The sequence below is a fragment of the Leucopleurus acutus genome, assembly GCF_964270905.1.
Source record: "Leucopleurus acutus genome assembly, chromosome: 2".
Classification (NCBI taxonomy): domain Eukaryota; kingdom Metazoa; phylum Chordata; class Mammalia; order Artiodactyla; family Delphinidae; genus Leucopleurus; species Leucopleurus acutus.
This window is the reverse complement of record NC_139143.1, coordinates 180192035-180261305: the sequence shown is the minus strand read 5'-3', so window position 1 is coordinate 180261305 and position 69271 is coordinate 180192035. Positions and strand designations below refer to the sequence as shown.

Sequence of the window (69271 nt, the reverse complement as noted above, 5' to 3'; positions counted from 1 at the left end):
CCCTCGGCTGTGAGAAGGTCTGTTCACAGAAGAGGAGACTGAAGCTCAGAGGTGGGAAGTGACTTTCCCAAGGCCACTCAGCTAGGAAGTGGAAGAGCTGGGATTTAAACTCAGGTCTGTCTGGATCTCAAGCACTTTCCCTTTCCATCCTCCACAGCAATTCCTTGTTTTTTTAATTGGAGTATAGTTGACTTACAATGTTGTGTGAGTTTCATGTGTACAGCAAAGTGATTCAGTTATACATTATATATATATATATATATATATATTCTTTTTCAGATCCCTTTCCCATATGTGTCATTAAAAAACATTGAGGATAGTTCCCTGTGCTGTACAGTAGGTCCTTGTTTATTACCTGTTTTATATACAGTAGTGTGTATGTATTAATCTCAAACTCACAGTGATGCCTTTTTTCACGGTCAACTCAGGGGCCATGGTGTCTCTGAGGTCCGTAGGGGCACATGTAGGCACAGACTGAACAGCAGGCACCCTGTGGGCAGGCGGCGAGGAGGCCGGCTGGATCGGGCCACCCCGATGATGGGTGCTGGTTCTCAGGCACCGGGCCCCAGAGCCTGGCTGATTTGCCTGCCTGACGAGGAGGGTGATGTTTTATGCATGGCGCCTAATTTTGCCCTGGCAGTCTCTGGCTATATTTAACACCATTAATCATTATTGTTGGCTCCCAGGGGGATGGATCTCTGATTACTGTCAGAAACACATCACACGAGGAAGAGAGAGGGAAAAAATAAGAACTCGTCCCCAACCTGATTCTTCCTAACTGGAGATGAGAGGCGTGTTCGTGGCCCCCTCCTCTCTGCCATCTGTGACGTTCGTGACTCACGGCTGCCTTGCATTGGATTCCTGCCCCTCCGAGGCTGGGCTGCAGCCAGGCCCCGGCGCCGCCTCGGGACCCCCGCTTCTTTGCATCAGAGCAGCTCAGCTAAGTGAGGACAGCTGCCTTGGTCTGAGCTCGAGAAAGGGTAAACCAAACACTTACTAGGTGCCTACTGTAGGCAAACGTCCCCACCCAGGGCCTTCCCTACCTTATTCTCATCACTCTAACTCTCCTTCCTAGAGGATGTGTTTTAACCCTTCCTAGAGGATGTGACAAATTGGAAACTGAGGCCCAGAATTGGGTTCCACAGGCCTGTGGCTGGTTTGAACAAATATGTGGAAACACTCCCCCATTTACAAGAACTGCTTGAATGTGATGTGACCCTGTGACTTTGCCTTCAGGTATGTGGAAGAGTTTTCTGGTTGCATCGGAAACAGGAAAGAGCCCCGTCTTTCTTATCAAATGCAAACCTACGTGGAGGCTAGAGATTCGAGTACAGCGTTTACTTTCTGCTCCCTCCAGGCCTCAGATGGGTGGCTGGAAGTCCCATCTCTTCCATCTCCACCCAACTCCCACTTTTGCTCACCCTGTCCTCCCCGCAGGGCCCTGCTCATCCCACCACCGCCTTTATGTTGACATCAGGGACATCGGCTCCTCTCTCATCCCAGAGTTCATGGGGGCCTGTCTCCTGAGCAGCATCCGCCCTCCTGCCCGTTTATCCATGTAGCCAGTTAACTGAGGCTTCATGGGTAAAAACGGGTTTGAATTTTTCCGCCGTTAACGGAGTTCCTTCAAGTTCTCCTTTCTCGGGCCTGAATGTCCTCAGGCAGATTTCACTCTTTTCTGGCCCTTTCCAGTTATTAAGTAGTCCAGTCTGTTTTAGAATCGTGGATCTCACGCCTTGTCTAAAGCTAGTTCACACCCACCCCAAGTTTTTCCAGCCTGCTGCAGGAGGTGGGGGAGGAGGGCAGCTCGCTCTTTGTTGGACCAGGCAGGTTGCAGAGGGTGGGGACCGCCTGCCCTGCTTTGGGTTGGTTCTGTGCACTCTGACGGTCTCTGCTGCTCTGACAGCATCTCCTGGCGCCTGCTCTTTGGTGACTGTCATCTCTTTGCCTGGTCACCTCTCCATGGCCAGCACTCTGCCCTCTGTGGGGCTGACCTTTTGTGCACAACATGTGTGGGGAGCATTGGTGTTTGGGGCTGGCTTTGCTGCCTCCTAGTAAATCCTGGCAGGAGACAAGAAGGGGTAGTCTGGCCCCAATTTCAGGCAGTTACTTGTTAGCTCTCTCTTCTTAGGGTACTTGGTCCTCCCTGTCTCTCATTTTGGTTTTGGTGTAATTCCAGGGCACCAGGAGAAGTCCCACCACATTTTGTTACATGCAACATCCTGTTTGATTTATGGGATTATTTCCATCGACAGGGGAGGATACAGAAGCTCAGAGAGGTGCAGTCACTTGCCGGTGGCTGCTCAGCAGCGGATAGTGGGTGAGATTCGAAGCCAGGTCTGGCTAACCTCAAAGCCGTTGGTTAAAAGCCTGCATTATGAAGCCTGATTTCCTGGACTGGAATCTCAGCTCTGCTATTTCCTAGCTGGTAACCTTGGGCAGAGTTACTTAACTTCCTTTGCCTTGATTTCCTCATCTGTAAAATGTGGATGGTAATCAACACCACCACCCAGGGTGGTTGGGAGGATTAAGTATATTATGCTACAGGACTCATTATTGCATTTGCCACCAGGACTGTTGCTGGTGTGGTCCATCAACTGCACTGTCCACTCTAGGCTCTGTAGGAGAAATGACTTTCAGGCCTTGAAGCCTGGGAAATAGATATTGAGCAACCAATAGTCACCATGTGTTGATTGTGTTTCCGTCTTTGCTTTGGCTGCTAGGAAGCTCAGTCAAAGTGCTGCAAGTATATAAGTCTTCCTGATCTCATTTTATTTTTTTCTCCTTTTTTCTTTGCTGTAATTTTTTTTTTTTTACTTCATTGTGTCTTATTACCTATTCTGTGAAGTTATATAACATTTTCTAAATTCCTATGTGAAGCTCTCTGGTTGCCATCAGAGGGGAAATTGAGGTCAGTGTAAAGGTCCTAGAGGGTTGGTCTTCCAGATAGTGCCTAATCCTTCTCCCTCAGAGAAAAGCATCTTTAAAAACAGAACTATTGTGGGAGTGGGTGGTCAGTAATGCTAGAAATTCCTTCTAACCCTTTACATTCTGAAGCAGTAAACAATCTATTGATAAGGTCTGCAAAAAGAGGATTACCTCATACATAGGTCCTTTTATCTGTTTAATATTAATGTAGAAAAACCCCCAATAAGAGGCTTAAGCAACAAAGAATTTGATTCACTCTCATGTTCAAATAGTTTAGAGGTGGGTCCCTCTCCATGTGGCATGGGGTCCTGCTGAGTTGGGATCCTCTTCCTCTCTCTATTTCTGCTATGTAATAGCTTCCATTCTCCAAGATGCTCACGTTCCAAGCTGGTCATGGGAGTTTGCCATCCTGTGCTCCAGCAGCAGAAGGGAGCAAGGACAAAGGAGGGCTCACTTCCTCCCATTAAGGACCCTTCCTGAAGTTGCAGATAGAAACCTACGCCCTATACTTGCCACTAACCAGTCTCAGGACCACACCTAGCTTCAAGGGAGGCTGGGAGAGTCTTTATCCTGTGCAAACCCGGGCTTCTCCGCGCCTATATCCTCTAGAAAAACACTCTCACCGCCTCGCAGGGTTCTTGTGATGATTAAGTAAGAATGTAGTAAAATATAACAGGTGTTCTGCACATGTAAATTTCCTTCTATTTTTAGTTTTCCCTTCCCTCCATTACTTGGGATTAAGAGGGAAGCTTTAGCTACACCAGGAAAGATTTCGGAGCAATAAAAAAAGAACGCTTTTTGAGAGGAATGTCGCACACACTCGAACGCTGGGGTAACAGATTCCCTTTGGCTCCTATCAGTGAGGCTGTAAAATGGAAATGAAAAAGCAGGGCGGGGGCTTCCCTGGTGGCGCAGTGGTTGAGAGTCCGCCTGCCGATGCAGGGGACACGGGTTCGTGCCCCGGTCCGGGAAGATCCCACATGCCGCGGAGCGGCTGGGCCCGTGAGCCATGGCCGCTGAGCCTGCGCTTCTGAGCCTGTGCTCCGCAACGGGAGAGGCCACAACAGTGAGAGGCCCGCGTACCGCAAAAAAAAAAAAAAAAAAAAAAGCAGGGCGGGGGACCCATGTTGATTACCAGAGGTTAGAGATGTGTACAAATGGGTTGTAGACCTGACGACCTTGGAATGACCTTACCCACCTATGATTCCCCCAAATCGCCGTGATTATTGTCCCCAAATGTGCACGATACTTGTACAAAGTGGGCTGGGTTTGCATGGGTGGCTGTTTTCCAACTCAAGATGAGCTCGGGCAATTCCGAGACTGCGCACCAAGCAAACTGATGTGGGGTGCAGTACTGTGCAGCCCCTCCTTCCCCTGCCACCCCCTCCCTGCCAGGGCTCACCCCCCAGGAGCCCCTCTGGGGCCTTTAAAAGCTGAGCTAGTGAGCGGGAAACCAGCAGGTGGCTCACTGCGCCCAGCGGAGTCTGCTGGGCATGATGCTCTCCCCCGCCGGCTCACCAGGCCGGGAATGTTGAAGTCAGCAGCAGGGCGGCAGGTCCTGAGGACCCCCAGCTGCCCTGGCTACTGAGCCTGCCCAGACCGACTCTGCTGGGTACGGTTTGATTCCCTGGAGAATGAATGAGAAGAGGAGGAACAGGAAGTGGTTTGGGTGGGTTTTAACTTGAAGGAAGGAGGAGGATGGCTGTGTGTGTGCGTGTGTGTGTGTGTAGAGATCCTGCCACAGGGGATCTGGGAACTTTCCAGCTCACACAGATACCATGGGGCGGGTCCAGGATTCAAACCCCAGGCCCAGCTGGCTTCAGGCACCGACAGTGTGCTTCCTGATCTCCTCCTCTAACCCCTTCCAGGTGGACCCTCTCTGGCAGCTGACAGTATATTCTAGACTCACCCTGAACCAAGTAGGGAGGTTTAGGTGGCAGCTTGTTGGGGTATTACCTTGTCCTTGAGTTAGCTTGTTAACCTCCAAGCTGGGAATTTCCAGAATGATAGAGTTGGTATATCTCCAGGACTCCAGGGGAGCCAGACCAGCCCTGAGGGCCGAGGCGGGTGGCAGCCACTCTGGCCACTGACCAGGCACCCCTTTGCTCTGGTCTCTGCAGAGTGCAGCCAGTTGGGGGCCTCCCCTGGCAGCCCGGTGTGGTCTCCATCACTTTGGGCTCATGCTCTCCCACCACAGGTGTATAGCTCAGTTTGGGAGCACCTGTGACTATGAAACGGTTCACAGAGAGAGCTCAGGTTTCCCACCAGACCGGGTTGGAGATGTGAATCTTTCCTGTCTGGCTGGCGGTCGGTCCAGGGCCAGGTCCCCAGCATCCCAGAGCCTCAGCGTCTACAGCTCCACAGGCAGGACAGCACCTCCTAGGGCCACTGTGGGGATCTGAGGTGATGGCTGATAAGGTGTCCACGCCCCGCTGTGATAGGTGCTCGATACATAGTCGTCATTGGTTGTCATGTTAGGACCCCTCTGTCTCTCCTGTGAGGCCGTGATAGCTTGGAGCTGAACCCCATCATTCCTGGACCACATCGACATCTCCCGAGCTGTGTTCTGCAGACATGAGTGTCCTGGGAAGGGGGGTCTGTAGCCAAACGTGTCAGAAATGCCACGTTAAACAGGCTTCTCAGGGTCCTCAAATGCCAAAGAGGCTGTGAGTCTCCAAGGGGGGCAGGGCAAGGGTGTAGCATTTCTCAGACTCGCCAGTCAGACCTTCTTCTCATCCTCCCTGTGGAGTAGAGTATAGAGCATCCCTGAGAGAAGGTTCTGGAAGCCTGCTGCCCTGGGCATGGCTCTGGTGGTGTCTTCTACTTACTGGCTATGTGTAACCTCTCCAGACCTCGGTTTGCTCATCTGTAAAATGGGGAGAGGGACGCCCAGCTTTCTGGGTACTCCAAGGATTGAATGATGGGACATAGGTAAAGCTGTTGGCACAATGCCAAGCATGTAGTGAGTGCCCAGCGAAGGGCAGCCTTATTAGCAGCAGAAGGGGGTGTGGGGTGTGGAGCAAGAAGTCTGAGTTGGCTCCAGAGGAGATGAGGTGGGACCTGGAATAATTAAGAGACTGGAATACCATCGGGTCTGAATGCAGAGAGGACGGAGGTGAGGGAGGGAGTTCCCCTCTCTCCATAAAGGCTTTTTTTGTGTAGCCAAATCCTTGGGTAAATTCACAGTCGGGGTCGTCCCCCAACATGGCTCTGCGCTAGGGGCACCTGGGTTCTCTCTGAGGATCCCAGACAAAGAATTAGCTAATTAGGGCAGTTCTGCCTAGAAGGCAGAGGTCGCATCAGTTTGCAAGTCTGTGCAATGTGCCGTGTAACTAAGCAGCCTCGTCAGCCCAGGCTCTGCCTCCTGTCTGGTCCCGAATCATGTGAAAGTGCTGCAGGATGTAGCGTGTGCTGTCAATTCACTCTGCAAACACGGGCCACCTTTGAGGTGCCCGGAGCTGGATCATAGTGGGGCAGGCGAGGTGCCCCAAGGAGCTCACATCTAGTCGGGGAGCTGGGCAGCCAATGTGCAATTTGGATACACAGCCAGGGTGGGGTCTGGGAGGGTAGAAGACCCTCTGATGAGGGAGGCAGGGCCTGGACGGCATCTTGGAGGGAGCGCAGGCTCGCGAAGGAAGCCTCGCGGCCGACCTGTGGGTGCTAAGTGCAGGGAAGGACATTTGAGAGACAGATAGATAGAAAGAAAATATAAGAATAGTAGAGAGGTTTGAAAGGCCCATAGAGTCTTCTTGGGAGCCCTGGTTTCAAGGTTTATTAGTCTGAGTCCTGCCCTAATTTCTACCAGGGTGACGGAGATGCATGTGATTGTCCTGCATTTGGTCCACACAATGCTTTTCAAGTGTCAAAACCAATTTAAAAAAATTCTATTGTTGTCCCCCAGGTGAAGCCAGTTCATGTCACTTTACCTCTTGTCTGGCCAAGGCTCCTCTCTGGTTTCACTCCTTACCAGTCTTTCATTCCCAGACTCTGCTTCTATTCCCTCTGCACAGAACACACGTGCTTGTTGTCTTTCCCGAGGTATGTGTGCGTTGATAATAAAACACGTCAGCTTCTGTGTTAATTTCTGTCACCAGTTTGTGCTATCGAAGAGCTCGTTTTATTTCTTAACTGTTTCTGCTCAACACTCTGTTTTAAAGATACGTCTGTGTACCTGGTACCATCCACTGACAGGCATGCTTTTCATGGATGCATCCAGGGCTCAGTGTCTCCCTGAGTGGTACCCTCGTCGGTTACGTCTCCAGTTCCTGCTCCACGAGCAGTGCTGCAGGGAACGTCCTTGTAAGACCCCATTGTGGCTTTGGAGGGGGTGTAGACCCAGGAGTGGGAAAGACGTGCACGTGGAATTCACCAGGTCCCACAGGATGACCTTCCAGAAGGTCCCAGCAGGGCTGAGAGCTTCCTTTCCCCGCATCCTCTCCAGCACTTGGTGATTTTCTGGTTTCGCTAATCTGATGTATGTAAAACACCTCCTTGCTTTCCTATGTGTGTTACTGATCAGCGTGTGGTTGAACACCTCTGCATGCTTGCTGGCCGTTCAGATGGCTGATCTGCTAATCGACTTGGCAAATCAACTCATCATACACTTTGTCCATTTCCCCATGTTTTGGACTTTTTTTTGTTGGTTTGTAAGAGATCCTTACTTGTCACTTTTAGACATTGCCAATATCTTGTCCTGTTTTGATATGTTTCTGTTAAATGCATCTGTGCTTTCACTGAACAGAAAGCTATCATTTTTATGTTCCTACATCTCTCTCTCTCTCTGTCTTTTTTTTTTTTGGCCTTAGAAATTGTGTGTATGTGTGTATTTTTCTGTCTTGGTTTTAGATGTCCTTCCCTACTCCAAGGCCAAAGATTCCCCCATGATTTCTTCCCTTAGCTTTCTTTATAGTTTTACTTTTAAAATTGAGGACTTTAATCCATCTGGATTCCGTCCTGTGTTTTCTGTATGGCAGGCACACAACTTTATTTTTTCTCCATACTGTCAATCAGTGCCACCCCCTACCCCCCACCCCCCCACCCCGCCACCGCATTCCATCCTTTCTCCTCTGGTTTCAGGAGCCACCTTTATCACGCTTTGACTTTCCACACCCAGAAGGTTCTATTTCTGGGCTCTCTCTTCTGTTCTGTTGGTTCATCTGCTTTTTATGTGAGCAGCACAGCTGTTTCTATCACCGCATCTCTGGGATCTCTCTTAATCCCTCAGAGGCCAGAGGCTTTGCTCTGCCTTTTTGAGCCTGAGCCCTTAGAAGACATCTTCTTCCAGGTTCATTATAGAATTAATTGATCAAATTCTTTAAAAACCCCGTTCTCATTGTTATTGAAATCGCATTACATTTTTTAGATTACTTTGGGGAATTAGCATATTAACAATGTTAACATGACATTTAAGTTTCCTTTTTTTTTTTTTTTTGGTCATTTAATAATTTAAAACTTTCCCCATACAAGTCTTGGGCATTTGGGTCAATTCCAAAATAGTTTATAGTTTTTGATTGATAATATGAATGGTATCTCATCTTCTATTATGTTGCTGGTTGGCTATTGCCAGTGTAGAAGAATGCTGTTAATTTTTAAGTTGCTTGTTCTATGCTGTTCAGATTCTGTTGGATTTTTTTCTATAAATGCTGACATTATTATCTTAAATGTGAAAAATGATAGTTTTCTCTCTCTTCTTCCAGTTCTTTTACGTTTTATTTCGTTTTGTCCTGCTGAATGTGGCAGGACTTCCAGTGCGATGTGGAATAGTAGCAAACAGGGGCTGGCTTCCTGGCCTTATTTCCAGTCTTAAAAGGAGGAAGGCTAAGATTCTCAGCCAGGGATGGCATTTGCTTTAGGTTTTACTGTGTAGCATTGATCCAGTTAAGGAACTTCTCTTCAATTTCTTGTTTGAGTTTGAAAAAATTAATAGATGTTAAATTTGATCAGATGCTTTTGTCAGTCTCAAGAAATAATTCGTGCACTTCTGTGCCGAATCTCACTCTGTCTAAAAGTACTTATAAAGCTCCATCTGTGGGCCGGACTGAGTTAGAAGTGCTTTATAAATATTACCTCAGTCCTTCTAACGAGTGTATGAGCTAGCCACTATTTATCATCCCCTTCTTAGATGAGACAAGGTAGGCACAGAAAGGCTAATTAACTTGTTCAACGTCCCACAGCTAGTCAGGCCCAACTCTAGCATTTATAGATCCAGGGGAAGAGTATAACTGGATGCTTATAAACCAATTATAAATGAATTTAAAGTTATTAAACAAGTTTACAAACTGTTAAGTAAAATATATTCCACCCTCCTATCTGAGAAATATACCTCAGTCAAATCTTTACAAGATGCCAATCTACAGGGTACCAAGATGACAGAATTTAATTATTTGCACACATTTCGGTATTCTGCTGATAAATCTGAGATATTTGGATGAGTAACAAAGTCATACATAATTCATAATTTATACCTTTATTCCATAAAACTTACTTTTCTTGTTTCCAATTCAAAAAAAAACTAAATTTTGCGGTAATTCAGACTTCCCTGTGGTTTGTGTTCTATTGATAGTAGTGATATAAAAGATTAAAATATAAAGCATAATTATGTTCAAAGTATACAAAATTAAACTTTAATCAATATAAAATGAATGTAAAAAATAAAAACAATTTCTTAACCTTTCAGAATGTTTTTCATCCAAAATTTAAAGTTATTTGCAAACATTTAAAAGCAAAATATATATCAATAAAAGTTTAAATTCAGAATGATTTAAAGCTTGAATTTATTTACCCTTTGAAAATATAATTCTAGCATTCGATGTCCATTTAGTTGCTGATGTAAATAATGAGTGTCATGCTTTTAACCTGAATTGCATCTAGATCTAGGCTTACTTCGTTTTATTGTGCGTCTCTTTATTGTGCTTCGCAGCTGTTGTGCTTTTTACAAATTGAAGGTTTGTGGCAACCCTGCATCAGGCAGATCTGTCGGTGTCATTTCCAACAGCATTTGCTTACTTGGTGTTACATTGTGTCACTTCATGTCATTTTGGTAATTCTTGCAATATTTCGCACATTTTCATCATAATTACATTTGTTAGGGTGATCTGTGATCAGTGAGCTTTGGTGTTACAATTGCAAAAAGATCACACCTTGCTGAGGCCTCAGATGATGGTTAGCATTTTTTTCAGCAATAAAGTATTTTTATTTTATTTTATTATTTTGCGGTATGCGGGCCTCTCACTGCTGTGGCCTCTGCCGTTGCGGAGCACAGCCTCCGGACGCGCAGGCTCAGCAGCCATGGCTCACGGCCCCAGCCGCTCTGCGGCATGTGGGATCTTCCCGGACCGGGGCACGAACCCGTGTCCCCTGCATCGGCAGGCAGACTGTCAACCACTGCACCACCAGGGAAGCCCTAAAGTATTTTTAATGAAAGTATGTATGTTGGTTTTTTTTTTTAACATCTTTATTGGAGTAAAATTGCTTTACAGTGGTGTGTTAGTTTCTGCTTTATAACAAAGTGAATCAGTTATGCATATACATATATCCCCATATCTCTTCCCTCTTGAGTCTCCCTCCCTCCCACCCCCCCTATCCGCCCCCCTCTAGGTGGTCACAAAGCACTGAGCTGATCTCCCTGTGCTATGCGGCTATGAATGTTGATTTTTGAGGCATAATGCCTGTTGCATGCTTAACAGACTGCAGTAGAGTATACACATAACTTTTATACGCACTGGGAAATAAAAAATTTGTGTGAGTTGCTTTATTGCGATGTTTGCTTTCTCGGAGGGGTCTGGAACTGAACCTGCAGGATCTCTGAGGTCTGCCTGTGCATATATAAGAGTCATGTGAATTGTTCAATGCTCCAAAATGTTCCTGAGCTGCCACGTGAGGCTGTTGTGAATACTGTTCTAATCCAGCTAGGTCATGAGTACCTTTTGCTCCCACAAATTGAAGTGTGAAGAGTGGCAAAGGAAACAGGTGCTTCCAGGAATGGTACTTGGTTCTGTGGGAATCTATGGCGTGAGCGCTGGGAGAAAGATTTGATGAGTTCGTCACTTCTCTGACTGAAATGTTTCTGCTGCTCCGTTCCTCCTGCGACTTACGGCTGTGTCCCTCTGGTGTCTGCAGCAGCGCTGTTCTCTGTTTCTATGATGTTGAGCAGGAGATGCTGCAAAGCACCTTCTGAGGCCTGAGTGGTGTTAGTTGTGGGTGTGGATGCTGAGTTAGGGGTTTTTTGTGCTGGGGCCGAGTGACGGAGGGTGTGTGTGTGTGTTCATGTACTTATCGTAGGTGGGGTCCAGGGCGGGGTCCCCCCTTACCTGCACCTAAGGGACTTACTACAGTGAGTAAGGAGTGGAGGGGTTGGGATTAGCACCCAGCTGTCTGACTCTACTCCACCTCTTAACATAACACCACACACCTCTCCACTGGATTGTTTTCGGTTGACTATTATGCTTGGCTAGCTGATACTTTATTTTGGAATGTTACAAATCTGTTCATAAGTGAAATGGGCCTGCGATTTCCTTTATTATATTATCTTTATTCCATTGTGAAATTCAGATCCTACTAACCTCATAAAATGAGTTCGGTAACTTTCCTTTTTTCCAATATTCTATAAGCTGGGGATAATCTGTTTCTTTTTTTGAAGTTATAGCTGATTTACAATGTTGTGTTAATTTCTGCTGTACAGCAAAGTGATTCAGTTATATAGATATATATATAGTCTTTTTTATATTCTTTTCCATTATGGTTTATCATAAGATATTGAATATAGTTCCCTGTGCTATACACTAGGACCTTGTTGTTTATCCATCCTATATACAGTAGTTTGTATCTGCTGATCCCAAGCTCCCACTTCATCTGTCCCCCAACCCCCTCGCCCTTGGCAACCACGAGTCTGTTCTCTGTGAGTCTGTTTCTGTTTCATAGACAGGTTCACTTGTGTCATATTTTAGATTCCACATATAAGTGATATCACATGTTATGCATATACATATATCCCCATATCTCTTCCCTCTTGCGTCTCCCTCCCTCCCACCCTCCCTATCCGCCCCCCTGGCGGATAGGGTCACTTCAGTTAGTATGATATTTTCTAGGTCCATCCATGTTGCTGCAAATGGCATTCTTTTGTTCTTTTTGATGGCTGAGTAGTATTCCATTGTATGTATGTACCACATCTTTATGGGGATGATCAATTTGGTAGAACTCACCCGTACAACCGTCCAAGGTTATGGCCCTTAGGTCGGGGTATCTCTGATTACCATTTCAGTTTATTGAATAGTTTGTTTGGTCCACTCAACTTTTTTGTTTCTTCTTTTACCAGTGTTGTCATTTTATATGTTTCTGGAAACTTTTGTTAGTTTTCAAATCTGTGACCTGACCAGGGCCACGTGGGGGATGCGGTGTTGGCCTCTGGCCGTCCCCGGTGGATGGTGCCTGGCTGTCCTCTCCTTGGGGATGCTGTCTCCCCACAGGGCGCCCAGACACCCACTGTCTCTGCGTGGCTTCTAGTTTTCAGCATCCATGTCCACTTCCTTCCACGGCCCCAGAAGGACGGGGTCTGGGAGAGGGTAGCTTGCGTTGGCTGGGGAGCCTCAGTTCAGCGGCTGGTGTTACTTCTTGATCTTGTCAGGACCGTGTTAGTCATTATCTCACGTGGGAATCCAAGGGGCTGCAAGGATACGATGAGATGCCACACAGCTTTGGGGCCCTGCAGGAAAGAGTTCTTCAAATGGTTAGTGATGCCTGTTAGTGATGAGGCTGCTAAGGGTGTGTGTGCGGGGGGGAGGGGCGTGTATGCTGCACCTGTTGTTCCCAAATTAAATCATTCAGCCCAGCTGAAGGTCCCTGCTATTTTAAAGACATATATATATGGAGAGGGAGGGAGGGGGAGAGGGAGGGAGGGAGGGAGGGAGGGGGAGAGAGAGAGAGAAAGAGAAAGAGAAAGAGAGAGAAGTAGAGAGAGAGAGAGAAGGGGAGAGAGAGAGAGAAGGGGGGGGGGAGAAAGAATGAAAATAGAAGCTCAAAGCAAGGATTTTTAAACCAGCAAGACTTGCATTCACATTTCAGCTTTGCCAAATCCTAGCAATATGCCACTGGGGAATTTATTTTACTGAGCCTTGGTTTTCTTATCTGTAAATTAGAAAGTTGGCTCTAATACATACTTCCTAGGGTACTTGTAAGCCCCAGGCGAAATAATAAACATAGCATAAGGTTCTGTGTCAGTTAGGAACCTAACCTACCCAAACTGGCTTAAACAAAACAAGGAAACTGATCGACTGAAAGAACTGAAAACCCCAGAGGTAGCTGGCTTCAGGAACAGTTTGATCCAGAAGTTCATGGTGTTGCACCCTGGTCCTGTTTCTCCATGACATTCTTGACTCTGCCCTTCTCCAGGGGTCTGCTTCATCCTCAGGGTGTGTCACAGCAAGGGCCATGGCCATTTCAGACCTGACAGCCACATGCTAAAGAAGAGAAGAGAGTTCTTCGAGGTGGGGGTGGGGGACTCCTGTGATAAGAAGAAAAAGCATTCTTTCTCAGCATCCCTGAGTTGATGTCTCCTTATCTCACTGGCTTCAATCAGTTCACACATGGTCTAAGTGTTGGGATAAGCCCATTGGACTAAACCTGCTGGGATGCACCTCTGAGCTGACAGTTGAGTGAACCCCATCCAAGCCACAGGTGGAAATGGGGGGGAAGGGCAGGTCCAAAGCAAGAGCTGGGTGCTGTTGACTGGGAGGGGGACATGGATACAGGGGAGGCAGCAGATGGCGACCCCTGATGGTTGCAGCTGCCTCCTGACTGGTCCTCCTGTTCCTTCCTTTGTCCCATCATGCATCCTCACCCCCACAGCCAGCGTGATTCTCCTATCATCTCTCATCTCCGCTCAGGAAACCCCAGGGGCAGAAGCCGGAGTCTTTACGGTTTCCTGGCAAGGCCCTAGATGATCTGCACACTGCACTCCCCACAGCTGTCTCCCCAGACCCACACCTCTGGGTCACTCCCTTCCAGCCCCTGGGTAACTCGCACCTCAGGGCCTTTCCTGGATATCTGGGATGCTTTGTGCCTTCACGTCTTTTGGGTCTCAGGCAAATGGCATCTTTTCAGAGAGGCCTTTTCTGATCACCCTGTCTAAAGTAAGAACTTTCTTCCCCCATAATGTGTACCCTCATCCCTTGCTTTATTTTCCTTTATAGCCAGTGTTTTATAAAACAAATATGTTCACTTTGTAAAACACACAGACACACATACAGTGACAGCTCCACTGTCTCCTTAATCACAGCTGTACAGGCAGACCTCAGAGATAGTGCGGGTTTGGTTCCAGACCACAGCAATAAAACGAATATTACAATAAAGTGAGTCACACAAATTTTTTGGTTTACCAGTGCATACAAAAGTTATGTTTACACTATACTATAGTCAATTAAGTGTGCAATAATGTTATGTCTAAAAAGCCAATGTAAAAAAAAATAAAATAAAATAAAAAAATAAAAAGCCAATGTACATACCTTAATTAAAAAATACTTTATTTGAAAAAATGCTAACCGTCATCTGAGCCTTTAGTGAGTCATAATCTTTTTGCAATAGTAACATCAAAGATCACTGATCACAGATCACCCCAACAAATATAATAATAATGAAAACGTTTGAAATAATACGAGAATTATCAAAATGTGACACGGAGACACGAAGTGAGCAAACGCTGTTGGCAAAATGTCACCAGTGGACTCGGTTGACACAGGGCTGCCACAGACCTTCAGTCTGTAGAACAATGCAGTATCTGCGAAGCACAATAAAACGAGGTCTGCCTGTATCTGCAGAGCCCAGCACAATGCCTGGCACACAGTAGGTGCTCAGTAAATATTTGTCACAGGTTGTAGCTCTAACTCTGCCACGTTCTTCTAACAGCCTGGGGAGGGCTTCCTTTCTCTCTCTTGTCTGCCTGCCCTTGTCCTAGGGCCAGGGTGAAAGGTCCCAGGAACCAGTTGTCACCTGCCCCGATGGTCTGTGATATGTGGCCTGGACATTGGTGTGTCCACTTTGGTCCTCGGGGGCAGCTGGTTAAAGGCATTGCTTCCCCTACTGCCTCCTTTTCCTCCTCACTCTAAGCTGCCAGGCTCTTATTAGCCCTGTTTACACGGCTGGGATGTAGAGCGATTAATTTTTAATGGCTTGGTTTATTGCATGTTTGAACTGTTTATTGGTTAATTCCCACATTTAAGTGATTAATTCCCCAGAGTTCAGAACCACTGGTTAGTTTTACATTAATCAGGGTTTCTGAATGCCAAGAGACAATCAATCCTTCCTGCCAGGGAGAGTAATGTTAAAATACCTCAAGGCACAGTGAGGTTAAGGAAAGGAGTAATTAAAAGCCTGTCTTCCCCTCATGCAAATTTGATGTCTCTCTCTCTCTCTTCTGCCCCCCACCCCTTTCTCAGTAAAGACTCTCCTTGGACCCAGTTGCTCCTTGGAAGGATCAGCTCCACCTTTGTCCTTAGACTACTTGTAATGATTTTCAGCCCCTCTGCCTCTGGCAGGTGGCACCCCACCAGCTCCTCGCCCCCAGGGAGGGGACTTTGGAGCCCATGAGGCCTGTTGTGTTGGGTCCCTGGCTTCTGTCCTCCCAGCTTCGTTCCTGATCTGCAGGGAAGCTGGGACATGTCTGGTGTTGGGATAAAATGTCTGGTTTTACCTGTAGCCAGGCAAAGCCTGAGAGGGCCTCAGATGGGATCTACCCACAGGGGGCCAGGAGAGGGTGTTCAGCGTGGGGCTTTGCCTTCGGACCCTACCACAGAGCCCCGATGGCCTGCCCAGCTTTGAGCAGGAAAGAAATGGGAGCTGCTTTGACATCTGTTTGCGTTTCCTGTGGCTGCCGCTGTAACAAATGACCACAAACTTCATGCTTAAAGTAACACAGGTTTAGTATCTTATACTCTGGAGGTCAGAGCACAAAATGGGTCTCACTGGGCTAACATCAGGGTGCCGTCAGGGCTGTGTTCCTTTGGAGGCTCTGAGGAGGATCCACTTCTTTGCCTTTTCCAGCTTCTAGAGGCCGCCTGCATTCCTTGGCTCGTGGCCCCTTCCTCCATCTTCAAAGCCAGCAGTGCTGTTGCATCTTCACACCCTTCTCTGACTCTGACCTTCTGCTGCTCTTGGCCCCATCCAAAGGGCCCCTGTGGTTCCATTGGGCTCACGTGGGGAATCCAGGCTACTCTCCCTAACCCAAGGTCAGGTGATTAGTAACCTTAACTCCACCTGCAACCTTAATTCCCCTTTGCCACGTATCCTAGCACATTCACAGGTTCTGGGACTGGGATGCAGATGTCTTTGTGCTGTGCTGACCACTGCAGCCATAGAATGAGAAGCAAAGTGGCTGCCTAGTGAGAGGCACAGGCTCTGGAGTGAGAGACTCTGGGTTCAAATCCTAATCCAGCCCCTCAGAAGCTGTGGGAACCAGGGTAAGTTTTCTGTGGCTCCGTTTCCTTAGATATAAAACCGAGGCCAGCAGTAGTACTCCCTCACAGAGTGGCTGTGCTCGTGAAATGAGGACAGAAGTGGCCAGCAGGGTGCCTGGGTCATGGGAAGTACACTGAGTGTTCTCCAGAAGCAGTGGAGTCCCGATACCCCTAAACCGGATGAACACCGGGATGATGGTGCCCACCTCCCGGCACTAACCTTACCCCTAACCTCCTAAGGTTGTTTAAGATTCACTGAGAACGTAGATAAAAGTGCCAAGTGGAGAGCTTCTTGCAAAATGTTTCAAACCACAGAGCAATTCACAGGGGCCCCAGATGGAGCTGTGATGGACAAACCCTCAAATACCCCGTGTGTCCAAAAACTTTGCAGACCCTAGTGGGGAGTGATGGCCCCAGAAGCAAGAGAAGACCCCAGGTAGACAATTAACAGGGGCAGACTGCAGTAAGGGGCTCCACAGGCTAACAAGAGCTAACGTGTTAAGGTTCTGCACCCTGTTTCCTTTAAATGATATTGTTAGTCCTTTGAGCATCCGTGAAAGGGAGTTTTTCTCATCTGAAAGCTAAGGCTTAGAGAATTGATTAACCTAAGGCCGCATGGTTAATCACGGTGGTGGTTTTGAGCTTGAGCTCTGGAAACCCACAGGCGTGGATTTGAATCCTGATTGCCCTGTAGCCTGGGTGTCTTGGAGTCGATTCCTTCACTTCTCTAAGCTTTAATTGTTCCATCCATAAACCAGAGGTAGTACTATAGTCCTGTGCCCTTGTCACTGGGTTGTGCTGGTTAAATGAGATAATATACGGAAAGCACCTGGCCTAGTGCCTGGCACGTAGTGAGCCCTCAGTAAGGGTTCTGTCTGTGGAGGCATGAGCTCCCATGTGGAAGCTGTCTGGTGTTAGAAGCCTTCAGGAGTGAAGATTTGGATCTTAAAGACTGGAGAGGTGTGGTGGAAGGGAATTTCAGGCAGAGAAGAGATGCAGGAAGGGCCCATTTCTCCAACAGCACCTATGGCAGCCCGGCTGTAGCTTCAGGTGCATGGAGGGGAGAGGAAAAGGTGAGGCCAGCCAGGGGCCGGAGCTGGGTTCCTTTTCAGGTCACAATGAGTTCAGACTTCATCTTGCTGGCCATGGGAGCTGTTAAAGCATTTTGAGCAGGGAAGCAACCAGAAGTCTGCAGAAGAAACTATTGTTTGAGGGACATGGGAGTGGAGTCCATATGGAACCATCGTGCTGCCAGCAAACCAGTGTATTCTAAGAAATTGATTCATTCAACACAAATTGATTTAACAAAAATATGCCAGTTATGTGATGGGAATATGGAAGGAAAAGACAAAAACTTGTCCGCCTTGGAGTCTAGATTCTGGTGGTGCTGAGAGGGAGATAGATAACGAGCCAGAAAACACACAGCGTGATCATGTGTTGGGGTAAGGGCTATGAAAATAATAAACGTAGCTCATGTGATATTGCCTGGGAGCAGAGTAGGTGGTCCAGTGAAGGCTTCTCTGATAGGGTGACCCTTGAGCTGAGACTGGAATGATGGTTTCCAGAAGAGCCGGGACAGGTATTTCAGACAGGAGGGAAAGCGCATGCAAGGCCTCAGGGGAGAGAGGAGCAGGCTCCGGTCTAGGGACAGAAGGAACAGGAAAAGGTCAGTGGGGCTGGAGACCTGTGATCTGGGAGAGAAGGTAAGAGACGCGGTGGAGACGTAGGCAAAGGTTTAATAGTACAGAGTCTAGATTTAACTGTGGTTCTAATTTATTCAACTTTTTCCTCCACTGGATTATTCCCGTCAGCACAAACCCTTAGCCTATTATTTCTTATCTTAAAAAAACCCCAAACCTCCTGGGGTCCCATATCTCTCCACATCTATTGTTACATTTCTTTGCTGCCTTTTACAGTATTTAGAACTCATCAAAATGAGTTACTATACTATACTCACTATTGCCAATTTCTCTCCACCCATCCTTTCTTTTTCTAAAACCTTTTAAGAACTGTTCATACTTAGAGGTGTAAGAATAGTTCAGTGCACCTCAAAATGCACCCTTCACCCATATTCAGTAGTTATTCTCTTTTGACCACATTTGCTTTGAGACTTTTTCTATATATACATGCTTTTCCCTCCCTACCTACTTGAAAGTAGATTGCATGACATTCTACCTGTGAGTACCTCTTCATGTATCTCCTTAAAATCAAGAGTATTCTCTTTCAAAACCACAATATAGTGGTCAAATGCAGGAACTTTAACATTGAAAATATAACCCGTATTCAAATTTCACCCATAGTTCCCCAAGTGTTCTTTTTAAAAATTTACGTGCAGTAAGAGTCACTCTTTTTGGTGTGTAGTTCTAAATTTTGACAGACGCATACAGGCATGTAACCGCTACTGCAATCAAGATATAATACGGTCCCATTCCCCCCCGCCGCTGCCCCGTCCCCTGTGTAGTCAGCCCTTCCCCCACCCACACAGCCCTTGGCAACAGCTGATCTGTTCTCTGTCCTTAGAGTTTTGTCTTTTCCACAATGCTATATAAATGGAAACTTGCACTAAGTAGGTCTGGCTTCCTTCACTTAGATACTGATTTTGGAAGTCAACCACTTTGTTGTTTGTTTCAGTAGTCAGTTTCTATGTATTGCTGAGTGGTATACCATGGAATGAAGGTACCACAGTTTGTTTATCCATTCACCAGTTGAAGAACGTATAGGTTGTTTCCAGTTTTTGTGATTTACATTGGTATAAGGTGATTTTTACGTTGGTGTAAAGGCTTTTGTGTGAACCCAAGTTTTTATTTCTCTTCAGAATAGAATTGCTGGGTTGAATGGTACAAGTATATGTGTAACTTTATAAGAAACGTCCAAGCTATTTTCCTGATGGTACCTTTTTATATTCCCACCATCAGTGTATGAGAGTTCCAATTTCTATATCCTTGTCAGCAGTTGGTATTGTACTTAAAATTTTTTTTTAGCTGTTCTAGTATATATGTAGTAGCATCTCACTGTGGTTTTAATTAGCATTTCCATAATGATATTTAGAATCTTTTTGTGTGCTCACCATCTATAAAGCTTCTTTGATAACATGTTCAAATCTTTTGCCCAGTTTTAAAGTATTCATTTTTTTCTACCTACCTACCTACCTACCTACATAATGTTTTTTTTTTAATTGAAGCATAATTGACATATAACATTATATTAATTTCAGGTGTAAAACATAATGATTCAATATTTGTATACATTGCAAAATGATCACCACAATAAGTCTGGTTACTGTCTGTCACCATACAAAGTTACAAAAAAGTTTTTTGTGATGAGAACTTTTAAGATTTACTCTCAGCAACTTCCAAATATGCAATACAGTGTTATTGACTATAATCACCCTGCTGTACGTTACATCCTTATGACTTATTTATTTTATAACTGGAAGTTTGTACCTCTTGACCCCCTTCACCCATTTTGCCCTCCCCTCTGGCAACCACCAGTCTGTTCTCAGTATCTATGAATTTTGTTTGTTCGTTTTGTTTTTTTTTAATATTCCACATATAAATGAAATCATACAGTATTTGTTTTTCTTTGTCTGACTTATTTCACTTAGCATAATACCCTCAAGGTCCATCCATGTTATCACAAATGGCAAACTTTCATTCTTTTTTATGGCTGGGTACTATTCCAGTCTGTATACACACACACACACACACACACACACACACACACACACACACACACACACCTTTTGCTATTCATCCATTGATGGGCACTTAGATTGTTAGCATATCTTGGCTATTGTAAATAATTTTGCAACGAACATATGAGTGCATATCTTTTTGAATTAGTGTTTTTGCTTTTTTCAGGTAAATACCCAGAAGTGGAATTGATGGATCATATGGTATTTCTATTTTTAATTTTTTAAGACACCTCCATACGGTTTTCCATAGTGGCTGCATCAGTATACATTCCCAACAACAGTACACGAGGGTTCCCTTTTCTCCAAGTCCTCCTCAACACTTTGTGTTTTCAATAATAGTGATTCTGACAGGTGTGAGGTGACCTCTCATTGTGGTTTTGACTTGCATTTCCCTGATGATTAGTGATGTTGAGCATCTTTTCATGTGCCTGTTGGCCTTCCTTGGAAAATGTCTATTCAGATATTCCACCCAGTTACAAATCAGATTGTGTATTTTTTTGTTATTGAGTTGTTTCAGTACTTTATATATTTGGGATATTAGTCCCTTATTGGATATATGATTTGTAAATGTCTTCTTCCATTCAGCAGGTTGCCTTTTCATTTTGTTGATGGTTTCCTTCACTGTGCAGAAGCTTCTTAGTTTGATGGAGTCCATTTGTTTATTTTTGCTTTTGTTGTTCTTTTTTTTGGAGTCAGATCCCCAAAATTAAAACCAGTGTCAAGAAATTTACTGCCTATGCTTTCTTCTGGGAGTTTTGTGATCTTACATTCAGGTCTTTAATCCATTTTGAGTTAATTTTTGTGCATAGTGTAACACAGTAGTCTAATTTCATTCTTTTACATGTGGCTGTCCAGTTTTCCCAGCACCATTTATTGAAGAGACTATCTTTTCTGCATTGTATATTCTTGCCTCCTTTGTCATAAGTTAATTGATCATATATGCATGGGTTTATTTCTGGACTTTCTATTCTGTTCTGTTGATCTACATGTATGTTTTAATACCCATACCATAATGTTTTGATTACTGTAGCTTTGTAATATAGTTTGAAATCAGGGCACATGATGCCTCCATCTTTGTTATTCTTTCTCAAGATTGCTTTGGCTATTCAAGGTCTTTTATGGTTCCATATAAATTTTAGGATTGTTTGTTCTATTTCTGTGAAAAATGCCATTGGAATTTTGACAGGGATTGAATTAAATCTCTAGATTGCTTTAGATAATATGGACAGCTTAACAATATTAATTCTTCCAATCCATGAGCATGAAATATCTTTCCATTTATCTGTGTCTTCTTCAATTTCTTTCACCAATGTCTGGCAGTTTTCAGTGTACAGGTTTTTACCTCCCTCATTAAATTTATTCCTAGGTATTTTATTCTTTTTGATGCTGTTGTAAATGGGATAGTTTTCTTAATTTCTCTTTCTTGTTATATTGACTCCTTTATCACTAGGTAGTTCCCATCTTTGTCTTTTATTACAGTCTTCGTTTTAAGGTCTGTTTTGTACAATATAAGTATAGCTACCCCAGCTTTGTTTTGGTTTCCCTTTGTATGAAACTCCTTTTTCCATTCCTTCACTTTCAGTCTGTGTGTGTCCTTACATCTGAAGTGAGTCTCTTGTAGGCAACATTTAGATGGGTCTGGTTTTGTTTGTTTGTTTTATCCATTCAGCCACTCTTTGTCCTTTGATTGGAGAATTTTGTCCATTTGTATTTAATTATTGATACGTTTGTACTTATTACCATTTTTTTCATTGTTTTCTGACTCTTTTGTAGTTCTTCTCTATTCCTTTCTGCTTTCTTCCCTTGTGGTTTTCTGACTTTCTTTAGTGTTATGCTTAGATTCCTTTCTCATCATCTTTGGTGTATCTATTATAGGTTTTTGCTTTGTGGTTAATGTAGGCTCACATATAACAGCCTATATATGTAACAGTCTATTTTAAGTTGATAGCAAGTTATGTTTGAATGCATTCTAAAACTCTACATTTTTAGTCCCCCCCCCGTTTTATGTTTTTGATGTCATGTTTTACATCTTTTTTTTTTTTTTTTTTTTTTTGCGGTACGCGGGCCTCTCACTGCCGCGTCCTCTCCTGTTGCGGAGCACAGGCTCCGGATGCACAGGCCCAGTGGCCATAGCTCACGGGCCCAGCCGCTCTGCGGCACGTGGAATCCTCCCGGACAGGGGCACAAACCCGTGTCCGCCGCATCGGCAGGCGGACCCTCAACCACTGCGCCACCAGGGAAGCCCCATATTTTACATCTTTTTATTTTGTATATCCCTTAACTAATTGTAGCTAAATTTGTTTTTACTTCTTTTGCCTTTTAACCTTTATACTAGCTTTATAAGTGATTAATCCACTACCTTTACTATATATATGCCTTTACCAGTGAGTTTTTTTCACTTTCATATGTTTTCTTGTTACTCTTTAGTGCCCTTTCTTTTTTGATTAAAGAAGTTCCTTTAGAGAGGACCGGGGTTGGCGGCGTGAACACAGCCTGAAGGGGGTTAGTGCACCACGGCTAGCCAGGAGGGAGTCCAGGGAAAAGTCTGGACCTGCCCAAGAGGCAAGAGACTTTTTCTTCCCGTTTGGTTTCCTGGTGCGCGAGGAGAGGGGATTAAGAGCGCTGCTTAAAGGAGCTCCAGAGATGGGCGCAAGCCGCGGCTAAAAACGTGGACCCCAGAGACGGGCATGAGACGCTAAGGCTGCTGCTGCTGCCACCAAGAAGCCTGTGTGCAAGCACAGGTCACTATCCACACCCCGCTTCCGGGGAGCCTGTGCAGCCCGCCACTGCCAGGATCCTGGGATCCAGGGACAACTCCCCCGGGAGAACGCACGGCGTGCCTCAGGTTGGTGCAACGTCACGCCGGCCTCTGCCGCTGCAGGCTCACCCCGCACTCCGTGCCCCTCCCTCCCCCCGGCCTGAGTGAGCCAGAGCCCCCGAATCAGCGGTTCCTTTAACGCCGTCGTCCTGTCTGAGCGAAGAACAGACGCCTTCCGGCGACCTACATGCAGAGGCGGGGCCAAATCCAAAGCTGAGCCCCTGGGAGCTGTGAGAACAAAGAAGAGAAAGGGAAATCTCTCCCAGCAGCCTCAGAAGCAGCGGATTAAAGCTCCACAATCAACTTGATGTACCCTGCATCTGTGGAATACAAAAATAGACAACGAATCATCCCAAATTGAGGAGGTGGGCTTTGAGAGCAAGGTTTATGATTTTTTCCCCTTTTCCTCTTTTCGTGAGTGTGTATATGTATGCTTCTGTGTGAGATTTTGTCTGTATAGCTTTGCTTCCACCATTTGTCCTAGGGTTCTATCTGTCCGTTTTGTTTTTTTTCTAATTTTTTTTTCTTAATAATTATTTTTTTATTTTAATACCATTATTATATTTTATCTTACTTTATTTTATTTTACTTTATCTTCTTTCTTTCTTTTTTCCTTCCTTCCCTCCCTCCTTCCTTCCTTCCTTCCTCCCTCCCTCCCTCCTTTCTTTCTTTCTTTCTTTTTCTTTCTTTCTTTCTTTCTTTCTTTTCTTTCTTTCTTTCTTTTTTTCTTTCTTTCTACTTCTACTAATTCTTTCTTTATACTTTTTCTCCCTTTTATTCTGAGCCATGTGGATGAAAGGCTCTTGGTGCTGCAGCCAGGAGTCAATGCTGTGCCTCTGAGGTGGGAGAGCCAACTTCAGGAAACTGGTCCACAAGAGACTTCCCAGCTTCACATAATATCAAACGGCGAAAATCTCCCAGAGATCTCGATGTCAACACCAGCAAGCTACAGTGCTGGACATCCTATGCCAAACAACTAGCAAGACAGGAACACAACCCTGCCCATTAGCAGAGAGACTGCCTAAAATCATAATAAGTCCACAGACACCCCAAAACACACCACCAGACGTGGACCTGCCCACCAGAAAGACAAGATCCAGCCTCATCCACCAGAACACAGGCACTAGTCCCCTCCACCAGGAAGCCTACACAACCCACTGAACCAAACTTAGCCACTGGGGACAGACACCAAAAACAATGGGAACTAAGAACCTGCAGCCTGCAAAAAGGAGACCCCAAACACAGTAAGATAAGCAAAATGAAAAGACAGAAAAACACACAGCAGATGAAGGAGCAAGATAAAAACCCACCAGACCTAACAAATGAAGAGGAAATAGGCAGTCTACCTGAAAAAGAATTCAGAATAATGATAGTAAGGTTGATCCGAAATCTTGGAGATAGAATGGACAATAGAATGGACAAATTGCGAGAATCAGTTAACAAGGACCTAGAAGAACTAAAGATGAAACAAGCAACGATGAACAACACAATAAATGAAATTAAAAGTACTCTAGATGGGATCAATAGCAGAATAACTGAGGCAGAAGAACGGATAAGTGACCTGGAAGATAAAATAGTGGAAATAACTACTGCAGAGCAGAATAAAGAAAAAAGAATGAAAAGAACTGAGGACAGTCTCAGAGACCTCTGGGACAACATTAAACGCACCAACATTCGAATTATAGGGGTTCCAGAAGAAGAAGAGAAAAAGAAAGGGACTGAGAAAATATTTGAAGAGATTATAGTTGAAAACTTCCCTAATATGGGAAAGGAAATAGTTAATCAAGTCCAGGAAGCACAGAGAGTCCCATACAGGATAAATCCAAGGAGAAATACGCCAAGACACATATTAATCAAACTGTCAAAAATTAAATACAAAGAAAACATATTAAAAGCAGCAAGGGAAAAACAACAAATAACACACAAGGGAATCCCCATAAGGTTAACAGCTGATCTTTCAGCAGAAACTCTGCAAGCCAGAAGGGAGTGGCAGGACATATTGAAAGTGTTGAAGGAGAAAAACCTGCAACCAAGATTACTCTACCCAGCAAGGATCTCATTCAGATTTGATGGAGAAATTAAAACCTTTACAGACAAGCAAAAGCTGAGAGAGTTCAGCACCACCAAACCAGCTTTACAACAACTGCTAAAGGAACTTCTCTAGGCAAGAAACATAAAAGAAGGAAAAGACCTACAATAACGAACCCAAAACAATTAAGAAAATGGGAATAGGAACATACATATCGATAATTACCTTAAATGTAAATGGACTAAATGCTTCCACCAAAAGACACAGATTGGCTGAATGGATACAAAAACAAGACCCATATATTTGCTGTCTAAAAGAGACCCACTTTAGACCTAGAGACACATACAGACTGAAAGTAAGGGGATGGAAAAAGATATTTCATGCAAATGGAAACCAAAAGAAAGCTGGAGTAGCAATTCTCATATCAGACAAAATAGACTTTAAAATAAAGAATATTAGAAGAGACAAAGGAGGACACTACATAATGATCAAGGGACCGATCCAAGAAGAAGATATAACAATTGTAAATATTTATCCACCCAACATAGGAGCACCTCAGTACATAAGGCAAATACTAACAGCCATAAAAGGGGGAATCGACAGTAACACATTCATAGTAGGGGACTTTAACACCCCACTTTCACCAATGGACAGATCATCCAAAATGAAAATAAATAAGGAAACACAAGCTTTAAATGATACATTAAACAAGATGGACTTAATTGACATTTATAGGACATTCCATCCAAAAACAACAGAATACACATTTTTCTCAAGTGCTCATGGAACATTCTCCAGGATAGATCATATCTTGGGTCACAAATCAAGCCTTGGTAAATTTAAGAAAATTGAAATCGTATCAAGTATCTTTTCCGACCACAACGCTATGAGACTAGATATCAATTACAGGAAAAGATCTGTAAAAATACAAACACATGGAGGCTAAACAATACACTACTTAATAATGAAGTGATCACTGAAGAAATCAAGAGAAAATAAAAAGATACCTAGAAACAAATGACAATGGAGACAAGACGACCCAAAATCTATGGGATGCAGCAAAAGCAGTTCTAAGAGGGAAGTTTATAGCAATACAATCCTACCTTAAGAAACAGGAAACATCTCGAATAAACAACCTAACCTTGCACCTAAAGCAATTAGAGGAAGAAGAACAAAAAAAACCCAAAGTTAGCAGAAGGAAAGAAATCACAAAAATCAGATCAGAAATAAATGAAAAAGAAATGAAGGAAATGATAGCAAAGATCAATAAAACTAAAAGCTGGTTCTTTGAGAAGATAAACAAAACTGATAAACCATTAGCCAGACTCATCAAGAAAAAAAGGGAGAAGACTCAAATCAATAGAATTAGAAATGAAAAAGAAGTAACAACTGACACTGCAGAAATACAAAAGATCATGAGAGATTACTACAAGCAACTCTATGCCAATAAAATGGACAACTTGGAAGAAATGGACAAATTCTTAGAAAAGCACAACTTTCAGAGACTGCACCAGAAAGAAATAGAAAATATAAACAGACCAATCACAAGCACTGAAATTGAGACTGTGATTAAAAATCTTCCAACAAACAAAAGCCCAGGGCCAGATGCGAATTCTATCAAACATTTAGAGAAGAGGTAGTACCCATCCTTCTCAAACTCTTCCAAAATATAGCAGAGGGAGGAACGCTCCCAAACTCATTCTACGAGGCCACCATCACCCTGATACCAAAACCAGACAAGGATGTCACAAAGAAAGAAAACTACGGGCCAATATCACTGATGAACATAGATGCAAAAATCCTCAACAAAATACTAGCAAACAGAATCCAACAGCACATTAAAAGGATCATACACCATGATCAAGTGGGGTTTATTCCAGGAATGCAAGGATTCTTCAATATACACAAATCAATCAATGTGATAAATATATTAACAAATTGAAGGAGAAAAACCATATGATCATCTCAATAGATGCAGAGAAAGCTTTCGACAAAATTCAACACCCATTTATGATAAAAAAAACCCTGCAGAAAGTAGGCATAGAGGGAACTTTCCTCAACATAATAAAGGCCATATATGACAAACCCACAGCCAACATCGTCCTCAATGGTGAAAAACTGAAAGCATTTCCACTAAGATCAGGAACAAGACAAGGTTGCCCACTCTCACCACTCTTATTCAACATAGTTTTGGAAGTTTTAGCCACAGCAATCAGAGAGGAAAAGGAAATAAAAGGAATCCAAATTAGAAAAGAAGAAGTAAAGCTCTCACTGTTTGCAGATGACATGATACTATACATAGAGAATCCTAAAGATGCTACCAGAAAACTACTAGAGCTAATCAATGAATTTGGTAAAGTAGCAGGATACAAAATTAATGCACAGAAATCTCTGGCATTCGTATACACTAATGATGAAAAATCTGAAAGTGAAATCAAGAAAACACTCCCATTTACCATTGCAACAAAAAGAATAAAATATCTAGGAATAAACCTACCTAAGGAGACAAAAGACCTGTATGCAGAAAATTATAAGACACTGATGAAAGAAATTAAAGATGATACAAATAGATGGAGAGATATACCATGTTCCTGGATTGGAAGAATCAACATTGTGAAAATGACTCTACTACCCAAAGCAATCTACAGATTCAGTGCAATCCTTATCAAACTACCACTGGCATTTTTCACAGAACTAGAACGAAAAATTTCACAATTTGTATGGAAACACAAAAGACCCCGAATAGCCAAAGCAGTCTTGACAACGAAAAATGGAGCTGGAGGAATCAGGCTCCCTGACTTCAGACTATACTACAAAGCTACAGTAATCAAGTATGGTACTTGGCACAAAAACAGAAAGATAGATCAATGGAACAGGATAGAAAGCCCAGAGATAAACCCATGCACATATGGTCACCTTATGTTTGATAAAGGAGGCAGGAATGTACAGTGGAGAAAAGACAGCCTCTTCAATAAGTGGTGCTGGGAAAACTGGACAGATACATGTAAAAGTATGAGATTAGAACACTCCCTAACACCATACACAAAACTAAGCTCAAAATGGATTAAAGACCTAAATGTAAGGCCAGAAACTATCAAACTCTTAGAGGAAAACATAGGCAGAACACTCTATGACATACATCACAGCAGGATCCTTTTTGACCCACCTCCTAGAGAAATGGAAATAAAAACAAAAATAAACAAATGGGACCTAATGAAACTGCAAAGCTTTTGCACAGCAAAGGAAACCATAAACAAGACCAAAAGACAACCCTCAGAATGGGAGAAAATATTTGCAAGTGAAGCAACTGACAAAGGATTAATCTCCAAAATTTATAAGCAGCTCATGCAGCTCAATAACAAAAAAACAAACAACCCAATCCAAAAATGGGCAGAAGACCTAAATAGACATTTCTCCAAAGAAGATATACAGACTGCCAACAAACACATGAAAGAATGCTCAACATCATTAATCATTAGAGAAATGCAAATCAAAACTACAATGAGCTAGCATCTCACACCAGTCAGAATGGCAATTATCACAAAATCTAGAAACAGTAAATGCTGGAGAGGGTGTGGAGAAAAGGGAACCCTCTTGCACTGTTGGTGGGAATGTAAATTGATACAGCCACTGTGGAGAACAGTATGGAGGTTCCTTAAAAATCTACAAATAGAACTACCATATGACCCAGCAATCCCACTACTGGGCATATACCCTGAGAAAACCATAATTCAAAAAGAGCCATGTACCAAAATGTTCACTGCAGCACTATTTACAATAGCCCGGAGATGGAAACAACCTAAGTGTCCATCATCGGTGAATGGATAAAGAAGATGTGGCACATATATACAATGGAATATTACTCAGCCATAAAAAGAAACGAAATTGAGCTATTTGTAATGAGGTGGATAGACCTAGAGTCTGTCATACAGAGTGAAGTAAGTCAGAAAGAGAGAGACAAATACCGTATGCTAACACATACATATAGAATTTAAGGAAAAAAATGTCATGAAGAACCTTGGGGTAAGACGGGAATAAAGACACAGACCTACTAGAGAATGGACTTGAGGATATGGGGAGGGGGAAGGGTAAGCTGTGACAAAGCGAGCGAGAGGCATGGACATATATACACTACCAAGCGTAAGGTAGATAGCTAGTGGGAAGCAGCCGCATAGCACAGGGAGATCAGCTCGGTGCTTTGTGACCTCCTGGATGGGTGGGATAGGGTGGGTGGGAGTGAGGGAGATGCAAGAGGGAAGAGATGTGGGAACATATGTATATGTATAGCTGGTTCACTTTGTTATAAAGCAGAAACTAACACACCATTGTAAAGCAATTATACTCCAATAAAGATTAAATAAATAAGAGAAAAAAAAAGTTCCTTTAACATTTCTTGTAAAGCTGGTTTAGTGGTGATGAACTCATTTAGCTTTTGCTTGTCTGTAAAACTCTTTTATCACCTTCAATTCTGAATGATAACCTTGCTGAGTACAGTATTCTTGGTTGGAAGTATTTTTCTTTCAGCACTTTGAATATATCATGCCACTCCATTCTGGCCTGCAAAGTTTCTGCTTAGAAATCTGCTGATACTTTTATGGGGGTTCTCTTATACATTAACAAATTGCTTTTCTCTTGCTGCTTTTAAGATTCTCTCTTTGTCTTTAACTTTTGACAATTTTCATTGTAACGTGCCTTGGTGTGGGTCTTTTTGGGTTCATCTTGTTTGGAACTCTCTGAGATTCCTGGATCTGGATGTCTGTTTTCAGCCCCTTTTTTCGATCTCTTCTTTTTCTGGAACCCCTGTAATGCAAATGTTATTCTGCTTGATGTGGTCCCATAGGTCACTTAAGCTGTCTTCACTTTTAAAAATTCTTCTCTCTTTTTGCTGCTCTGTTTGGGTGAGTCCCACTGCCCTGTCTTCTGATACTCATCCTTTCTTCTGTTCATCTGGTCTGCTACTAAACCGTGCTGGTATATCTACAGATCAGTTATGTGTTCTTCAGCTCTGTGACTTCTGTTTGATACTTCCTTATAGTTTCTATCTCTTTGTTGAAGTTCTCACTGTATTTATCTATTCACATCTCAAGTTCTGTAAGCATCTTTATAACCATTACTTTGAACTCTAGTAGGTAAACTACTTCTGTTTCATTAACGGGTTTCTTCCTCACCGCAGCCACCCCCCACCCCCGGGGTTTATCTTGTTCTTTTGTTTGGAACATATTCTTCTGTTTTCTCATTTTGCTTGACTCTGTGTTCATCTCTATATTAGGCGAAACAGCTCTCTCTCCCGGTCTGAAGGAATGGCCTTGTGTAGGAGATGAACCTTATTGTTCAACCTTGCCCTAGTTGTTGGTTGTCTCTTGAACTTTTGTGATTGTGTAAGCAGCCTGTTTTTTCCTTCATAGGTCCCAGTTGTTGAGGGTATACCAAGACTTGTGTGTCGCAGAGGGAGGGATCTAGGTCAGCACTTAGTTCCAGGTTGATTGGAAGCTAGACCCTCAGGCAGCAGCTTTTAAAGCATGCAGATATATGCAGTCCTGTGGGGCCCCAGTCATACGCCCTGCAGGCCTCCTGACCAGCAATCTGGATGTGACTCCTTGGTGACATTGCAAAAATCAGGGCTGCAGAAAAGCGTATGAGCTCCTTTCTGGGAGGTACCAGTGAGCCATAGTGAAGTCAAGGGAGAGCACAAAGATGGTGTCCCCCAGCCTGCTTCTCTAAAGGCACATCCAAAGCCTCTAGACGGGTGGTGAACCTGAAGCCTGCCCCTCAGGCTTAAGCTCCAGGCCTTTTTCACAGGAAGTCTGGGGGTCTGTTTCAGTCTGATGTCTGTGCAGTGCCCTGTAGGTGGTAGCTTACCAAGAAATGTCTCTCTGATTGTTTCAGACTCATGGGGCCCAGAAAGGCGAGCCCCCCCGGACACCAGAGACAGGTGCTCGGGGGGAGTACCCTCTGGGGGCTAAGTGTGTTGGCCAGCTTTGGCAGGGCCAAGGGAGAGTGTGAGGCTGGGGCACACCTGCTGGCTTTAGCAGGGCAGTGGGAGAGCATGGAGGCGGAGCATACCCACTGGTTCTAGCAAGATAGAGGGAGAGTGCAAATATAATGCTTGCCAGTGTCTCCATCCCTGGAGAGAGTCCCCAAAGGGCCTTTCCCCTGCAGCAGATGCTTTAAAGTTAACCAATCAATTTTCTTCACATATGGTCCAGGCACTTTTCAAACTGCTGCTTTTGCACTGGGTCCTGGGGCACGTGAGTCTGCACACAAGCCTTTTAAGAGTGGAGTCTCTATTCCCTGCCATCAGTCCTGTGAGTCTTTTTTTTTTCCTAATTAATTAATTAATTAATTTTTGGCTGCATTGGGTCCTCGCTGCTGCGCGTGGGCTTTCTCTAGTTGCAACACATGGGGGCTAGTCTTCGTTGCGGTGTGCAGGCTTCTCACTGCAGTGGCTTCTCTTGTTGTGGAGCATGGGCTCTAGGCACATGGGCTTCAGTAGTTGTGACATGCAGGCTCAGTAGTTGTGGCTCACAGGCTCTAGAGCGCAGGCTCAGTAGTTGTGGCACACGGGCTTTGTTGCTCCACAGCATGTGGGATCTTCCCGGCCCAGGGCTCGAACCCAGGTCCCCTGCACTGGTAGGTGGATTCTTAACCACAGCGCCACCAGGGAAGCCCTCCTGTGAGTCTTTTGATGTAAATTCTGTTGGTATTCAAAGCCAGATATATGTTGGGGGCTTCTGTCTCCAGTGCAGGTCCCAAGGGTTGGGGTGCCTGATATGAGACACAATCTCCTCTGTTCCCAGAGAGAAGCTCCATATTTGTGAGGTCCCCCGAGTTGTGGGTCGCTGTGCTGGGGTGGGTTTTTTTATTTTTATTTTTAGAATACTCAGAATATTTCCTGCTTTAATGTATGATAATTGTATTGTTTTTTTTCTTTAAAAATTTTTTTAAACATCTTTATTGGAGTATAATTGCTTTACAGTGGTGGGTTAGTGTCTGCTGTATCACAAAGTGAATCAGCTATACATATACATATATCCCCATATCTCCTCCCACTTGCCTCTCCCTCCCACCCTCCCTATCCCACCCCTCTAGGTGGACACAAAGCACCAAGCTTATCTCCCTGTGCTATGCGGCTGCTTCCCACTAGCTATCTACCTTACATTTGGTAGTGTATATATGTCCATGCCACTCTCTCACTTTGTCCCAGCTTACCCTTCGGGGGTGGGGTTTTTGATGAGACAGTGTCTCTGCCTCTCCTACCCATCTCAGTGTGGCCCTTTTATTCTTTGTTCTGGAGGAGCAGTTGAGCTGGTTTTCAGAGGGAATTGTTCCATATGTAGCTGTAGACTTGGTGTGTCCAGTGGGGGAAGGTGAGTTCAGGATCTTCCTTACACCACCATCTTGAACCACCTTCATTTGTTTTCTTATTATTGATCTTTGCTAGTTCTTTATATATTCTGGATACAAGTCCTATATCAGAAATGTGATTTGCAAACACAGTTGACCCTTGAACAACATGGGGTCAGAGGCACCAACCCCCCACACAGCTGAAAATCTGCATGTAACTTTACAGTTGGTCCTCTGTATCCATGGTTCTGCATCTTTGGATTCCACCAACTGTGGATAGCGTAGTATTGTAGTACATATTTACTGAAAAAAATCTGCATGTGAGTGGACCTGCACAGTTCAGAGTCTCTGTGTTGTTCAAGGGTCAACTGTATTTTCTGTCATTCTGAGGCTTATCTTTAAAATTTCCATAATAGTGTTTTTGAAAAAGGAGAAGTTTTTAATTTTGATGAAATCTAGTATGTACACTTTTCCTCTTATGGGTTCTGCTTTTGTATCTAAGAACACTTAGATATTCTTTTTTTAAAATAAATGTATTTATTTATTCATTTTTGGCTGCATTGGGTCTTTGTTGCTACATGCAGGCTTTCTCTAGTTGCAGCGAGTGGGGGCTACTCTTCGTAGTGGTGCATGGGTTTTTCACTGCGGTGGCTTCTCTTGTTGCAGAGCACGGGCTTTAGGAGCGCAGGTTTCAGTAGTTGCAGCACACGGGTTCAGTAGTTGTGGCACGTGGGCTCAGTAGTTGTGGCTCATGGGCTTTAGAGCACAGGCTCAGCAGTTGTGGTGCACGGGCTTAGTTGCTCCGTCGCATGTGGGACCTTCCCGGACCAGGGCCTGAACCCATTTCCCCTGCATTGGTAAGCAGATTCTTAACCACTGCACCACCAGGGAAGTCCCACTAAGATGTTCTTAGGCACTTAGATGTTCTTAGGTAAAGTCACAGAGATTTTCTCTTTTGTTTTCTCCTGTAAGTCTTACAGTTTTTTTGTTTAATGATTATGGTTTACATGATCCATCCTGAGTTAATGTTTGTATAAGAGGCGAAAAATGTTGAGGATTTTCTTTTAACCACTCAGAGAGATTCAGTTTTTTCCAGCATCATTTGTTGAAAAGACTATCTTTCATCACTTAAATGTCCTTGCATCTTTGTCAGAATCAATTGGCTATATTTGTCTGAGTCTGTTCCTGGATGCTGTTCTTTTCCACTGATCTGTGTGGCCATCCTTTTACCAATACCATACTGTCCTAACTACTGTAGGTTTATAGTGGGTCTTGAAATCACATTGTGTGAGTCTTCCAACTTTGTTCTTCTTTTTCAGAATTATTTTGACTATTGTAATTCCTTTGCCTTCCTGTATAAATTTTAGAATCATCTTGTTGATATCTAAAACAAAATCCTGCTGGGATTTTGGTTGGGATTAAATCTATAGATCAATTTAGGGAGAATTAACCTCTTAATTATATTGAATCTTCTAATTCAGGAACACAGCATATCTATTTATTTATTTAGGTTTTCTTTGATTTCTTTCATCAGTGTTTAGCATGTTTTCTTTAAAAGATTATTTTTAAACAATTTTTATTTATTTTTGGCTGCTTTGGGTCTTAGTTGTTGCGCACGGGCTTTCTCTAGTTGTGGTGAGTGGGGGCTACTCTTAGTTGCAATGCACGGGCTTCTCATTGCGGTGGCTTCTCTTGTTGCAGAGCACGGGTTCTATGCACATGGGCTTCAGTAGTTGTAGCATGTGGGCTCAGTAGTTGTGGCTCACAGGCTCTAGAGCGCAGGCTCAGTAGTTGTGGTACACGGGCTTAGTTGCTCCGCGGCATGTGGGATCTTCCCAGACCAGGGCTCAAACCCATGTCCCCTGCATTGACAGGCGGATTCTTAACCACTGCGCAACCAGGGAAGTCCCTAGCATATTGTATAACATAATTTGTTAGATTTATACCAAAGTATTTTATAGTTTTTGATGCTATTATGAATGGTACTGTTTTAAAATTTTTGATTTCCAGCTGTGTATTGCCAGTTTATAAAATATAATTGATTTTTAAAATATTGAACTTGTAGCATGAGTTGTCCAAGCTCATTTATTACTTCTAGGATCTTTTTTGTAGGTTCTTTGGGATTTTTTATATAGACAATTGCGTCTTCTGCAAATAGGGACAGTTTTATTTCCTCCTTTCCAATTTCTATGCCCTTTATTTTGTTTTCTTGCCTTATTGTACTGGCTAGAACTTCCAGTTAATTGAGTGGTGAGAATTGACCTCCTTGCCTTATTCCTGATCTTAGGGGGAAAGCTTTCAGTCCTTCACCATTAAGTATGATATAATCTGTAGCTTTTTTTGTAGGTACCCTTTATTAAGTTAAGATTCCCTTTTCTTCCTAGTTGTTGAGAGTTTTTATTATAAATGCATGTTGGATTTTATCCAATGCTTTTTTTTTTTTGTTATCTACTGAGATGGTCATGCTTTCTTTCTTCTTTCGTCTGTTGGTAGATTGAATTACACTGATTTGGGCTTCTCTGGTGGCACAGTGGTTAAGAATCTGCCTGCCAATGCAGGGGACATGGGTTTGAGCCCTGGTCCAGGAAGAGCCCACATGCCACAGAGCAACTAAGTCCGTACGCCACAGCTACTGAGCCTGCACTCTAGAGCCCGTGAGCCACAACTGCTGGGCCTGTGTGCCACAACTACTGAAGCCTACGCACCTAGGACCTGTGCTCTGCAACAAGAGAAGCCACCGCAACGAGAAGCCCATGCACTGCAATGAAGAGTAGCCCCCCGCTCACCGCAACTAGAGAAAGCCTGTGAGCAGCAATGAAGACCCAACACAGCCATAAATAAATAAATAAATAAATAAATAAATAAATAAATAAAATGTATATATATATAAAAAAGAATTACATTGATTTAAAAATGTTGAACCAGCCTTACATTTCTGGGATAAGCCCCATTTAGTTGATGAGTATTATTCTTTCTATATATTGCTGGGTTTGCTGATGTTTTATTCAGATTTTTTTATATCTATGTTCATCAGAGGATTTTTTTTCCTTTTTTTGTAGTATCTTTGATTTTGGCATCAAGGTAATGCTGCCCTCATGGGATGTGGTCCCTCCTCTTCGGGCTTTCTGGAAGATATTGGATACAATTAGAATCATTTTTTCCTTAAATTTTTGGTAGAATTTTACCAGTGAAGCCATTTGGTCTGGAGTTTTCTCTGTTGGGAGGTTTTAAACTAAAAATCCAATCTTTTTAATAGTTATAGAGCTATTCAGGTTATATACTTCTTCTTGAGTGAACCTGGGTAGATTATGTCTTCGAAGGAATTTGTTCTTTTCACCTATATTGTCAAATTGATAGTCACAAAGTTGTTCATGATACTTTCTTTTTATTCTTTTTATGTCTGTAGTGTCAGAGTAATGTCGCTTCATTCCTGATATCTATCCTTTGTGTCTTATCTCTTTTTTTCTTAGTCTGGCTAGAGGTTTATCAATTTACTAATCTTTTCAAAGAGCCAGCTTATGGTTTTATTGACTCTTCTCTATTGGTTTCCTATTTTCAGTTTCAATGATTTTGTTCTTTATTATTTCCATCCACAGCTTGCTTTTGAGTTTAATACATTCTTCTTTTTCTAGTTTCTAAAAGTGGAAGCTTAGATTATTGACTTGAAACAAGTTTTTCTTTTTCAAATACAAACATTGAATGCTATAAATTCCCTCTGAGTACTGTTTTAGCTGATCTCACAAATTTTTATAGATTCTACTTTAAATTTTCATTTAGTTCAAAATATTTTCTGACTTTTTTCTTTGACCCATGAACCATTTACACTTGTTTAATTTCCAAATATTTGGGGGATTTTCCAGGTATCATTCTGCTTTTGATTTCTAGTTTAATTCCTTTATGATCAGAGAACATGCTTTATACGATTTCAGTTCTTCTATATTTGTCAAGGTTTGTTTTATAGCTTATAATGTGGCTTGTCTTTGTGAGTGTTTCGTGTGTTTTAGAAAAGAATGCGTATTCTACTGTCGTTTGAAAGGGTGCTCTATGAGTATCAGTTAGAAAATTGGCAAAGCTAGGGAATTTCTGAGCAACTAACTTGACTTGTCTACTTTTTCTGTCAATTACTGAAAAATGAATTGAAGCCTACAAGTTGAATGGTGGGTTTTTCTATTTCTCTTTGTACATCTTCCAGTTTTTGCTGAAAGAAGAGTTTTGAACATCTGTTGTTAGATGCATATGTGTTTAGGATTGTTATGTCCTTTTGGTGAATTGACCCTTTTATCAGTATGCAGTGTCTTATCTTTATTCCTGATAATATTCTTTGTTCTGAAGTCTACTTTGTTTGATATTAAGATAGCTACTCCAGCTTAGATTTGATTCATTTTTACTTGGTATATCTTTTCCATCCTCTTATTTTTACTTTTAACTGATGTTTATTATTTTATTTAAAGTAGGTTTCTTGTAGACAGCCTATAATTAGGTCTTTTTATTGTTGCTGTTCCAATCGGACAATCTGTCAATTGATGTGTCTTGGGACATTTTATTTCAATGTAATTATTGACATGGTCTACAATTTTTGTCTCCCCCTCTCCACTCTGTTCTTTTGTGTCTCTGTTTCATCTTTCCTGCAATGTTTTACATTATTTGAATATTTTTAGTATTCCATTTTAATTTATCTATTGGGTGTTTGGCTTTATCTCTTTGTATTATATTTTTTATTGGTTGCTCTTGGGATTATCATATACCTACTTAACCTACAAGTGTAATTAGAGTCAGTATTTACACTTCAAATAACATGTAGATCTTGTAACCATGTAGATCCCCTTACCCTACCTCCTTTTTCATAATTATATGTATTGCATCTACATCCATTGGAAAACTCATTAGACATTGTTTTATATATATTTTTTGCTTTCAATGACCATACATATTTTAAGAAGAGAAAAATATCCTTTTATAATAACTCAGATATTTACCATGTCTGTTGCGCTTTTTTCATTCTCAGAATTACAGCTTCTGGTATCATTTTCCTTCAACCTGAAGAACTTTCATTAGCATTGCTTTTAAAGGAGTTCTACTGGTGATTAATTTTCTTAGTTTTACTTCCTCTAAGAATGTCTTATTTTGTCTTCATTCCTGAAGGATTTTGTCTTGTGTATAGAATTCTGGGTTGGCAGTCTTTTCTTTCAGCACTTTAAAGATGTTCCATTGTCTTCTGGCCTACATGTTTTCTGATGAGAAATCAGCAGTCATTCTAATTGTTGTTCTGCTGTATATAATGTTTTTATTTTTCTCTAGATGTTTTCAAGGTTAAAAAAAATTCTTTGAATTATGGTTTTCTCAGGGTATATGCCCAGTAGTGGGATTGCTGGATCATATGGTAATTCTATTTTTATTTTTTTAAGGACCCTCCATACTGTTCTCCATAAAAAAAAAAAAAATCTTTGGTGTTCAGCAATTGACTATGATGTGTTTGTGCATTTTAAAACTTTTATTTTCTTTGGGATGTACAAAGTTTCCTGAATATGTAGATTTATGTCTTTCACCAATGTTTGGAAAATTTTAGTCGTTATTTCTTCAAGTACTTTTATTGTGCCAAACTTTCTTCTTTCCTTCTTGGGTTTTAATGACATGAATATTAGACCTTTTTTATATTGTCCCACCTGTCCCACAGGTTATTTTTTTAGGTTGGATGATTTCTATTGATATTTTCTCTTAAGCATTCCTCTGCCATCTTCATTCTACTATTGAACAGGATTTTTAAAAAATGTAGATATTATATATACATCTCTTCTCAAATTCCCATTTGGTTATTTTTATAGTTTGTTTCCCTCTTAAAACACTTATTTTCGCATTCGTTTCAAGCATGTCTACCTTTACATCATGGGCATAGTTATAATAGCTGCTTTAATATCTTTATAATTTTAGCATCTGGGTCATCTCAGAGTTGGCACTTGATCTTTTCCCTTAAGAATTAGTTACATTTTCCTGATTCTTGGTATGTTAAATAGTTTTGGTTTCTGTCCTGGATATTTTGAATATTATGTTGTGAAGCTCTGTGTTCTGTTAAAATCCTGTGGAGAACATTTGTTTTTGTCTGTTGTGTTTTAGCATTCAGTCAGTCCAGTTGGGTTCAGACAGTAATTCTGTCTTCTTCCTCTGTGGGTGGTTGTCCCAACATCAGTTCAGCTCATAAGGCCTTTGCTGTGCTGCTTTGGGTCTATCCCCACACGCACAGAGGAGCCTGGGACTTCAGCAAGTTCCTACACAGAACTAGGGCAACCCTTTCTCTGACTCTCTTCTCTCCATCCTCTTTGACTTGCAAAGGCCCCCTTTCCTGATCTGATGGCCAGAAAGGCAGGTTTTTGTCTTAGTCTTATCTGCCAGTCACCCACTCCTGAGGCTGTCTTGGGAAGCTGCCTCTGGTCAATGCTGCAAGAGAAAAGGGGGAAAACAGAACAAACAACTTCACCCCTATGTGGGTTGCTTCTCTAAGTTTTGACTCTTCTCTTCAGTCTGCCTGTTTTGTTTTTCTGTTGCTTTTCAGGGTCCCCAGGTAATTGCTTTTTGTATTTTGTCTGAACTTGTTAGTTATCTTCTGTGATAGAGAGGCTGTAGTGAACTTACTCTATCTTGACTCTACCAGAAATGTGTAATAATGCTACGGGAATTCATTTTGGATTGATCCAGGATCAGAAAACGTGCACTGTGTTGGTGGCCATGTCCTTTAATTCCAAACAGTTCCTTAACATTTTTCATTTTGTACGGTGCAGAGCAGGGCCAGTTTTGTAGAATCTCTCTTTCCTACTCCTCAAACTTTTCTCCTCACCATTCCAATGAAACTCTCTTGCCTGATGGCTTCTGTGTTGCTTAATCCAGTGGGTGTTTCTCTGTCTTCATCTTAATTTCTCAGCACATTCAATTCTTCTCTTCTTGAAATACTTTCTCTGCCTGGCCTCCGAGACATGACTCCCTCTTGGTTCCCTGCTACCTCCATGGCCACTGCTTCTCATCCTCTTTGCTGGTCCCTCCCAAGGCCCAGCCTCCAGACCTTAGAGTCCCTTCGAGCACCAGCCTTTCTCTACACTGAGTCCATTCATGGTCTTATCCATCCCCATAATTTGCAGTTCCACCCATTCACTGATTCCCAATTATAGCTCCATCTCAGGCATCTGTAAACTCTGCCTTCAGACATCTTCATGTGTGTCTAGTAGGCATTTCAAACTTTTATCATGTCCAAAATAAAATTCCTGATTTCCTCCCTACCCCAAACCTGTTCCTTCCATAGTCTCCATCTTAGTAAATGGATATGTTATTCTTCTGGCTTTTCGGAGTAGAAATCTCGGCATCTTCCTTCATTCCTCATCTTGTCTTGCACTCCACTGTACCAGTCTTTCTTAAATATATCCAGAATCTGACCACTTCTTACCTTATTGGCAGCTACCACCTTAGTGCAGGCCACTGTTATATTTCATGTCCTTTCCTCTCTTGCTCCTCCTCTTGCCCTCTGCAATCTGTCCTTCACATCAGCCCAAACGGTCCTTTCACAACTCAGGTCAGATCACGTCATTCCTCTGTTCAAACCCTTAGTGGTTTCTCACATCTCTAAGCACAGTACAAAGGCCTGAAAGTCCCGTCCAAGATCTTCAACACCCTTCCCCTGTCCCACCATGTCCCCCCTATATTGGCCTCCAGGATGTTCCTAGATCACAGCTAGCAGTTTCTTCCTCAGGGCCTTTGCACTTACTGTTCCTTTGGCTTGGAATGCTTTTCCACGTAATCACATGACTTGTTCTCTCACTGAATTCAGTTCTCTGCTCAAATGTCACCCTATAAAGAGGCCTTTTCTGAGTGCCCTATTTAGAATAACACCAAGCCTCTGTGCCCCTTACACTCCCTGTTGCTTTTACCAGATTTTCTTTTTCTTCATTGCACTAATCCCCCCTGGCATGATACATTTGATCAGGTGCTCACTGACAGTCTTTCTCAGTAGAGTGTAAGCTCTAGGAGGGCAGGAACCATGTCAGTCTAGAATGATTTTGGGTACACAGTGCTCAGTAGGGGTTTGTACAATAGGTGACTCAGTAAAATGCTTTTGAATATGTAAATTTTATCTCTGTCCTTGGGGCAGGCTCCTTGGAGCCATACAAACTTTCTTCCTACAGTCATGGTCCAGGGGAGGGACGGCCCCTTGCTCCCCACCCTCCAGTTCCCAGGCCAGGGCAGCTGGGCCACCAGCCTCGAGCCCCCTCAGTGAACGTTGACAGTCACAGTGGACATCACCCTGCCAGCATCTCCTGCAATTCCAAACGCCAGGGCCGAGGAAGCATTTGTCAGTCCCCTAGCTCTTGAGTTGCAGAGAGGTCAGTGGCACAGCCCACTTCCCAGAATGTCATCCAGGTGCCTGTGTCTCCATTACCCTGGGTCCATCATTCAGCCTGCCAGCAGGCGAGGGAGGAGACTGGTGCCTCGGCTCCATCTTTCTCCTCCTTTTTGCTCTCCCTCATCTATTGTCAGAGCTAATTCAAGGCAGTGAAGCCTAATCACTGCCCCAAGGTTGGTGACAGTGGGCAGCTACTGGCTGGGGCCAGGCAGTGACTGTCATGCTCCATAGTGACAGGCAGATGCAACTGCTGCACGGAAACTGAAGTAGAGCAAATAGCTGGTGGAGTGACAGGCCTGGAATGTGGCCTCCAGGCTGAACTGCTTCCTGGGATGTCTCTCTTGCACGAGACACCCACATGCATCCCAGGTACCAGGTCTGCTGAGTGTGTGACAATTTGCATTCTGCAAGGGGATTTCATATACCTTTCATCTGTCCCCACGTCTACTGGGTTTTCTTGCTTAAAATTTTTTTACTTAGAGTAAAAGTCACTCTTTTTACTGTATGGTTGTGAGCGTTTTGACAAGTGCATGCAGTTGTGTACCCACCTTCACAATCAGAATAGAACATCAGCCCCCAACGCTGTCATGCCCCTCGTGGTCAGTCCCTTTCTCCACCTCTGGCTGCTGGCAGCCACTGATTTGTTTCCTGTCTTTATAGCTTTGCCTTTTCCAGAATGTCATATGAACGGACTCTTACAGCACGTAGGCTTTTGAGTCTGGCTTCTTTTCACTCAGCTTAATGAGTTTGAGAATTATTCATGTTATTGCGTGTATCAGTTATTCCTTTTTATTGCTGAGTATTATTCCACTGAATGGAAACTTGTCTGTCCCTCCCCAGCTGACAGATATTTAGGTTGTTTCTAGATTTTGGTGATTATGAATAAAGCTATTAAAAACGTGTGCATGTGGTTTTTGTGTAAATGTGAGCTTTTGTTTCCCCTGGGTAAATCCTTGGAGTAGAAATATTAGGTTGTATGGTAGGTATATATTTAATTTTCTGAGAAGCTGCCAAACTGTCTTCTAAAGTGGTTGTACCCTTTTCCATTCCCACCAGCAGTACATGAGGGTTCTGGTTCCTCCACCTCCTTGCCAACACTTGGTATAGTCAGCCTTTAACTTTAGCCATTCTCACAGGTGTATAGTGGTCTCTCATTGTGGTTTTAATTTTCATTTTCCTAATGACTAATTATATTGAGCATCTTTTCATGTGTATATTTGCCATTCCTGTATCTTCTTTTGTGAAGTGTTTAAACCTTTTACCCATTTAAGAAATTGGGTTATTTTCTTATTGTTGGGTTTTGTGAGCTCTTTACATTTTTTGGATACAAGTTCTTTATCAGATATATGATTTGTAAATATTTTCTCCCAGTCTGTGGCTTGTCTTTTTATTCTCTTAACAGTGTCTTTGGAAGAGCAAAAGTTCTTAAATTTGATGAAGTCCAATTTCTTAGTTTGTTCTTTTAATGGATCAGGCTATTAATGTTACATCTAAGGAAACTTTACCTTATCTGAGATCACAATATTTTCTGCTGTGTTTTCTTTTAAAAGTTTTATAGTTTTAGGTTTGATATTTGGGTGTATGATCTATTTTGCGATAATTTTTAACAAAGTGTGAGGTATGGATTAAAATTCATTTTTTTTGCATGCGGATCTGCAGTTGTTCCCTACCATTTGTTGTAAAGACTCTTCTTCCTCCATGTCATTGTTTTCACACCTTGTCAAAGATCGGTTGATATTTTTCATGTGGATCTATTTCTGGGCTCTCCACTCTGTCCCATGGATCTATGTGATTATCCTTTCACTGATAACCACGTTGTCCTGGCTACTGTAGTTTTATAAAGTCTGGAAATCAGGCAGTGACCACACCTACCTTTTCAGCATGTGGTTATTATTCCCCTCCCACTTTACAGATAAGGAAACTGACCACAGTCATGATTAGATGTCCCGCTTATAGCCTCCTGTATATAAAACGTTAGCTGCTCAGCACATACTCAAAATCCATATCTTCTCATCAGCCTGGCCTGATGTTCAGAGTGTGGTCTTTGGAATCTGGTTTGGCTTTAAGCCTTGGCCCTGCTTTTGTTAGTTGTGTGGCCCTGGGAAGGTAACTTTAATCTCTCTGTGCCTCAGTTTCCCTATCATAACATGAGTGTAATAATGGTACCCTCCTTATAGATCATGATGAAAATGAAATGAGACCATTTATGAGGTCAAACCCTATGAAATTGCTGATATTTGATCATTTTTGATGGACACGCATGATAATTTTGCACAGTTCAAGCTAAAATTCAAGTGTTCCTCATAGCACTAGATAGATGAGAGCGTGTATACTCCTGAGATGGTAGCCATAGCTGTTGCTGTCATAGTCACGAGTACTCCTGCCACTCCTGCTCTTACACTGTTATTGTTGAGGGCAGTGGTCCCGAGGCTGATGGTTCGTCTTCCACGTGTCCTCAGTCAGGCAGCCAAAGTCCACCCAGTAGTTCCTATGTGACAAGCTTCTTGCAAGTCTGCAAATTGTAAGTGGGCCTCTGGGGACAGAAGTGCCCACCTGGTACAGACGAGTGTGCCAAATGCAGAGGGAGAAGCTTGGTGGGAAGTAGGGGGGAGGTTGGCAGGACTTCCCAGGTGGGGCCTGTTAGGTGGGCTTTACTGGATGACTGGGAGTTTGGGATGGGAAGAACATTCAGGTGCAGTTTACAGCTTGTGCAAAGACTTGAAAGGGGGACGGGCTCAGGGGAGCCTGAGGTTTGATTCTGGGGTGGAGAAGCCAATGGTGGCCTAGAATGGGTTCACAAATCACCCCCATCCTTCCCCCCCACAGGTGGCCCTGCTTTGCTATACATCCTTGAGGAGCTGAATCTAGCAGACCTCTCCCACCTCTGCGTCTGCCATGGCTGCAAGAACCATCGTCATTGACCACGGCTCTGGCTTTCTGAAGGCTGGCTTTTCGGGGTTCAATGAGCCCCAGATGGTCTTCCCGAGCATCGTGAACTACATCCCTTGCAGGGAGAACCCCGGCCCCAGCTACGCCCGGCGGCGCGTGAGCCTAGGCATCGATCTTTGCCGTCCCGACACCTTTAGCTACCCCATCCACCGGGGCCGTGTCCTCAACTGGGAGGGTGTGGAGCACATCTGGTCATTTGTCCTAGAGAAACACAGGCTGGAGAATGAGAACTCCCCTGTGATGGTCACAGAGTTCCCCCTGAAGGAGCCTGCGGACCGTCAGAAGACGCTGGAGGTAAGGTCTTCTCAGGGCTGCCCTCACCAGGGAGCAGGGAACAGCCTGGCACTTTGTGTTCAGACAGGAATGGGTATCAGGAACTCTGCTTTCTAAATAATTCGCCCCACGAATACTTACTGAGTAGCTAGTGTGTGCCTGGCACTTGTGTTAGGCGAGAGGGGCTCACAGAGGCTCCTCCAGCAGAAAGAGACACAGCAGGTAAAATGCTCTGTGAACAGGGTGTTACCAGGGGTGGGAGGGACGCTGGATACTCATGGATTCCATAAATGTTCACAGATCATATTCTGGCCCTCAAAGAGCTTATGTTCTGGGAGAAGACTTGACCGTGAATAAGTTAACAAATAAGAATTTCAGGTAGTAATCAGTTCTGGAAACAAAATGAAATGGAGTGATAACTGACTGGGGGGAAGAAGGGGAGTCCTTTGAAGAGGGTGATCAGGGAGGGCTTCTTTGAGGAGGTGATTTCTCCCAGTGAGGCTGGAGCTCAGCAAACTAGGGAGGGTGGCAGGAGGGAGACAGGAAGGTGAGGTTTACAGGGGCTGGAGCTCATAGGCCTGGTAGGCTATGGGATGTGGTTGGATTTTACTCTAAATCAAGGGTTGGCAAGCTATAGCCGGTGGGCCAAATGTGGTCCACCATCTGTCTTTATAAAGAAAGTTTTCTTGGAACATAGCCACGCCCACTCATTTACATATAGCCTATGGCTGTTTTCACACTGCAACAGCAGAGCTAAATAGTTGTACAGGGACTATAGCTTGTAAAGCCTAAAATATTTACTGTTGTAGATTCGCTAGATAAAATACATGATAGATTTGAAATTCAGATCAACAGCAAATAACGTTTTAGTGTAAGTATGTCTCAAATATTGCATGGGATATACTAAAACATTATTTGTTGTCAATCTGAAATGCAGATTTTTTTTTTCTTTTTTTTTTTTTGCAGTACGCGGGCCTCTCACTGCTGTGGCCTCTCCCGCCACGGAGCACAGGCTCCGGACGCGCAGGCCCAGCGGCCACGGCCCACGGGCCCAGCCGCTCTGCGGCACGTGGGATCCTCCCGGACCGGGGCACGAACCCGCGTCCCCTGCATCGGCAGGCGGACTCCAACCACTGCGCCACCAGGGAAGCCCTGAAATTCAGATTTAATTGGGCATCTTGTATTTTTATTTGCTACGTCTGGCATCCTGAGCCGTTTACAGAAAATGCTTCCCAACCTCTGCTCTGAGTGAATAAGCAGCTCCTGGGGGGCTTTAAGTGGGGTTGGGGGAGTCATGTTTGATTTTCTGTTTGAAAAAGAGGACCTTGGCTTCTATTCTATTTGGGGAATGGATGGTGAGGGGACAATATTCTGAGCGTGGGAGTGGAGGGAAGTCCCTTCCACTGAGGGGAGAAGGTAGGCCTGCCGGGACCTGCAAAGACAGGTGAGTGGCCAAAGGCTACAGAAGGATGGGATGTTACAGCCTTTCTGCATCTGTAGTGTCAGAAACTTGGGGATGCGGCACTTGTATCTTCTCTCATCTCTTCTTTCTTCTAAGTAAATCGTTCAGGCTGGAAATCTGGCCCTTCACTATGGCCGCCACTTGTGTCCCCACTGCTCACATAACCCGGCATCTCAGCGCCCTTTCTCACAGGCTGAGGTCTCTTCCCACCCCTCCACCAAAATGGTCCTCTGAAAGGCCATCATCAGGCAAGCTCCCAAGGGCCAATCTGGCTCTTTCTAATCCTCCAGAGCCCTTCCCTTATTCCCCCAGCATAAGCTCCAAGGGGCCAGCTGGTCCCTGCAGGACACAGGTCTGTGCCGACTTCAACATTGTGAGCAGACGTGTAGTGAGGCCTTGGGGGAAACAGAAATGGATCGGGACGCTTTGGGGAAAATACCCTGAGTGTCCATCTTCTCCCTTCTTGCAGATTATGTTTGAGTTACTGGATGTCCCGTCCATCTTCCTGGCTGACCAGCTGGAGATGTCCCTGTATGCCTCTGGCCTCCTGACCGGCGTGGTGGTAGATTCAGGCTACGGCCTGACCCGCGTGCAGCCTTTCCATCTGGGCTGCCCCTTACGGTCCAGTGCTAAGATGCTGGAGTTTGCAGGCCAGGATCTGTCGGCCTATCTCTTCAAGAGCCTTTTTAAGGAAGATTACAATCGACACAACCTGTTTCAGCTGGATACGGTGGCCACCACTCAGATGACCAAGTGCTACGTGCCGCAGAATCTGGGGGAGTCACTGGACTTTTATCAGAGCCTTCCAAGGGGCTCCGATGAGAATAATGCCTATCAGCTCCCGGATGGCAACCGTGTGGAGCTGACCCCCATGCAGCGGCTGGCTCCTGAGATGTTCTTCAGCCCTGAGGTGTTCGACCTGCAAGGGCCCAGCATCTCCCAGGCCGTCCTGGATTCCATCGAGACCTGCGACGCCTCCATGCACCCGCTGCTCGTCTCCCACCTGATGGCCTGCGGGGGCAACACCCTCTATCCTGGCTTCACCAAGCGTCTGTACAGGCTGATCGCTGATCATTTCTCCTCCACCAAGACCACCATGTGGGTGGGTTCCAACAGGAACTTTAGTGTCTGGCTGGGAGCGTCTGTAGTGGCTCATCTGTCGACTTACAAGTCTAAGTGGATGACCAGAGAGGAGTATGATGAGAGTTTCAAGATGTGACGGGCTGGCTGGCTCCTGGAACCCAGCTCCCATCAGATGGGCATGGGTGGATTCATTTCAGCAAAAGGGGCTGGGCCAGGATGGGGTTAGCTGGCTTTGGAATTCAAAGGTCATGAGGGATTTTTTTTAGGTTCTAGGGTTTTATCTTGTTTCAGGAGTGGGATCCAACCCATGGGAGGACAGGGTGTCATCCCTGGAAACCTTCCAGGGGGGTGGTCTGTCACTGGGATGGGAGCGGCCAGCTGCCATCTCCATGCTTAATAGCTACTTACTTGTCCTGGCATCTCCCTTGGGTTGTCCCATTCTTTTGGTTGAGTAGGTTTTAACTGGGGCAAGAGAGAATTAATTTTGAGTAGGGGATAGGGAGGGTGGGGATGGGGATAGTTGACGTTTCTAGACCTCCATCCTCTCATTGACTGGGGAGGAGTTGGTCCAGGTAGCCTGGAGTGCCCTTCCGGCCCTTGGGCCCCTGGCCAGGGTCTTGTTTTCTATATGCAAATAAACAACTTGTTTGAAAGTGCTGCCTTCTGTGATGGATGGGGGTAGGGTGGGCAGTCCCTTTGGGGGGACCCAGGGAACGTGAGTATGTGAGTGCCAGGGTGGGGCCAGGGAAGCCCCTGAGGACTTCGGAGACCTGTGAACAGTGGTTCCCACTGAGCAGAACGGATGAGGGCCTGGAGCATCCTTCTTCCGTCGCCACGTTCTCCCCATTCATCCCGCACGTCCCAATACTCTGCTGAAGTTTGCGTGCCTATTAGTGTAATATTTATTCAGTAAATATTGGAGAACTGCTATGTGCCTGGTATTATGCTAGGCACTAGGTGAAAGAGATACATGAAGTTTCTGGTTTCAGGAGATTGTCATCTGCTGTGAGGGCACAGGCGATAGATACAGGCAGACCTGGGCGATGCTGAGGGTTCAGTTCCAGATCACGGTGATAAAGCGAGTATCACAAAAAAGAGAGCCTCGTGAATGTTTTGGTTTCCCAGTGCATATAAAAGTTATGTTTACGGGCTTCCCTGGTGGCGCAGTGGTTGAGAGTCCACCTGCCGATGCAGGGGACGCGAGTTCGTGCCCCAGTCCGGGAAGATCCCACATGCCGCGGAGCGGCTGGGCCCGTGAGCCATGGCCGCTGAGCCTGCGCGTCCGGAGCCTGTGCTCCGCAACGGGAGAGGCCACAACAGTGAGAGGCCCGCGTACCGCAAAAAAAAAAAAAAAAAAAAATTATGTTTACACTGGGCTATAGGCTATTAAGTATAATAGCATTACATCTAAAAAAAACACATGCCTTAATTTAAAAATACTTTATTGCTAAAAGATGCTCTCATCTGAGCCTTCAACAAATTGTAGTAGTAACAGCAAAGATTACAGATCACCATAATAAATATACTAATAATAATGAAGAAGTTTGAAAGATCGCGAGAATTGCCAAACTGTGATACAGAGACATGAAGGGAGTAAATCCTGTTGGAAAAGTGGCGCCTATAGACTTGCTCGACACCGGGTTGCCACAAATCAGTCTGAAAAAAAAAGAGAAAACACCAAAAAAACCCCACAATTATTTGTGAAGCACAATAAAGTGAAGCACAAGAAAATGAGGTGTGCCTGTAGGGAAATCGATTTCAGATGATGATGACTAAAATGAATTAAATGTTACAAGGTCACGTGATCTGGCTGCTGGAGGGATGCCTATTTTGGATGGGGTGGACCGAGCTGGAGATTGCTGGCGACCATCGGCGACTGTGCCCCTCCCTCCTCAGCACGTTGTGAGGTCACACTTCCCGGTGTCCTCGGAGTTAGGTAGGGCTGACCACACATAGATTCTGGCTGGTTCAGTGGGTGCCTGATCCTTAAAATAGCCCCATCAGCCTGTGGGATGCAGTGGATCTAGTGGGGGAGGGGCAGAGTAGCAGGTGGAAGGAGGCAAATTGACTGAGTGGAGCAGAGCCCGCTCCCCAACCTCACCCAGTCCCACCAACCTGCACTGCACTGGGACATGAGGAAGAATCTACTATGTTCAGCCACTGGGCTTTGGGGGTTGTTACAGCAGCTTTTTGCTTATTTTAACTAATACAGAGAAAGGAGTTCTAACTTACTATTTATTTAACAAATTTTTTTTTCTGGTAAGTGGCAGAAGTTGGGTTCAAATCCAGTCTGGGATGTCAACCACTTTGTTATACGGATGCTTCTGGAAGGGGCTTTTGGTTTCCCTAATGTTTGGTTCCCATCTGTCCCTGAACATTAGGGAACCAAAAGTATAGTGGGTAGAGGATTGATGCCCAGGGAACCCTGATGTTCCAGGAATAGGAGGAGGGATTTGGAGACCACAGTCAAGCTCACCTCATCTTTGACACATGAACCATATTCTCTCAACCACATCCTTATCCCCGAAATTGAGCCATCAGTGGTCCCCAGGGGCAGAAGTGGGGCCTAGAATGCCCCAGAGGTTTGGAGTCAGACTTGAGCCCTGTCAGTAACGAAGCTACCTTGGGCTTCTTCTGAGTCTTCTCTGAGTCTATCAGGTGTACGATAGGGAGTAACACTTCCTCCTCTCAGAGGTTTGGGGTTGAGAATGAGCTAAAATAAAAGATAAGTCACTTTGAAAGCTAGAAAGTTAATTGAAATAAGAGATATTACTTTAAATTTTATAATTTGATATTTCTCTCTTACTAATCAGGAGTATTAATAGCAACAGCAGCCACTGTGCCTTGTCGGGCATTGTGGTGAGTGCTTCACAAATGGAATACATTTAATCCTCACATGCACACTGTGAAATAAGTGATCTTTGTCCCCATTTACAAATAGGAAAACTGAAGCTTAGAGATGTTAAGCGCCTGCTCAAGTTCACTATCATGCTCAAGCTAATAATGGATTGCCAAATTAGGAATGGATTCAGCATTCCTGGAAGGAAACTAGATTAAAAGTGGCTGAAACATATTGGGATTTTTTGTCTCAGGTAACAAGTAGGCAGTCCAGTGGACCAGTGGTATAGCTCCGTCATCAAGGACTCTTCTTTTCCACTTTTAGTTTGTTGCCTCGTTTCACAAAATAGCTGCAGTAGCTCCTGGCATCACACCCACATTTCTTGCAGGAAAAGGCAGGTTGAAGGGAGTGTGCCATGTATCTGTTTATGGGAAAGCCTCATCCAGCTGACTTCTGCTTATGTCTCATTACTTAGAAGTAGCTGAAAGAAACAGGAGGCAGATGGGCATTGGGTGAGTTAACCCACAGCATCTGTCCCTTGGCAGAGGAGGGATTTGAACCTAGGTTTATCCATACTAAGGCCCAAGGTGTTATGCACAGTTCCAGACCACCTTCCCAGTTTTCTGGGCCTTGTTGGACCCCTTGGCCTGAGAGATGCAGATGTGTGATTTTTCCAGGCTTGAGTGAAAGCTGCTTTTGAATTGCAGTCAAGGTGTTGACATACCAAACAGTAATCTTTGTGCTCCAAATCGGTTTATTTGTGTACTCTTGAGCCTTAAAAAGCAGAAGTGGGGAAACACAGAAATGAGTATGAGAGAAAAGAGGGAGCTGGAGAAGAGATGGGCAAGGGGTATTTTTTTTTTTTTCCTTATTTAGCTCTGGGCAACTGTCATCAGAACTTATTTTCTCATTTTATTCCAAATGTAACATTTAACCTTTCTGTTCAAGCATCAAATCTGGCTGCCTGGTGTATAATTACAAACTTTTCTTCACTTTCTTCCCCCTCCCCCACCTCGAAAGCTTTTAAAACTCCCTCGCTGGGTACCATCTCTCTCCTTCGGCTCTCCAATTAAGTTAAAAATAGTAGCTCCGTGGGGCTGTGCAGGGCCATCAACCTAACATGGAACTGCTGGCACGCCAGGCCTGGCAGGGCAGTGAGTGGTGCCCAGAAGATGCCTGTTGGCTCTGGCATTGTCTGGCAGCTGCTCTGAGCTGGGGGAAGCTTATCCTCCACGAGGGGTCCGGGGCTGCCTGCCAGGGGCAACCAGGTGCAGGGGGGTGGGAGGCAGGGTCTTGGCAGCTGGGGAAGGGGCTGGGTGGAGCTGGCAGAGGGGACAAAGGGAAGGCCCCCCAGGCGGGCCGTTCACAGCTGTGAGGGTACAGTCCTGCCAGTTTCTATTGCCAGTTTCTGCTGGGGCTTGGCACCCTTGTATTTGGGTTTGGGGAGGGTTTGGATGCCCAAGTTTCCTGAGATAACCCTGGTAGAAGCTTTAGGCTCTGCTGATACAGAGAACAAAGTCAGCGTTAATGCTGAGTACCCTCCTGGCTCTAGAAGAGACTTTCAGTGTCTCTCCCACCTCTGTGTCCCCTTTCCCTAGAGAGGCAGATGCTGAAATGGACAAAGGCTCATACTCTGAAGCCAGACTGTGTGGATTGTCACTCTTGCTGTGCTGCTTTCTAACTCTGTTGCCTTGAAGGAAGTTACTTAACCTCCTGTACCTCAGTCTTCCCATCTGTAAAATGGGCCCAATAAAGACACCTCCCTCAGGGTGGTTTTGATGATTACCAGATGGTTTTGATGAGTTAACGTATGTAAAACACTTAGCAAGTGCCAGACAAATAAGGATTAGCTATTATTACATCTGTATACACCAGCCTCTATTGATAAAGTCCTTAGGCAAAAAACCTGGCTTTTCTGTTTATTTTTACTTGATCACATGCAGCTAGGTGCTGGTGATACAAAACATCAAAAAGTGTTAACTTTCCAGGGGAAGGCGTTGTAGGGTAATTTAGTGATGGGGCAGAATCACATTCTATACACAAAGGTATCAGAGGGATGGAGAGTGGCTGGCTACAGGGATAGGCAGTCAGCCAGAGGGGTCTACTGTAGGAAGTGATGCCTGAGATGACTCTTGCCAGAGGAGTAGGACTTAGCACATGCTCTTCCTTTTGTTTGGAATGGTTGTCCCTGCTAGCAACCTGATGGCTGCTTTTGACCACCTGGTGTGGGGTTAAATAGATGGAACACTTAGAATGGCTGGAGAGTGAGGGTAGTAGGGAGTCAGGAAAGATGAAGGTGGAGGTCGGTAGGGCCAGCTCTTGAAGGACACTGAGTGTCACACCAAGGAGTGAAGACGTCCTCCTGAGGGTGATGGGGAGAACTGTCAGAATTGGAAGCAGAGTCATGACATCGCTTGAAGAATTAGAGCTCTGGGTATAGCCTGGACAATGGTCCAGAGAAGATCTGACCAGAGCAATACTATAAATTATGAAAACGTGCATTCCATTAGACTCTAGGAGAAACAGGTTTTGTGTCGTCCAGGACCTTGCTTCTCTCTGACGCTTTAGATTGGGAATTTGGTATTGGCGATACTTGGAGTTGTGGTGCGTCCGAGGGACCAACAGATCTTCCTGTCGGCAAGCTGATGTCTGGTGGTTGTCAATTTCGGAGCACATCATCCTGGATGACGGCAGGAGAGACAGCCACCAGTGTGGGGCTTGGGGAGAGTCACCTCCAAGGTGAGAGAGTGCGATGAACTCAGGCTGAGAGCCAGACGTGCCCCGTCCCGGTTGGGACATCAGAGCTTGGCTCCACGTACTTTTTCAGCACTGCAAGTCTTGGAACAGCTCCCTGGCTTTTCGCTTCTTTCCAGCCTCATTTGTGATCTCCTCTTCCAAGAAGTCAACCCCTGCTGAGAAAGAAGGAACCGTGGCTGTCCTTTCCTAAGAGCTCTGATGTCAGAGTCAGACAGACTTGGGCTTGAATCTCTGATCCCCACTTGGATGCTGTGTTCCCTGGGGCAAAGGAGAGTCCCTCTCTTTGGTTCTATTGCCTCAACTGTAAAGAGGTGATAACAGTATAATAGTACCTACCTCACAGATATGGGGCTTTAAGTCATTGATTCATTCAACGAATACTTATTAGGCATCTACTCTGAGACTGAAGAATGTTTCTAAAGTGGCTTAGTACAGTGCCTGGGACATAGTAGGTGCTCATTAATGGTTAATTTTCTCCCTGAGTCACTCATCTGTAACAAAAAGCCAGGATCAAAGGCTCTAAGAGCAACCAACTACATATAGGCATCACAAAGCCCAGGTACTGCTGGCAAACTTTCCTCTTCATCCTGTCCTTTTGATGAACTTTTCCACTAAGGTGTTATGACCTTGATATACAACCACTCTCAGGAATCTTTGGAGTTTTAAAGCAGCCCTAAAATCAGAGTGTGAGAGGTGGGTCCAACTCTTTTCCTTAATTAAGGCAGAATTCATTGGAACTCTTTGCCTACATTCAGGCCACTTCTCCTGAACCCCAGTTCTGTGGCTAACCCCTCAACTATTAGCTCCCTCCAGGGAGAGAGCGATGCTTAACCCAGGAACACTGGTGGGGTTGAAGACACAGACTCATTTTGAGTCTTACTGAACCCCAGTTGGGTGGTTGGTGCTGCCCAGGACACAGAGGACAGACCTGATCCCCACTGTCCAGGATTCCATGAGGGGTGGACAGGGTAGCCAGAGTCACCTCCTCTGTAACCCTGCACTGTAGGGGTCACCATCTTGAGACAGGACTCCAGGCCGGCAAACCAGGCTCCTGGAGGGGGTGAGGGGAGCCCAGCGGCACTTCCTGCTGGAGACCGGCTGGGGGAGGGAGTTGGCCATAATCCGTGTTTAATTTCTCTGGGGCCTCCATTATAAATTCCATAACTCCACCAGTCAAAACATGACTAATTCCTGGGACTGCAGCCCCCGCCTGGGAGTAGAAAGCCCTGCGCTGTTTTTGCTGCCTTTCATCACCACTAATAAAGGCTTGGCAGTCAGAATTTAGCTGCTGTGTGCGGTTTTCTTACGCATGTGGGTTTCTCCCCCTCCCCCACAGGGTCGCTATAGAATAAATGCTTGCTTGCTGGGCCGGTTTTCTACCAGCTTTGTAATTTTCCCAGTCTGAAAAGCGGTGGGTTTGGGGGAAGTTTGCAAAGAAGGGGCCACAGTATTCAGGGTTAATTGGGCCTTTGATGATTCTGACAAGGGCAGGACACTGTGATTTATAGAGAAAAGAATGGGTGCATTGAAAGTAAATAGAGCAAAATTGCAGGTGTGATGTTTAACCTGCTGACTCATCCCCTCACCCAGCCAGCTTGACAGCCCTTGTGAGAGTGGGCTGTGCAGGCAATGCCGCTTCGCCCCTCCTATCCCCTGCTAGCGGTGCTACCCTAGGCAGCTTACTTAACCTTCCTGCGCCTCAATTGCCTTATCTGTAAAATGGTTCTGATGAGTCATCAGTCCTGTCTGTACTATAGGGCTTTATGTGAGTGTGCACTTAGCGAGGTGCCTGGCCCATCAGATAGAGGCCAAGTAAGCAAGTTTTGGGGAAAAAGATCCCCCATGGTCGTGCCATTTTATCTAACACCCTTAGTCATTACATATTCATTAAAAATGTTCCCCGAGGGCCTTGCTAAGGTATTAGTTTGTAATCTTTGCAATAAGCAACCAACTTGGCTTTCATCTCTAAAATTAGAACCTGTTTCTAACCCGCCTGGCCCCCTACCTGGAGTTCAGGTGGTCTCACTGCAGGTAGGAAATGGTCGATTGGTGGAGCCTTAGCTGCAGGGAGTCAGTGGGGGGGTGTGGATGGAGGGGTGCGTACTGAGGGCTGGCCCTGCCTCAAAAGAGAGGGGTGGGACGGTGGGGCCAGGGGCCAATGATGATGAGTCTGGGTGGTGAGCCCTGGGAGGGGCCTTCCAGTGAGTGAGAGCCAATCAGCAAGGAGCTGTAAGGGCTAAAAGAGCAGTTAGAGAGACCCGAGGTTCAGCCCTGGTACCGTCATTTTCTATGGGTGTTAAAACTGCACTCCAGCTCGGCTGGGACTAGAACCCAGACAAAACTCAGATTGGGACTTGAACCCATGGTCCCTGACTTAGGAGGGGACTTGAACCCACAGTCTTTTCATTGAAACCACTCACCGGATGTCAGGACTTGCTGAAGCTCAGGTTCTTTTGTCACAGGAAGAATTCAGCGTGAGGCAAAGCGATAGGTAAGGGTGAGTTTATTCGCAAAGGACGCTTGTGAGAGATTCAAGTGAGCAGGCAAGGGAGCGCAGCCCCGAGAATGAAGGGGGGACGTTTTTATAATCAAAGAAAAAGTGGGGAGGGGAGAAGACCACCTTCTTCCTCATTCTTGGGCAGACGTCAAGCCTTACATCATTAGTTCCGTCTTTGACCCTATATGTCTAACCGGGACTGTCATGGCTAGTTAAATCGTATGTTTACCAGCAGAAGGGTGGTGACATATACTAAAATATGATCATCCATCTCAGGTTTTGGTATGAGGTCCCCTTTCACCTAGTTGTTTCCCCTTTCACCTATATTTCTGTCTGGGCTACATGCAGAAGTGCTATTCTTCAAGGACAAATAACTCCCGGACTTCGTGTAACAAGATTCAGACTCCATAGCTATTGTCCTGTGTTTTAACCATCAGGGTTTGTGGCTTGAGTGTGCCTGGTGCCTGAATGCACCTGGTCTTTCCTTCTAGGTAGTGTAGCCTGTTGCTAGGTTACTGGACTCTTTTCTTGAGTGGTCATTAGTTTACAACGGTCTCCCAAACTCCCTTAAAATTCCCTTTCTGTCTTTAATCCCCTAGTGGGATTTATAACTAACTATTTAATGATCCTACTCTATTCCTATCAGTGTGACCTTAGGCTGAACTTCACACTCCTCATCTGTAAAATGGGGATTATAACAGTACCTACCTCATGGTGTATAGAGGGTTATGTGAGCTACTGCAAGCAAAATGCTTAGCACGGTGCCTGGCATATAGTAAATGTGCAATGAATGTTGGTTGCTCTTATTGTCGTTGTGATTGTGATGGTGATAATTATTATTACACTTCTTTGTAGCTGCTCTATTGGGGGGTGCTTATTGGCATTAACAGCCACGTTGTTGTTCTGGGGTTATTGGCCATGCCCTGGGGCTGAGTTTGCTTTCCAGGTGTGGGTGGACACCTTCGGAAGGCTGACTCCCTCAAGTCTCGCCTAGCACATCTTAGACCAGCCTCAGCAGAGCTGGCCTTGCACCCACCTGCCCTGAGGTGGTTAACAGTTTTAATGTGAAAAGCCTCTTTTCTTCTAGCTTCTGGGGGATTAGAGTGAAGAAAGAGAATGTCAATGTCAGCCAAGGGCACATCTAAGCAAAACTGTTGACCTGGTGGCCAAGACCTTGAAAGGCAGATTCACCTGGGATAAGTTGGATTAGCAATAAATAATCTTGCTGTTGTCTCTGCCTCCAAAGTATGTCCAGAAACAGCCACTTCTCACCCACTCTAAAGCAGCCACGTCAGGCCATCCTCTCACCTGGGTTTCAGCGAGGAACTCCCACCTGCCTGAGTGCTTCCAGCTTTGCCCCCCAGGCAGGTTATTCTCCGCGCATGTGATGTCACATCACACTCTACTTGGAAAGGCCTCCCTGCTTAAAAGCTCTCCACTGGCTCGCATCTCACTCAGAGTAATAGCCAAAGTTCCCGCTGTCCTACAAGCCCAGCTGGGTGTGGCTCCTGCTACACTCTGACCTCTCCTCCTCTCCCTCTCCCTGCCCTCCACCCCCACTGGCCTCTCCAGTGGCCCTCGATCTTGCCAGGTGTGCTCTGACCCAGGCCTTTGCCCTTGCTGTTCCCTTTGCCTGGAGCGTCTTCCCCGCACATCTGCCAGCTCATTCCCTTTCTTCTTGACTACCTTGCTAAAGGGGACTTCCCTGACCACCACACCCCATCTGAAAAAGTAGCAGCCTCCACACCCCCTCTTTTTCTTCTCCCTGCTTTATTTTTTAAAATATAAATTTGTCTCTCCACTAGAATGTAACCTGCATGAAGGCAGGACTTCATATTTTGTTCACTGCTGTATTCCAGGTGCCTAGAACAGTGCCAGCACATAGTACCTACTCAATAAATGTTTGTTGAGTGAATGAAAGATTGGATCATCCTTCCTTGAGAGTAGGTCTATAGTCTACACAGAGAATGGGCAGCCAGCTCTTCCTTCTCCCCTGAGGACCAAGCAAATTATGTAGCTCCAAATACCACCAGGATGGATTTAGATGAGCTGGTCACAGAATTTTCTGGCATTGAGTTAAATATTGGCATGGTCTTGTGGATACGTTTATTGAACTGACTTTTGAAGAGGTTTGAAAGCCTCTCACCTGCAGGATTACATATTTAGGTAGCTCCCTCATAGCCCTTTCCATCCTGGGGAGAGATGGGGCTGATTATAGAGATAAAGAAGAAGCCCAGAGAGGTGACAGGATACACGCAAGGTTGTCCACTTATTAGTAGCAGAACAAGGTCCAAATCGGGTCATCTTCTTCAACCACCCTCATTTCCATTTATTGAGCACCTACTATGTCTTAGGCCCCGAAGATTCACAGGTGAATAGCTCCTGTCCATGAGGGACTCACTGTCTAGACCCTCGGTCTCACCATCTGAGCTTGCCATCCCCCATCTCATCGTCAAAGGCTCTGTCAACCTTCCTCCCAAATGCTGGAATGTTCCAGGCACATCCTCCAACTAAATACTCTCACTGCCTTCCCCCACCTCTCCGCCCCCATGTCCTCTGCTGGTCCTTCCCTCTCCCGTCCTCTTCAGTCTGGCTTAAAACACCATCCCCTGCTCAGCTCACTCTGTGCCCCTGCCCTTGCAGGCAATGAGTGGGGGGCAATGCCTTTATTCTCAGATATTCATAGGAGGCTCAACGTGACTGTGGCTACTGGAGTCCAGGAAACCTAGCTCACAGTCCTGGGGCAATAGCATAGTTGAGTGGAGAGATCTGAGGCTGTGTCATGAGGTGGGAGAGCCAGGTTCCAAGTCTGGGTTTGCTGTGAGCCTCGGCATTCTCATTTATAAATGAGGATGAGAAACCGCCTTGTCATCATTGGGAGGATAGCATGAGTCATAGCAGGCAAGGTGCCCATCACAGTACCTGGCCCGCTGAAAATATGCAGTGCAAAGCTTGTAGGGTGGTGGTTAAAGGCGTGTTTCCTGGAGCCAGAAGGCCTGGGTTCGAATCCTGACTCCGTTGCTCTCCAGCGCTTTGACCTTGGAGAAGTCACTTGACATTTCTCTGCCTCATTGGCAGACTGGAGTGAATGTCTGCCTGGGAGGCACTGAGAGCCTATGGGAAGGCTACAACACAGGCGCCTTCTTGGAATCAACCCATTGATTGCTTAAGAAAAAGACTGGAATCTTGTAGAAAAAAATAGGAGCAGCAAAGTCTCTTTCAGCTCCCCGATTTACAGATGGGGAAACTGAGGCCCAGGGAGGCAGAACAGAGACGCTGACTCCCGGGCCTGCCCTCTCTCCCCAGGCCTGCTGTTGCTGTGTCTCTTCCACCCTCCCAGGGCTGGAGGCTCAGTGGGGGCTTCATGGCAGCATCCTGCCCTCCCCTCTGTGTGACACCTCAAAGGGGGTGTCCTTGGGGGGCCTGGAGATGACGCGCCACTCATGCCCACTCGAGAGACTCAGACTCAGTTCCACGACACCTGCTTCGTTCCCCCCAAATGAGAAAAAATGCCTTGGATACGCCTTGTGTCGCAACCACCCCTAATCTGCAAACCCTGTAATTCTCTGAAAGAGAGCAAAGGAAAAAAATGCCAACGTAGTCTGCCCGACTCCTGGGCCAAGATTTAGTGACGGGAACTGTAGCGAGGTCTCGCATTACTGAGCCTTCATTACTTTTACAAAATATGTTCCGGTGGGTTCACCCGCAGCTGTAAAGCGCTGTCGTAAATAATTAAACTCCACTTGTCAAGGGGGCTGAGAGGGGTTGGAGAAACCGTGATACTCTGCAAGGAGCACTGGGCTGGGAGACAGGAGTTCTGGGACCCATCGGGGCTGAGTCTTGTGACCTTGAACCAGCAGCTTCCTCCGTCTGGGCCTCGGCTTCCTCAAGTGCAGATGAGGAGGTTGGAGCAGGCGGTCTCCAAAGCCCCTGCCGGCTCTGACAGTCAGTGATGCTCTGCTCCAGTGAGCATGCATTTTTGGGAGGATGGTTCCAGGCCCCCCCAAACTACTTCCTTCTAGGCATCCTTCTATTTATCCAAGTTCCAGGCACCCTGTCAGACCCTTGAGAAAGCAGGTGGTCACAGGCGGTCTTAGTTCCTTAGAATCTCACAGTCCAGCAGAGAAAGCCACTGGGAAACTGATCACCACACTAGGGAAGCCCAGAGCCCCGTGAAGGCGCAGGGGAGAGCCCAGGAAGGCTTCCTGGAGGAGGTGCTGTTGGGCTCAGCCCGAGAGAAGAGGTTGGGGTTAGACAAAGGAGGGCATTTGGGGAAGGGAATGGCCTGTGCAAAGGTGCAGAGGACAGCCCAGGAGTTAAAAGGCTGGCTGGCGGTTCTGTCAAGGGCAAAGCTGGCCCGGGAGGGTTGGTGGGTGATAGGAGCCCACCTGGGGGTCTTGAATGTCTGGCTGAGGAGTGTGCTTTATAGCAAAGGTAGTGGAGCTTCGCCAGGTCTGTGCCTCCACCTTGGCAAAGCCAGGTTAGAGTTTAGGTACCTTCGCCCCCTGCCCCACTCTGTCCCTTGTTTATTCCTTCCTTTGATTTGGTGGAGTGTATTAGTTTGCTCAGGCTGCATGACAAAATACCACAGCCTGGGGGTGCTTAAACAACAGACGTGTATTCCCTCACGGGTTCTGGAGGCTGGGAGTCCCAGGTCAGGCGCCAGCAGGGCTGGTGTCCTCTGAGGCTTCTCCCTGGCTTGCAGGTGGTACCTTCTCTGAGTCTCACACTGTCTCTCCTCTGCACATGGCCCTGGTGTCTTTCTGCGTCCTGATCTCCTCTTCTAGTAAAGACGCCAGTTCAACTGGATGGAGGATTAAATGACCTCATTTAACCCAATTACCCCCACCTGCAGCTCATTTGGCCGATCCGTGGGATTCTCGCCATCCTCCACCTCCTTCATGGTCTCTGACTCCTTCGTGCTGAGGCCTCCTTGCCCCTCCAGGGACCTTTCTGATCATCCCCCTCCCCCCACCATGACCCACATCTTCGGTCTCTGGGAGACACTGTGCCTAACCAACACTAGGCTTTAGGTGTCCCCTCCCCTCCCCCACATCATCATCCTAACTTTTCCTGAGTCACTGTCATTGTTGTGCCCCCGCTGCCCAGGCACGTAGGGGTCTCATATCTAACTCTCCAAGTGGTCTTGCTGAAGACCCCCCCTCCCCGGGCTTCAGGGAAGTGCTGGCAGCCCAACTTCTCTTGGTAGGGGGGAACTCTCAGAACTCCAACAACTCTGCCCCAGATCCCCTCCTGGCCTTTCCAACATGTTCTAAGCTGGAGGTGGGAGTGCAGGGTGGCAGGGCCGGCTCTCACCACATCCTTTGAAATCCCGCTTGGGTGGCTCACGCCTCATCTCAGAACACAGATGTGCCTGGCATCTATCATGTATTGTTTTTGAACCTTATCTGAAAGGGAGACCCAAATAGTTCCATTTTAACATCCAGTTGCCCTCGAACATACCTCAAGTGTTCCCACCCCAGGACCTTTGCACGTGCTGTTCCCGCTTCCTCTGCCTAAATCTCCTGTCCCCAGATCCCTGCCTCATATAATGAACTCAAATATTTCCCCTTGTCGTGCATGTCCTCCTCCCCAACTGGTCACGCTGTCTAATCACCCTGCTCTTTTTACCCCTAAAGAGTACTTATCAGGCCCTGAAATGATTCATTTGTTTGTTTGCTTATTGTCTGTCTCCGTGCCGCACCCCCTTCCTCCACTGACCTTATAGCACATTAACTCTATGGGACTCGGTCGCTTTTGTTCACTGTGACCGCAGCACTGACAGTGGTGCCTGGCCCGAAGCTGATACTCAGTAAGAATATGTTTGAGTGATCTTTCCACTCCCTCTGATCAGTCAGTGCAAGAGGTCCACAGTCTAGCCTGTAGGATTTGATCAAGGCATCGGGACATCTCAAAGGGTCCAGGTAACAGGGACCACAGAGCTCTGTCCAACTGTTTGATGCAGGTGGCAAAGGCAAGTCCCTGGTCAGAGTGGCATGAGCCAGGTTGTCCCGCTCTCCCTGGGTCCTCTTCTACACTGGATGAGTCAGGAGCTGGAACACAGATGCTCACACCCCAAGCAAGACCTCAAGGGCCAGGGGATGTGGGTGTGAACATTGAAACAGGAAGAAGCAGGGAGGTGAGGTGTCAGTGAGATGCTGACCACCTCCCTGCCCAGGTGGAGGCCATGCAGGGTCCCTGAGGTTGCCCAGCAGGGAGAGGAGGCCCAGCTGTGAGCGGGGTTGGTCTGGGGGCGCGGAAAGTGGAGCTTCACCCAGGGGAGGACCAGCCATCCCAGTAGGCTGCACTATGGGCGAGAATGATCAGACTAGCGATGGGAGAGCAGGAGGCAGGTGGGCAGCTGGGCAGAGGAAGCCAGTCTAGCCAAGGGAGAAGGAGTTGGAGACTGACTTCCTCAGGGGCTGGGGCCCTGGTCTCAGCTTCCCTTGGCTGGCGTGGCTTCAACCCGTGTGGAGGAGAGTGGCCTAGTGGCCCGGGACACAATACCCAGCCTGAAGCTCACAGACATTTCCCTTTGTCCTAATCTTTTTTAAAATTTTTGGTCGCACCACACGCGGCACGTGGGCTGTTAGTTCCCCGACCAGGGATCGAATCTGTACCCCCTGCAGTGGAAGCGTGGATTCTTAACCACTGGACGGCCAGGGAAGCCCCTGTCCTAATCTTAATGAGATCAGAATTTTAAATGAGCCCATTTACCTGGTGGGCAACAGGGCAGCTGATCACCTACTGTGTGCTCACTGCTGCGCTAGCCACCACCTGGCAGGGTGGTGAGGCGGGTGCGTGTATATATACCTCCCTGGGGTTGTGAGCAGATGCTCCCCAGGACATGGCAGCCCTCACCCGGGTTGGGCCCAATGTGCCTGGGAGTCGGTTTTCCAGGAAGGATTGGGGGCTGATGGACCAGCCTAGCTTCCTCACCCATCCCTTGGGGGTGGCAGCCCTGAGCTGTTCTCCATGCAGTCTCTCAGAGAGTCCCTTGGGTCCATCATGGTAAGTGCTCAGGGCTCACCTTCATGGCCTCCCTCGCCCACTCCTCTCCCTTCCAACTCCCTTGCTGGGCACATGGCTTCCCGGTGTCACCTCCTTCATAATTGACCACCCAAATCCTTGTCTGCTTTGGCGGGGAGAACCCCAAGCAAGAAAGGTGGTTGGGAGAATAGAAGAAGATGGAGTGTGTTGTTTTTATTATGGAGAAAGACAAGTTCAGAGAGGTTAAGCAGCTTCCCCCATGTCGCCCAGCCAGGAAGGGAGGAGCCAGGCTCAGAACCCAGGGCTGTTTTGGTCCACGAGGCCCAGATGGTAACGTGGAGAGAACAAAGAGGAGCTGGGTTTCTGGAGTCAAAGCCTTGCTAAACTCTTGCTTATGGGACAGCAAAAGGTCCCTGGGCTTGGCTTCCAGAAGATTCTGCAAGGGGCAGAATTTAAAAGAAATGTTGCTGACCCCAAATCCAGGGCTGGAGGACCCTGCAGGGCAGGGGCCGAGGGGTTAACACTGTGTACATTAAAATGAGGAGAGTCCAAGAGACGAGGTGTCTAGCCAGGTCCAAGGGCAGTGGGCCCTGGCAGCTGTGGGGTCAGAGTGGGAGGGCCACCCAGCAGGAGCCCTGCAGGTGGGGATGCAGAATTAAAAGCCAAATTGGAGGGAAGAGGATGAGCAGAGCGGAGCCCCAGCCCTCCCCAGCACAGATGGTGCAATTAGAAGATTGGACAGACTCTCTGCAGAAAGTGATGCCACTTGGGGAAAGGAAACAGTTCTGGGGGGGGGGGTCTTTTCTCTATTTTAAAAGCAGCCAGCAGTGTGTAATTCCTTCAAGTAAATAGTAGATTTAAATGCTTAGGGTGGGGATGCAGCCGCGGTACTTGCTTCTATGTGGAAATTAGGAAGATGTTGGGCCCTTGTATCTGCAGCTCCTGCTGGGGTCGGTAGGCAGGGGATGCCCAGCCCAAGCTGGGGGTGGCGGGGGCAGATGGCATCCCCTATATTGTCTTCTGAGGCAGCATGGGGTCCGCCCCTTGCCCTCCTCTGAGATGGCTGTGCCTGACCCCAAAGACCAGGTCAGGGTAGAGGGTTCAAGGCCATGTGTTCCACTGCCCCCCAGCAGGGGACACTCTCCCCAGGTCTCCTCAGGGCTCAGCCTCCCCTCACTGCCCCTGCGTCCACAGGAAAGAGCAGGATCTTCAGGCATTTGTGGAACTCCAGGAGGGCAGGGGCCCTATCTGGCTTGTGCATGAGGTATACAGCAGGTGCTCAATAAATGTGCATTGACCAAATACGACTAGGAGAAGAGGGGTAGTAAGGGCTTCATTGCCTTTTGGAGGGCATGCTACTGAAACGTTTGCATCCCTGGTTTGGTTCCTTTGTATGTGGAAGAACACCTTACGTGAGGGATTTCTAAGGAGATCCTTGGAGGTGGTACCTTAGAGCAGGACCAGGCCTTGGCATGTAGTAGATGTTTAGGAGATGCCAGGTCCTGTGTCCCCTTGATTCTCTCAGCCCTGCTTCCACCAGGTGGCTTCTGGGTCAGGGTGGGAGTGGGCCACATTCTGGGCCTAGGGGCCCATGGGGGTCATTAGTTCTTCCTCTATGAGCCAGTCCCCTGCCCTGCACCCTACACCCCCAATTCCCTCCCCGGGTCCAGATGCTGCCTGCAGGTGGAGGAGGCAAAGGGGTCAGGAGGCCGACTGCAGAGGAGCCCCACCCTTCAAACCTGCTCTCCACTTTGAAAGGGGCAGGGTCCAGGTTCTCAACAAGGGCAGGGATGTGGTGAGAGGCCCTGGGGACCTCTCCACCCTGGTCCCTTTCAAGGGTGCAAATCCACCATTCCCTTCCAGAGCATGGGATGGACAGGTGGGGGGAGAACGCCAGGGAAGCTGGCTGTGGTTGTGTGTGTGTGTGTGTGTGTGTGTGTGTGTGTGTGTGTGTGTGTGTGTGTGTTACAGTGCCCTTCTCTATGTCTCTGTGTCGGATGCCATGTCTCTCTCTGGGTATCTAAGGACAATGTCTCTCTCTGCTTGCATGCCCCCCACCCCCATATCTGGATGTCTGTGCTTGCACACACAGGGACAATTGGCTCTTAGAAACAAGCCCTCGGCCCAGCCCCCTTTATCCCTCCAAACTCCAGCCAGACTAGCCCCCTAGAGGCATGGCTCTGCTGACCTCCCCAGATCAGGCAGCCCCGTGTTGAGTGGACCCACGTCATCCAGCTGTCCCTTCCTCAGCCCTTCCTGAGCCCTCTCCTGGCCCCCAGTTTAAGGCCTGTCCCATAGCCAGCCTGGACAGGCTGGCTTGGGTCTGTGGGGTGGGAGGGCACGGTCTGTCTAGAAATGGGGGGCACAAGAGGCCTGGAAACCAGCTTATCTGGGGGCTCTTTAGGCCACTGTTGGTCTCCAATGACAAATGGTCTCCCCAAGGGCCTGGAAAATGTGGAGCACTTTCCACCCCAGCCAGGGCCCCGGCACATGTGATAGACAGCCGGGGATGAATGGTGAGCTGCTCTGGACAGCAGAGGCAACTGTGCTGGGTGAGTGGGCAGGCTTGGGACGAGGTGCTACTTTGCCGCCTTATGGAATGTTCCAGGCTCACAGATCTCCCTCTACCAGGGGCTCCTGGACTCTCAGATGAAATGCTAGATGCTCGACTGAGGAAGCGTGGGGACATTTCTGGCACGGGCAGGTCCACATTCAAGTTCTGTCTTTGCCCCTGTGAACATGATAAAGTGCCTTATTGGGTCTGGGCTTCAGTTTCTCAACCTGTATCCTGGGGCCGTTGGACCAGATGTCTTCCAAGGGCCTTTCAGCTCAGGTAAGAGGGACCATAGGACTCCTTGGACCATGTTCTACCGCTCAGGCATTAGGCGGGGGATTTTGATGAAGGACAGTGGTTTCCCTGTGAGCATGGAAGTTCCGTGAAGTGGGGTCTATCTCGTTCACTGCTGTAGATCCTGGCACACGGTAGGTATTCCATGGATTTTTGTGGAATTTAAGGTTCCACAAGGGCAGGGATTTGTGTCTGTTTTATTTACTGCTGTGTCCACGGTAGATTCCCAACCGGTGTTCTGGAAAGAATGAGTTACTGCTCCTGGGATGTCTTTGGAGTTGAGAAGCCCAGGTGGAGCTCTGATATTTATCTCCTTCCTTTACTCCAAGAAATTGGACTGAACCCCTGGCCTGAGCCTACAGCCCTTCTTCTGGTTCCCGCGGTGCCCCCCTCCTTCTCCTCTGCCTAGCCAAGTCTGGCTGGTCCTCTGAGGTCAGCTCCGGCCTAGCTCCCCCAGGAGGCCCCCACGCCCAGCCAGCCACACCTGTTCCTCCCCGTCCTTGGGCTCCTGCAGCAGGTGGGAGGCCGTGGGAAGCACCGTTGGATTAAGGGTTGGAATAAGGGTTGGAATGACTGCTCCAGACTCAGCTTCCCAGGTAGACCAAGGGACCCAGGAAGGCCAAGTTGAAAGGGCTCTCAGAGATATAGTCCAACCTCCCCATTGTCAGTATGGGGACACTAAGTCCCAGATTGGGGAAATATCACATATGAGTCACTTATCTGGCAGTTGCAGAATAGGGACTGATAGATTCCCTTCCATCAAAAAGCTTGTCAATCGCACCTTCTGGAGACTTCTCAGTTCAGACTTCTCTCCTTCTTGGCCACCTTGATCCTTGTCCCAGCCCCCATGATCTCTCGCTGGAAGGCTGCAGGGCCTCCTAATGGCCTCCCCCCCCTCCACCCGGCCTCTGCATGGCAGTAAACCTCCATCAGCCTGAGCCTAGGCTGCAAAGCCTCTCCTAGCTGCTCCCTGCCCGCCACCCCTCCAGTCTTATCTCCACCCAGCTGCCAGGGCCATAGTTTAAAAATATAAATTAGATCATGACATTCCCCTGCTTAGAACCCTCCAGGGGCTCCACTGCAGTTAGAATAAAATCCCTGCAGTAGGACTCAGCAAACTTTTCTGTAAAAGACAAGATAGTAAATATTTTTGGCTTTGTGGACCATATGGTCTCTGTCACAACCATGCCAAACAAACAAACAAACGAAAAAAACAGCTCACAAAAGCAGCCACAATTCATAAATGAACAGACATAGCTGTGTTCCAATAAAACTTTATTTACAAGAAAGACAGTGGACTGAATTTATCCCCAGGGCTGGAGTTTGCTGACCCCTGACCTACAATGTCTTGCTCGACCCAGTTCCCACCTCCTTCTCCTACCTCATCACCCCCTATTCTCCTCCTTACTGTCTCTGCCAGGTGACTTCATCCATCTTTATGTCTCTCAAAAATTCCAGGCTTATCCCCAACCCAGGGTCTTTGCACTCGACCTTCTCTCTGCCTGGAATACTTTTCCCCAGGTCTCTATAAGACTGACCCTCTGTCAAAATACAGATCTCAGGGCAAAAGTCATCTCCTCAGAAAGCCTTTTCTGACCAGTCTAGCTAAAAATCATCCTCCCTGCTAGTTTTTACTTTATCATATCCTGTTATGTTATCTTCAGAGCACTGAACTTACTTATTCATTTATTTGTTCATCCATCCATCCATCTATCCATACATCCCACCATCAATCCATTCATCTACCTGTCCATCCATCATCCATCCATCTATCCATCCATCCCCCTGTCCATCCATTCATGCATCCACCTATCCATCTATCCATCCATCCATCCATCCATCTCCCTGTCCATCCATCCACCAGAGCATCATTTTGTCTGTCTTGATCTAACATGGCCCCACCATCAAGAATTATGGGAGGCAACGGACATGGTACCTGCTCAGTAATGTGTGTTAATTGATTGCCTAATTAATCTGCTCGTCCAAAGTCACAGAGACGCTGTGTGACCAGGTCAGGATAGGCCTGCCCTGGCTTACGGGAGGACACAGGGTACCTCCCCAGGTTTTTCCCCACTTCTGATGCAGCAGCACTCTTCCTGCTGTAAAGCTCTTTGCCAACTTCTGGGCCACCCCGTCCTTCCCCAAGGTAAAAAATTTAAAGAACGAAGAAGTCACCAGCGCTGGGAGCCTCCATATGAGCACACTGCTGTTGAGTCAAGGAAGCTTTGCTCCAAAGACTGAAATTATGTCAAAGCACTTGAAAATGAAGTGTCTCCTGTACAAGTGTTTAATTATCCTATTATAGGACAGCAACTGGGCATTAGGATTTTTTATAATTATTAATAGAGTATTAAACAATGAATTGTTATGAACAATTAAAATTAATTGCATTCCTTGGAGTTAATTAAATTATTTCTTTAATAGGACAAGTGCCTAAGCAGACATAAAAATGAAGAACCAGCCTTACAAAAGTTTGCGGGGGGCGGTGGTGGTGGTGTGATGAGGCAGGGCACTTTTCCCTCTCCTGCCAGGGGAGAGGCTCAAGGAACAGTCTGTGGCCTTGGGAATCCCACAATTCTCCCGGAGGAGGATGAACTGGCACACGTGGACCCAGGCTTCCTGCTCAGGGCCTGACTCCTCCTGCCTCCCTTCCTTGCCTTTCTTTCTTTGTTTCTCTTTCTTAAGTCTTTTCTTCTCTGTTATGAGCCAGAAGTGTCGTGGGCACTGGAAGCACAGAGATAAATCAGTCAAAATTCCATCCCTTCTGGAGTTCATAGTCAAGGAGAGAGACCCAGCACTTTATTAATAATGGATAAGAGCCAGACAGCTGGGGTTCAACTTTGGACTCTACCTCTTACTAGCTGGGTCAGAGAAACTCTTCTGGAAAGAAAAGCCTTATCTGAATCTTGAAACACGTGTAGACCTTGGCTAGGTTGAGACGTAAGGGAAAGGCATTCCAGGCAGAGGGAACAGCATGTGCAAATGCATAGAGGCATTGCAAGGGTAGTGTCAGAAAATGCAGTAATTCTTGTTCCAGGAGTGTTGCCTGAAAGTTGTGGAGTGGTAAAAGATGTGGTTTGGAGGCATGTGGGAGCCAGCCTCCAAAATGGTATCCTGTTCTCGTGTAGTCCTTTCCTACACTGTATCAGGGTTGGTGTATGTGACTGATGGAAGATGGCAGAAGTGATGGTATGTCACTCCTGAGGCTAGATCCTAAAAGGCACTGTGGCTTCTGCTTTGCTCTGGGATCAGCTGTTTGGGGGGAAGCCTGCTGCCATGTCAGGCGGCCCTATGGAGAGGCCCCTGTGGTGAGGAACTGAGGCCTCCAGCCAACAGCCATGTGAGTGAGCTATCTTGAAAGTGGATTCTCCAGCCCCAGTCAAGCCTACTGATGGCTGCAGCCCCAGTCGACACACTGACTGCAACTGCGTGAGAGACCGAGTTGGAACCACCCAGCTGAGCTGCTCTTGATGTCTGAATCCACAGAACTTGGGTGAGATCATCAATGTTTCTTGTTTCAAGCCACTACATTTTGGGAATAATTTGTTACACAGCAGTTGATAACTAATACAAGTGGTTAGCAGAACCCTGGTTATGAGGGTCTAGTGGGGAGCCCTATCAGTGGGAGATGAAGGCAAATTTGCAGGTTAGGAAGGTCACTTCAGCTGCAGCAGAGAGGACGGAGTAGGGAATGATAATATCTGTTAGTTATTGTTCATTTATTATGTGTCAGGCACAGTTCCAAGTGCTTCACATGTATTAACTCAATTAATCCTCCAAACAACCCTATAAGGTGGGTACTCTTACTATGCCAATTTTATTTTTTAAAAATTGAAATATAGTTGATTTACAATGTTGTGTTCATTTCTGGTGTACAGCAAAGTGATTCAGTTATGCATATATATATTCTTTTTCATATTCTTTTCCTTTATGGTTTATTATAGGCTATTGAATATAGTTCCCCGTGCTATACCGTAGGACCTTGCTGTTTATCCATTCTCTATTTAAGAGTTTGCATCTCCTAGTCCCAAACTCCCACTCCATCCCTCCCCTGCACACCACGCCCCCGCAACCACCAGTGTGTTCTCTATGTCTGTGGGTCTGTTTCTGTTTCATAGATAGGTTCATTTGTGTCATACTTTAGATTCTACATGCAAGTGATATCATACAGTATTTGTCTTTCTCTTTCTGACTTACTGTGCTTAGTATGATAATCTCTAGGTCCATCCATGTAGCTGCAAATGGCATTATTTCATCCTTCTTTATGGCTGAGTAGTATTCCTTTGTATATATGTACCACATCTTCTTTCTCCATTCATCTGTTGATGGACATTTAGGTTTTTTCCATGTCTTGGCTATTGTAAATAGTGCTGCTATGAACACTGGGGTGCATGTGTCTTTTCAAATTATAGTTTTGTCTGGATATATGCCCAGGAGTGGGATTGCTGGATCATATAGCAACTCTAGTTTTAGTTTTTTGAGGAACCTCCATACTGTTTTCCATAGTAGCTCCCACCAACAGTGTAGGAGCATTCCCTTTTCTCCACATCCTCTCCAGCATTTGTTATTTGTAGGCTTTTTAATGATGGTCGTTCTGACCGGTGTGAGGTGGTGCCTCACTGTAGTTTTGATTTGCATCTCTCTATTAATTATATGCAAATTTTACAGAGAAGGAAATTGAAGAAGATTGGAAAACTTGCTCAGTATCCCACAACTAATAGTTCACGGTGAAGCTAGGTTTTGAACCCAGGCAATTTCTTCACTACTGTTACATCGGCTTCCCGGAGGCCAGGAGGCCTGCCAATGCCAGAGATGTAAGCTTGAGAACTCGGGTGTGTGCTGGGGGTGTGGGTGGTAGAGAGAGTTCGATTTGAGAGATGTTTAAGAATTGGAGTTGACGGGACTTGGTACCCGACTGGATGGACAAGTGAG

At 45.8% G+C, this 69271-nt stretch overlaps 1 protein-coding gene and 1 long non-coding RNA gene across 2 annotated transcripts; one reads left to right on the top strand and one right to left on the bottom strand.

Moving 5' to 3' along the window:
- Positions 1-23401: 23401 nt before the first annotated feature.
- LOC309958724 lies at positions 23402-23882 on the bottom strand. Its single transcript, XR_014326049.1, has 2 exons — positions 23631-23882; positions 23402-23571 (listed from the first exon to the last, which is right to left on the bottom strand). It is a non-coding gene; the product is annotated as an uncharacterized lncRNA (long non-coding RNA).
- Positions 23883-43527: 19645 nt separating this feature from the next.
- Positions 43528-46544, top strand: ACTL8 (actin like 8; the record flags this gene model as incomplete). Its single annotated transcript, XM_082832856.1, has 2 exons — positions 43528-43884; positions 45795-46544. The coding sequence occupies exons 1-2, from the start codon at positions 43537-43539 to the stop codon at positions 46542-46544; spliced, it is 1098 nt and encodes a 365-aa protein (XP_082688982.1). The 5' UTR covers positions 43528-43536.
- Positions 46545-69271: the final 22727 nt, after the last annotated feature.